The sequence below is a fragment of the Brachyhypopomus gauderio genome, chromosome 2 (genome assembly GCF_052324685.1).
Source record: "Brachyhypopomus gauderio isolate BG-103 chromosome 2, BGAUD_0.2, whole genome shotgun sequence".
Taxonomy (NCBI): domain Eukaryota; kingdom Metazoa; phylum Chordata; class Actinopteri; order Gymnotiformes; family Hypopomidae; genus Brachyhypopomus; species Brachyhypopomus gauderio.
Genome location: NC_135212.1, coordinates 3,360,198 through 3,424,651, shown reverse-complemented (window position 1 = coordinate 3,424,651; position 64,454 = coordinate 3,360,198). Strand labels below are relative to the sequence as shown.

The 64,454-nt window shown below is 43.2% G+C and overlaps 6 protein-coding genes and 1 long non-coding RNA gene across 12 annotated transcripts; 3 read left to right on the top strand and 4 right to left on the bottom strand.

Moving 5' to 3' along the window:
• Positions 1 to 7,306: 7,306 nt before the first annotated feature.
• timm29 (translocase of inner mitochondrial membrane 29) lies at positions 7,307 to 10,319 on the bottom strand. Its single transcript, XM_076982666.1, has 2 exons — positions 10,182 to 10,319; positions 7,307 to 9,715 (listed from the first exon to the last, which is right to left on the bottom strand). Exons 1-2 carry the CDS (start codon positions 10,276 to 10,278, stop codon positions 9,060 to 9,062), a joined length of 753 nt encoding a protein of 250 aa, XP_076838781.1. The 5' UTR covers positions 10,279 to 10,319; the 3' UTR covers positions 7,307 to 9,059.
• A 276-nt stretch (positions 10,320 to 10,595) lies between these two features.
• Positions 10,596 to 13,531, top strand: yipf2 (Yip1 domain family, member 2). 2 transcript variants are annotated; one of them, XM_076982642.1, is made up of 11 exons: positions 10,596 to 10,612; positions 10,770 to 10,880; positions 10,970 to 11,059; positions 11,261 to 11,313; positions 11,397 to 11,545; positions 11,639 to 11,719; positions 11,870 to 11,957; positions 12,053 to 12,169; positions 12,369 to 12,535; positions 12,620 to 12,802; positions 12,971 to 13,531. In XM_076982642.1, the coding sequence occupies exons 4-11, from the start codon at positions 11,283 to 11,285 to the stop codon at positions 13,067 to 13,069; spliced, it is 915 nt and encodes a 304-aa protein (XP_076838757.1). In that variant the 5' UTR covers positions 10,596 to 10,612; positions 10,770 to 10,880; positions 10,970 to 11,059; positions 11,261 to 11,282; the 3' UTR covers positions 13,070 to 13,531. The 2 variants fall into 2 exon arrangements, with proteins under 2 accessions (XP_076838757.1, XP_076838748.1); XM_076982633.1 differs by lacking the exon at positions 10,596 to 10,612 and having other exon boundaries at positions 10,804 to 11,059.
• Positions 13,532 to 16,437: 2,906 nt separating this feature from the next.
• carm1 (coactivator-associated arginine methyltransferase 1) lies at positions 16,438 to 26,436 on the bottom strand. Of its 2 annotated transcripts, none has more exons than XM_076982512.1 (16): positions 26,214 to 26,436; positions 23,143 to 23,268; positions 22,928 to 23,034; positions 22,568 to 22,672; positions 21,994 to 22,104; positions 21,652 to 21,829; positions 21,436 to 21,526; positions 21,196 to 21,277; positions 20,206 to 20,291; positions 19,957 to 20,046; positions 19,265 to 19,402; positions 19,063 to 19,152; positions 18,877 to 18,983; positions 18,389 to 18,469; positions 18,067 to 18,135; positions 16,438 to 16,735 (listed from the first exon to the last, which is right to left on the bottom strand). In XM_076982512.1, exons 1-16 carry the CDS (start codon positions 26,353 to 26,355, stop codon positions 16,599 to 16,601), a joined length of 1,740 nt encoding a protein of 579 aa, XP_076838627.1. In that variant the 5' UTR covers positions 26,356 to 26,436; the 3' UTR covers positions 16,438 to 16,598. The 2 variants fall into 2 exon arrangements, with proteins under 2 accessions (XP_076838627.1, XP_076838617.1); XM_076982502.1 differs by having other exon boundaries at positions 18,371 to 18,469; positions 26,214 to 26,435.
• Positions 26,437 to 26,610: 174 nt separating this feature from the next.
• Positions 26,611 to 29,264, bottom strand: LOC143484132 (guanine nucleotide-binding protein G(I)/G(S)/G(O) subunit gamma-5). Its single transcript, XM_076982677.1, has 3 exons — positions 29,106 to 29,264; positions 28,246 to 28,372; positions 26,611 to 28,149 (listed from the first exon to the last, which is right to left on the bottom strand). The coding sequence occupies exons 1-2, from the start codon at positions 29,190 to 29,192 to the stop codon at positions 28,247 to 28,249; spliced, it is 213 nt and encodes a 70-aa protein (XP_076838792.1). The 5' UTR covers positions 29,193 to 29,264; the 3' UTR covers positions 26,611 to 28,149; position 28,246.
• A 379-nt stretch (positions 29,265 to 29,643) lies between these two features.
• Positions 29,644 to 32,595, top strand: clpp (caseinolytic mitochondrial matrix peptidase proteolytic subunit). The gene is made up of 7 exons (XM_076982655.1): positions 29,644 to 29,775; positions 30,059 to 30,154; positions 31,054 to 31,125; positions 31,208 to 31,304; positions 31,548 to 31,735; positions 31,835 to 31,940; positions 32,118 to 32,595. The coding sequence occupies exons 1-7, from the start codon at positions 29,764 to 29,766 to the stop codon at positions 32,342 to 32,344; spliced, it is 798 nt and encodes a 265-aa protein (XP_076838770.1). The 5' UTR covers positions 29,644 to 29,763; the 3' UTR covers positions 32,345 to 32,595.
• A 77-nt stretch (positions 32,596 to 32,672) lies between these two features.
• aldh3b1 (aldehyde dehydrogenase 3 family, member B1) lies at positions 32,673 to 37,363 on the bottom strand. Of its 3 annotated transcripts, none has more exons than XM_076982612.1 (10): positions 37,002 to 37,363; positions 35,798 to 35,967; positions 35,569 to 35,679; positions 35,287 to 35,407; positions 35,059 to 35,144; positions 34,551 to 34,632; positions 34,063 to 34,455; positions 33,780 to 33,946; positions 33,580 to 33,679; positions 32,673 to 33,435 (listed from the first exon to the last, which is right to left on the bottom strand). In XM_076982612.1, the coding sequence occupies exons 2-10, from the start codon at positions 35,957 to 35,959 to the stop codon at positions 33,236 to 33,238; spliced, it is 1,422 nt and encodes a 473-aa protein (XP_076838727.1). In that variant the 5' UTR covers positions 35,960 to 35,967; positions 37,002 to 37,363; the 3' UTR covers positions 32,673 to 33,235. The 3 variants fall into 3 exon arrangements, with proteins under 3 accessions (XP_076838727.1, XP_076838719.1, XP_076838736.1); XM_076982604.1 differs by having other exon boundaries at positions 35,798 to 35,970; positions 37,002 to 37,362; XM_076982621.1 differs by lacking the exon at positions 37,002 to 37,363 and adding an exon at positions 36,631 to 36,739 and having other exon boundaries at positions 35,798 to 35,970.
• Positions 37,364 to 37,524: 161 nt separating this feature from the next.
• LOC143484139 (uncharacterized) lies at positions 37,525 to 43,716 on the top strand. 2 transcript variants are annotated; one of them, XR_013122555.1, is made up of 3 exons: positions 37,525 to 37,625; positions 43,376 to 43,494; positions 43,578 to 43,716. It is a non-coding gene; the product is annotated as an uncharacterized LOC143484139 (long non-coding RNA). The 2 variants fall into 2 exon arrangements; XR_013122556.1 differs by having other exon boundaries at positions 37,581 to 37,711.
• Positions 43,717 to 64,454: the final 20,738 nt, after the last annotated feature.

Below are 64,454 nucleotides of genomic sequence, written 5' to 3'. Positions count from 1 at the left end.
ATTGTGTCGAAGAACTTTCTGCTCTACCGCATATAAATATAGGTCTATAATATATATGCATGTACATAAAATAATGTATTGAAAATAAAGTATTTTAATGCAGTGCACACCAATAGCCTAGCCCACTTCACCTTTTCTTTGGCGTTGACCATCTTGTTTCCTCAGCTTAAACACACATCATAAAATACATTTTAATAAAAAAATATATATAAAATGACCACATAAATATAATCTTCAAGTGCTTTGCTTAAAATTAATTGTCTAAATCTGCAACTGTGCAACTTTGTGTTATTTTGGCCACAGTTTGCGTGCTCTCTCTGTGTCTCCTTAGGCATTTGGCTTTTCTCTGCTTGAACTGAAAGCAATCATTTATCAACATTCCTTGAGAAGATATCCTATCTGTCATCCAGGCTTCCCCCCCGTTCTTATTTCTAAAACTGACTTAATCACCTTTACCTACAGCTTATTCTAGCAGTTTCAGCCTAATTAAGATATGCATTTTTAAAATCCTAATATTTCTCTACTTTGTGAAAATCCCTTTGATAACCCACTTGAAACGGTTCTAAAATGTGTATATGGCTGTGTCTACAGAATAAATCAATGATTGAAACAATAGTCATTATGGACAAAATGGTATTTTTGTGAAAACACTTCTCCCGATGGCATACAAAATCCATTTCTGATATTTTCAATTGAAATGTATAAAATTAATATAAACAAAATTTATCATTTCCATTTTTTTACGTTTTGTAAATGTTAGTATAAATGGTACTATGTTACCATGGTTTCGCCACCAGTAGCCTAGCCGTGGTCTCTTATTTTCATGTTCAACTCAGAACAGATAGGATTTCTCCCCTTCTGATTATAGTGCACTAAAATTAGTCTGAAGTATCAGAATCAAATGGAGCTAGCTGTTGATATGTATTTTCCAGCTATGTGGTTTTTTAGTTTGTGTAGTGTCTGTCATCATGTTCAGATTCAGTTTCATGTTCAGATGATGTCTATAGTATGGCTGTGGGAGGAGTTATGACTGTGGGTGGAGTTATGACTGCATGCCTGCCATGCCAGAGGTCCTGCTTCCTGGTGTGCCTTCAAAGCCTCTCTCTTCTGTCTCATTGGTCAATAGAAATCGCCTATCATTTGCTGCATTTTAATGTACATGCTAATTAGTGGTTAGCATGTACACTGTGCTATATGTTTCGGATCTTGGTGTGTTATAAAACCATTGTGAAAAATGTAGTCCTAAACATTTCCTGTATCTCCATTTCGTTTTTAAGAACATCCTGCTACTTGGTCAGTAATGTCTGGAGAGTGACAAGCTAAGCTTTTATCTGCGGTCTCTCCTGGAGTCCCTAGGCTTGTGTGCTGCTCAGTGTAGCCATATCATCTTTGTTTATTGTTTTCGAGTTTTTCTGCTGCTGCTTGGAGTCGAAGAAACGGTTCTAATTTTAGGCGGTCACTGACATATGTGTCTATATGGGGTGGTAGGGAGGATTAGTGGTTAGAATTTGCGGGAGGCTCACATTCCGGGAGTGTGGTTTCCATGCTTCTCTGTTTGGTGGTTCGTTCAAACTGGCAAAGACACAACACGTCACTGGTTGACCGGAGGTAATGTGACTGCTTTGTGACGAAGCTTAAAAAAAATAGGTAACTATCAGTGTGTTTTGTGAAATGTCACAGATTATGGGGCTCTAATCTTTGTGCTAGGAACTTTGTTGGGCTTAAAGGTGAGAGGGTGAGTGGTTAGAGACCTTGGGATTGTTAGAGCTTTGAGGTGGGCTGTAAAAACTGTAAGAATCACAACATCATTAAACGGCTTCATACTTACAATCCTCAGTTGCTTATTGTGGAGACCCTACAAAATATCTGTAGGTGTCCGCCTGAGCCTCCACGAAAGAGAGAAAGAGCGGACGGAGTGGGGGAATGACAGATTTGGGCATGGAGGAAATGAATGGAGTGAGATGTCTAAATGTGAGAAAAGAGAAATGATAAAGAGATTGTCTTTGAGAGACAGACAAATAGAGAGAGAGAGAGAGAGAGAGAGAGAGAGAGAGAGAGAGAGAGAGAGAGAGAGAGAGAGAACCAATTGAAAAATCAGTGACATTATGATTAAGGAAATTAAGATAAGCCTGACAAATGAAAGCATATTGGAATATGGGGTAAACATCAATGCAATCTGTGTAGTTTAACCTCTATAAGAGCAAAGTCAGTATTTGTGAGTAGCATACACCTTCTTCTGGTCCAATGATGAACAGTGTTACTGTAAAAAGCACTGTCTCTCAGCACAAATCATGGTGCAAACCTCAATCACGGAACACATCCTCTTCTTATAAATCAGCCTCTTTCAGTACGTCTTGTCCCGCCCTAGCTCCAATCAGGTCAGTCCATTTGATGAAGCCTGCCTGTAATTGGCTGATGACCCCGATGGCTGCCATGGCTCACGGAAGATAATGAAGTGGGTCAAAGACTTTACCCTCTCTCAGGCAAGACAGACTCTAGGTCTGTTTTAGCTCAATTCATGCTCACTGCCAGCCAACTGTAGAAATAGTCGTACTACAATGAGCACTATGAATGTGGTTATTGTATTAATGCAGCCATTGTGCTGGTAATTAGCTGAGGGCTGTCATTTCTTCCTTTTGTTCTAGTCATTCGCTAGTGGCTTTCACCTACTCACCAGGTCGGAGACAACGTAAGCTGCTCATGTGCAGTGTGGGAACGGCCCTGACGCGGGGCCCCAAGACATGCATCTTCATTCATTAAACGTCCTCCATGTCTGCGGGTCTGCTTGGAGCTCATCCTCTCCACACCGAGGGGACCCTCAAGTGTTCCTCTAATTAGTTCCAGCATTCATGGCTCAATTGGGTGTTACTGAATGCGTCTTAAGGTCTTGTTCTTGTTACATGCAACACTTGCTGGATCTTGTTCAGCGGCTCTTTGCACCCCCCTCAACTCACAAACACGTACCGTTATGCGCACGCGCACACACACACACACACACACACACACACACACACACACACACACACACACACACACACACACACATTTAGCCTGAGGAAGGGACACATTCTTGTAACCAATGTTGACTCTCCTACTCTCTGTCTCTGAAGATCAGGTGGATCAGTATGACTGATCGATCGGTTTTGTCGGCTCCGGGTTCGGCTTGTGGAACTGTGGAATCTAGTGGAATATCTCTAACGATATCTCTATGCGAGGGGAGGGGGTGGGGGTGATTGAGGGGCACTACAACTATAGAGAATCCAGACTTGTTTGCAGAAACCACAACACACACCGTCAAAAAAAGGCAACGAAACGCATTCAAGGTTCTAATTTAGATTTCTCATTTATTGACCTACATTGACGCATATAGATTGAAACACATTTCAAATAATGAAAGAATACAGATGAATTGTAATTCCCAAGCACATGGGCCATTAGAGCGGGCGATGAGCCGTAACAGAAGACCACATTTCTCATTCATTGTTCGGCGAGTCAGCCTGATAAAACCCACCGACAGCAATGAATGTGAAACGGGACTCTGAGCTATGGGAATGGATGGAGTGTCTTTGGCATTGGCTAGTGGTGATGCCAGTGGAGGCAGCCCGGCAGCCATCTTGGCCAGCTCGGCGGCTAAGAGATATTGCACGTGTAATTGGTGCAGCGTATGAAGCTGTAGTGGTAGGTGTGAGCTCGAGAGGCAGGGTACACTCAACGCTCGATGGTTTCACTCACTTCAAAACTCACCGACAGCGTTGAATGTTCACCGTGACTCGCCTGTGGCCGAGTTTTTCTCTTTCTTTCTTTCTTTCTTCATAAAAATTCAAAGGAGCGTGTGTAACCCAACAAAATGCAGGTCTACATAGATTTACTCACTCAACCGCATCAAGATTTGCTACCTATATACATGTCCACATGGTCGCCTTGGCTAGGTGTAACCATGTCACAAAATTGACGGAGTGCAAAATTCAGATGGCGATGCTAAACTAAACACAGGATGCGTGACGCTTTTCTTTCAAAACATGCCAAGAATTTACTCACAGTTTCGTCCAGCGCTCTACACAGGACCCTGCCCTGAGGCTGGAAGCCATCGCTGCGTGGTCAGACGTAAAGGGGGCCAGTGCACCAGGGGCTGCACGAAATGTAGCATAAGCACTGTGGGGCCTATTATCTGATAGTGGGGGAGGGGAGCGGGGGGCCAGGGGTGAGCGTGAACGGGAAGGGGGCACGCTGCTCTCTGCGGAGAAAGAGAAAAATGGAAGGGGGTGGAGGGGAGGAGGGCAGGGGTGAGTGAGTCCACAGGAGTGGAGGTGGAGAGTGCGTGTCTGGGCGGGTGTGGGGGTGGGGGTGCAGGGTGGTGTTGATCGATTCCAGGCTCTGCATTTCCAGACAGACTGAATGGCAAAGGTCAAAGGGCCTCATTTCCTATGAAAGAGGGGCTGTCTGGTAGTGACGCTTGTCCGTTTGTCTGTCTGCAGGATCAAAACACACACACACACACACACACACACACGCGGACAAACATGTGGTAAAAAGAAACCTGTATCATTTAGCACACAGCCATGCCCCCAAAGCAAGAACAGGTATTGCGGATGAATGTAATGTAACACAACCATTTTGTGCTTCAGCATGAGATACAAGGATCATTAGTAGATCCTGAGACCTTTGCTTTAAATGCCAGTGTGAGTTGTGGGCTAAGGGAGAGAAGCAACGTGGGATTCCTGCTCTCGTCCTTTTGGCCTGGAGTGGACACGTCCGAGCTGCTTCATACGCATGTGTTTGTCCAGCCGTTGCGGTAGTGGCTGAGCCTGTGAGCGACAGAGAGACGGGGGAAGGTCTCTCAGGAAGAATAAGACTACCGAGACAGCCCACCCCCTCCACCTGGGACTTGAACTCATGACCCTTTGGTGAATAAGTTCAAGGGAGACACAGCCGTTTCAGAGGACTGGGGGCTTTAACGGTGTGGTTTTGTCTGTGCATGCATTTCTGCCCTAGAATGTGCATTTTTACTAATGTCTGTCATACATTCGCATATGTGCATCTTCACATGCTATTCTTCTCGAAAGGATAACCTGACAGTGTTTCCAGAGACGTACCCTACACCTTTATATATCAAAGCTATATAACATTAATTAACTAACAATTATTACCATAGCTATGAATATGTATAAATTCTACCAGTTGGTGTTTCTGCAAGAAAACCAATGGTCTATAAATATGGAGGACAAAACACGGTGTTGTGTGTGTTGTATTTGGTCATTTTAAGCAGGCTCTAATGAGTGCAGAGGCCCCCCAATTGCTGGTCCTTGCAGGTACTTTAGCTATGGGTGCGAGACAGTTATTGATGAAGATGTCTATGGTCATGTGAATGGTGATGTCCCTCCCACCGTCTGGGTCTGTGTCTACCTGCCCCAGACTGGATCAATACTTTAATCTAATTGCTATTCACTTTCATAGGGATTAATACTACCCGGTAGTCTTACACATATACACACAAAAAATGTGTGCCTAAGTAATATTGACAGAGCCTTTGTATTTGTAATTACAACTCGAAAATGTGAACTGAATGTTATAATTCGTAGGAACTACACAGAGTAAAGCGAAGTCCCATACACGTCCACGTTATGTATCATACGAGCACACGTAGACACACGGCTCACGCATGCCTTCATGAATAACATCACATTAGCTTCCTCCTGCACTCATGTCCAACCATATAAGCAATACTTGCCACAAATGTCACATCAAATTTGAATCACATTGTGAAAGCTGTCTCCTGGCATGTCAAAGCCTCCTAATGCAAAACCTCCCCCCCCCAAAAAAAAAGAATAAAAAAATTGCAACCCTTACTACAAGCATTATGTACTAAATTAACATTAGAACTGTGAATTTCAGGGAAGCAGTGAGAAAACTAGACATGAAGAAAACTAGCAGGTAGAAGGTACTTACCCAGCCCCTGGGGGAGAGCTCAGATGTATACACCCAGTCTGACTCCTGCCCCCTCTATATGTCGAGCTGTGCTGGTCCAACCCTGCATTCCTCCATCTCAGCATATTCCTGCAGTTCCCCTCTCCCCCACACCCTCTTTCGCCTATTTTCAAACTCTCCCCCCTTTTCTTCTGTCCTCACTTTTCAGCAGGTCGCCGCGGTTCCCCAGCCGTGCACCTATCACACTCGCTTCTCCTCGTTTTTTGACCTCTCCGTCCTCCCCCCTCCGTTTTTCCGAATCCGTCCTCCTGCCGTAAACTTAGCTGCAGACTGTCTGCTTGTTTCCGTGCGTGTGCGGAACGACTGTGTGTGTGGAACGACTGTGTGTGTAAAAGAGAGAGAGAGGGAAGTGCAAACCAGGACACGCAGGCTATGTCAGTTTGAATGAAAATTGTGAACGCTCCGTTTCTCCCTCCTCCCCCTCTCTTTGGTTTCTTCCCTCCCCCTTCCTCAACACCCTTATCCCCACCCTTCTCTCTCTCTCTCTCTCTCTCTCGCTCTCTCCATTTCTCTCTCTCTTCCATGTGTAAGCGCTGGCTTCTCTCCCATCGTCAAAAATGTTCACACACCAGACAGACATTTTTATTTATACCACCATTTCTTGCTAACTGTCCCTCCTGCTCTCTCTTACACACACACACACACACACACACACACGCTTTCCTCCCACGGCGTGCCAGACATTTAACCCTTTCATTTCTGGGAGCCACTACCCTAAATGTTGTTAAAGCTGCCTCGTGCGACGCCTCTTGTTAACAGTTTAACCATCAGGCTTGCTCATGATCAAACTAATTTCATCTGTCACTCGGGAACCGTGTTTCCTTTAAAGAGGACTTTCTTTAGTACAGAAGGTACACCGAATGGTTTAACACTTTGAATGGATGCAATGTTGGTTTGAAGATTTACTTTTCAAGAGAGCTGTAAAAAGAAAACACGTAAGATATATTCCTCCGCATTTAGTCTGTTCTCTACCCTTAACCCATACTGATGAGACATGCTATATATGGAGGTAGAGTTATGGTCACAGAGGTCAGACCCATGGCCAGAAACCCCCTAACTCCCTCCACTTTATACCCAATGACCCCTGGCTCCACCCCACCCCCACGTCCACCCCCACCCGCAGCGTCTGGGCTATGCTGACCAGTCCTTAGACCTCTGGTGCAGTCACCACATCCATCTGACACTGGCCACGGCGACATATTTGACAGGGTGGCGGTCAATAGTCAACAGGAGGAGAGTGTGGGGTGGGGGTATTGGAGTGGAGAAAGAAGGCAAAGTGTAAGAATGGTAAAACAAACAAACAAACAAACAAACAAACAGCAAATACAACCTTGGAGTAAACAAAAACATCTTTTAATGATTGACTGGAAAATGCACACATGAGAATGATACCCAGCAGAAAGCTTCTGCTTGGGTTTCTTTCCCATTGCTGTTGCTTATCTGACATCAGTCGTCATATAGGAAATTAAAGTAAGTCGGGGATAGCATTAAAACGCTCGGGCACTGGAGTGTGCTGTATAGGAAGGTGCAGACAGTGGGAACGGTTCTGTCCATTTCCGTGTCCCTGTGGACCATCTGATGGACGGGCCAAGTGCTCCAGTGCATTATGAGGACGGAGGGGCATCAGATACCACTGCTGGAGACTACTGACTTCCTGTGCCAAGCTAAAAAATCTTTAGCGATTGAATAATAGTGTGATAATAAAAAAAAAGGGATCAGACTCAATGACCATTCCAATGTACAGTATTGCAGAGTAATTTGGGAAGGATGTGATAATTTAATAATTCACATTCAACCTATTTTTTTTACTAAAGCAAGTTACAGGTCTCAACTGTTAATGTTCACTGGGTGACATATGATAGTTCAGAAAGACAGTTTGTAAATGTGCATCAATGACATCACTGGTTCACCTTTGACCCCATTACAGCGTGTTTCTTCCCAGTCCCAAGTGGGGTACAGTTACGTGCAGATAAGGAACGACCTTTAGGGTTTTGCAGCATGCAGAGAGGGAGTTCTCCAAAGAGAGGAAATCCCGGAGGCAGTAATCGAGGCCCCACAGCCCTTTAAAAACACCCTGGGTCACCCTTGTCTGGAGTCATTTGCTCCAAAGCAGCAAACAACAACGTAGGTGCCTTTAGTTTAGTGAACAGTTTTGTTAAGGTTATTTAACTATTCAAATGTCATGAGTCTTTCATTCTGCACGAACAACACCCCCACGCTCTAATACATAAGCTGCCTGCTCCCTTCCGTTGCGATTGGGAAGTATTAGTATTCACACACCGAGGAGGGTTTAAGAGGACACACTTCTCCCCCAACACCCCCATGCTTGCGTTCTTTACTGCAGGGTCAGGATGAACGACCCTCTCCGGGAGATCGGATACCGATCAGGAACGAAAGCCTGCGCAGCTCCGAGAGCCACACGATCAATACCAACCATCTCAGAGCAGGGTGCGCACACATGTGGGAGAGGGAAGATGGAAGAGAGAAGACTCGAGAGAGTTTAATTTGCAGCGCGAAGGTTTCTCCTGGAAATGAAACAGGAGGTCACTCAAATGGAATCTGATTCATGAGATAATTAACCCGTCCGTGTCTTTAGCGAAAGGAATAAAGTGGTGACCGTCGTTCTGAAGGAGCGGGAAAAAGAAAGAAAAAAAAACCCACCTTTCCCTATGAGGACAAGACCACACCCATGTCGGTCTCTGTGGTGGGACAACTATTTGTCTGTTAAGATCTAGTTACCTGTGTAACAGCGTAAAACAGCGTGTGTAATGCTGAAAAATCTCTCAGAGAAGGACTTTGTGTAGACCCGGCTATGATGTTATGATCAGCTTCATGCTCACGATTCAAACAAATGTAGTTTCTTCCATTTCATATTTCATTATAGGTCATAAAAAAAAGACAAATAGCTTTGTTTTGTTCCCATACCCTAATAACCATTAATGAATGAGTTATTGTGCAGAAACACACTCTACCTTTCACACTGAAACAAATTAATTTGATCATAAATGACAAAGTCGGCACTTTGCACGTCAGTGGCTGTGCAGTCCTTAATGACATCATAATGACGTCCCGTCTCATGCGCTGTTCTCCTTCCTTTCTCCTGTTACTGCTCCCTCTTTCACCACAATGTCTACGGCGTCCTTCATCTCCTCCCCCATCACCAGCGGCTTCCACGACTCTTCGTGCAGTCTTTCGTTTCTCTCCGTCTCCTGTGCAGAGGGGGGCGCTGTGGCGACCAAGGCAGGCGCGAGGTGTTTGAACTCCTCCTCGTTGATGTCGTAGTCCTTCATCTTCTCATCCAGGAGCCACCAGTGGCCGGCGAATCCCACGTCCAACAGGCGTCTGGGCAGCTCGGCCCAGGGCGTGGACAGGGCGCTGCAGCGAGCTTCGTACAGGTCGCAGGCGGGGTCGTGGTCCGCCACGTACGCCAGCGAGACGACGCCCAGACTCAGGTGGCGCAAGCGGCCCTCGGCGTGGAGCTTCACCAGGCTCTGGACGTGCTCGTCCGACGTGCCGCTGCGTGTCCACGGGGACAGCAGTGCTAGCTCGTTGGATTTCTCTAGTAGGTTAGCCTGGAAAGAAGCCCCGTCTGGATTGGTGCGGTAGCAGACATATGTCCCCCCCAGCAAGGCCACATAAACAGCGGCTTTGAGGGGGTGCTCCCGTGCCCCGACGACCACTTCACGACACGCCTCTTTGTAGTCGCCCAGAAGACTGCGACACCACGCACCTGCCAAAAGGTTCATCTCAATAGGTTTTAGAGTATCAAAGACAACCGTGAATTTCCCACTACCGGAAAACAAACTAAGGAGCAAGAACATTGGAGATGATCACGTGGTCTATATAACTGGTGCCGTTAATTAAAAAATACAAACGGTTAACGTTGTTAAACCAATAAAATTATGCACTAACGTTATCTACACTCACCAGTAAAAAATCTTGTATGCACTTTGTGTAGATTATAGGTATTTTATCTACACACATTTTGTTATTTATTCTCATGAACGATCTATTTCTGACCACAATGCTACTGCATATTTTTTGGGCATAAGCTAAATACCTAAGTATTTCTAATGAACTGGGTATGTAAGGGTATGGTGCACAGTAAATTGAGTAATGACCAGTTCTAGTGAGATTGGGAGTGCAAAATACGGAACACCAAGAGAAAAAATAAAAGCAAAGAAACCCCTACTCACTCGCTCGACTGTTCAACAGTCTTTGCCACCTGGTGCCCTTGTCAGACGCCGAGGCGGCGGTGGAGCAGACTCTCCGCAGCACCCACGAGGCAGCCATGTTAGGGGTGGAACCACGTGACAAACGCTTCACGGTTCATTGGTTAAAGTCACCCGGAAACACTACCAGCAGTACGGCGGGTTTCCAACAACCCCGCCCATAAAGCAGGACACAGCGGGTTACTGGAGAGCCGTAATGGCGAATGCCTCAGTACGTTCAGTGTTATTGTTCCGACACTGGAAAGGGGTTTATTTTTAGGTTCCCACATGAAATGTAGTTTTATTTTATATATCATTCAGTGTTTAATGTAGTTGTGACGAATAGATATATTCTCTGGAAAGGGGTTTATTTTTAGGTTCCCACATGAAATGTAATTTAAGGTCTCTCCGTTAAGGTGTGTATATCAATTTTGAATTAATTAGTAGAATACATTGAATTAATTAGTAGAAAACACTATCATTTTTAAATTTAATTTTATTCTAATTTAATGAGAGAGTTTCCGTAAAGTGCGATCAATTCTCAAACTAAAGCCCGTACTGTTTGTTTTTCAGGTTAATTGTCCTTCTGTTCCGGCTTCAGTTGGGTCACGTGACCTTGTATTGACAGACAGGAACTTCCTCGCGCGATCGGTGACGTGGAGCATGGGCAAAATCAGCTTAGAGGTGTGTGTGTAACTGCTTAGGTTTTTGTTGTATTCAGACACTAAAATCGGTTTGTACCATATAGATCTTTTATTTTTCATTATTCCCAGTTGTGAACGACAGTAATAGCAAATAGCTAGCTAACGAGCTGGCCGGCTAAGCCAGCTTCATGGAGTGATTACAAGAAGACTGTGTGTCAGGTTGGTTTGATTCTTTCACATTACCCATATTAACATATGAGATTATGATAAAGTTAACGTAGATTTATTTAATTCACCTTTAGAAACCAATAGTGAGTGGCAAACCCAGACAAGCTGGAATTTCACTTGGGTGGCATTAGTGTTAACACGTGTGTATTATTTTTGTTTACTGTATATTTGTCCATGTTTATTTCTCTCTAGTGTGTGGCCGTGATCTCACAGCATGGCGAGTCCAGATGATTTAACATTTCAAGGTGGGTTATGCGTTTATTGCAGGACACTGTCCGCATGTTCTCGCCCACCCACCTCTGGTTCACTGTTTTATATCCCCCTGCAGAGTTTGAGGAGGCTGCAGAGCTGCTGTCTGCTGACCCGGGTGCGTCCACGCTGAGCGCGTCCCGGCCTGGATCCGCTGCTTCTGCGTCCACGGGGGACGTCAAACTGGACCTGTCAGACGACGAGGACAGCCAGCAGGAGCGTTCAGAGGTGCTGAACACTTAAGAGATCCTGAAATGATCTGACCTCTGTTGTATCCACAACAATGTGTCTGAACACCACTGCATCATCCTTCAATTACAGTTGCTGGGAGGTGAAAAGCAAAGCAGTGGCTTTTGGACATTTGAATACTATCAGTCTTTTTTCAATGTGGACACAGTGCAGGTATGTCCAGTCCTGATGCAGTGACACTAGCCACAAACACCTGTTGATCAACAGCTACACTGTGGTTATTATGCTAGATACTTCACTTTGTTCTCTGGAACACTGATTTGTTTAGAGTTGAAGAATAAGAAAGAAATTTCTCATGTTTAGGTCTTGGATAGGATCAAAGGGTCAGTTATGCCTATACCAGGACATAACTTCATCAAACATCACATTCGAAATAACCCAGATTTATATGGTAAGGAATAAATTTCCTACACTGCTGCAGATTTGATGTATATAATATAATATATGTTTATTGCACATATGGCATAATGTTTCTATTGATTCTAGGGCCATTTTGGATATGTGTGACACTGGTATTTTCTGTGGCCATCAGTGGAAACCTTTCTACATTTCTCAGTCAGATGGGTGACCCTAAATACCAATACAGACCACAGTTCCACCGAGGTCAGAAAACTATCAAGATACAAAGAAAGAATAGAACTTAACTCCCCTCTCCCTCCCTTTATCTCACTCATGTATATTAGGCCAAGTGTATTTTTTTATTTCTTCATAATCAAGCTCTGAAAAAGAAATGCTAAACACACAGAACAGTTTGAGTCAAAGTGCAAATCATCCGGTTCTTGTCCTTGGTGTGTTCCGACAGTGACCATCGCGGCGCTTGCCGTGTTCCTCTACGCATGGCTGGTTCCACTGGGAGTGTGGGGCTTCATGACGTGGCGACGGGGTGGCGAGAGACACACGAGTTCCTACTCCTTTCTAGAGACGGTGTGCATCTACGGCTACTCTCTCTTCATTTATATTCCTACCTCGGTGAGTTTGCCAAGCCTGGTCATGAGAGTAACTCTGGATGCATTACTATGACCTCAACTCACACTTGTTTTTGTTTTTATAAAGATATTATGGATAATTCCCTTTGGATGGCTCCAGTGGCTTTTGATTCTGATCGCCATGGTGATCTCTGGCTCAGTGTTGGTCATCACTTTCTGGCCGGCTGTTCGTGACGACACCAAGACGGCTGCGTTGGTCAGCATGGTGGTTATAGTGCTGCTCCACGCCCTGCTGGCCATTGGTTGCAAGGTGACTCGCAGTACCAATAGCTTAACATGACACAAGCCAGTCAGAGGTGTATTCCGCACCAACTATCGGGTTTCAGCACATCAGATCTGGTTCGGCTGGTCATTAAAGTATAAATGCTTGTAGGTACCTGCCTTCGTTTTGTAACGGCTCTGTTCTCGTCTCTTTCAGCTCTACTTCTTCCAAACTGCAGTGCAAACGGTGTCACCAAGCCCTCCACAGACTACTGCGACCCTAAATCACACAGCGTTGACTAGCAAACCTCACTGACCAGCAGGAAAAGAAGGTTTGGGGTGGGATTAAGGGAAAAAAATGTAGATACATACAAATATGAAGACTGTCAATTCATCGGCTGTAGACTTGAGTTCCCAGTCTGGGCTGATGAAACTGCATGCTGCAGATTAAAGTATTGTATATCATAAAAATAAGATGGGGTGTCAATGCATTTAGTATCTCAGTTCTCAAGCCAATATGAAAATATATTTAAAAAACCCAACAAAAACACATTTTTGGTTTTGGTTTTCTCCTGGTTTAAGAGTGTGTGAAGTGCTATGATTTAAAACCTGCTTTGCAAATTCTCATCACTTCAAGCTGGTCCAGAAAAATGTCTTTGTTCATTTCTTTTCACTGCTTCTTTTCTTGAAACTAAGACGAAGGGATTGCCAGGGTTATTTATTTGCATTTTTCCTGGCCAGGTTTCTGCTTTGACTGCTATGTTAAGTCATTCCCATCAGATTGTGTACATGATTTGAAAATTTACTATAATAACCCCCCCCCCCCCCTCCCCCCCCCCCCTCACCAGACAGGAATGATCTGTCCAACTGTTCAATTTGGAATTGAATAAACTGAATCATGGACCAAGACTTTCACTGGACAAATGACCGTTAGTCAGGATGCACTACACGTTGTTAATATTAAGGCCCTTCCCGTATTGTAACTGCAGAATGCTGCTATATCAATGTTAGCATCTTGAACGATCTTCGCTGAATTCTCATCTAATGTTTCCAAACATGCTGGCATTGCAACGGTTAAACACATGAATAATTCTGATCAAAACAATGCATGCAAATCTAATCCCTCCAGCGCTAATCTGTGGTGGTCACACAATCCAAGATGTACTGCAATAGCGCAGTTCTTCCGACGGCCTATTTTCAGCCAAAGCTCAGATCTTAAAAGTTTTAATTACAACAAGTTTAAATTTTAAGTGTCTCTTAAAAAAAAAGGAAGCTCCAGACACTTAACGCAACCCCGAACCTAGACACATTCGCATGCATGCCATGTAAAAATGCAGGGCTAATTTATGACCTCTTGTGGTTGCCCACTGCCAGCTGCACACGTGCCCCCTGACGGGGCGGAGTTCGTCACGCAAACTGCTGCTCGTGGTGAATGTTGTGCCGGCCACGTCCGCCCAACAGACCCCAGGCTACTGTGCAACATGTTAGCCAACCCTCAAGAACAAAAAACGGGCTGAAGACTACAACATTTCCACCTGGGAGGGGGGAGGGGGCAATCACCTGAGATATCAGTTATGTTTCACTTCATAGATCCAATTTATAGCATATGGGAATTGAAGTCAAACTCTTTGCTGAACACAGATATAAAAAGAGTGTCTGCTTCCACTGAAGCTGCCTTTATGAGGATAGGTACCCAGTTTCTTAGTAAGCTTGAACAAAATGGCAATCGTGTACTGACCTCTGGCCGTTATTGTCATGGCCCGATTTAAACGATGTGATTAACTGAGCTGTCCACAGAGCCAGTCGGAACGGGCTGGTTTGACTTAAAGAATCAGCCCCCTGATGGCAGGAACATCACCAAGTCGTCTCCATGAGGGAAACAGACAAAACGTATAGCGGCCTTTTACAAGACGAGGTTCAACTGTGGACGTTGGTGCTACGAGTTATCTAGACTGCATCATGTCTTACGTTCAAAGTGTAGCAATCCACACAAGAGAATCCATAAACATTCCTGCTTTTCTGGGCATTATGTAAAATAAAAACAAAAAGAACAAAACCCCCCAGCCAAAGAAAAAATATATAAATCCCAAAAAAAAGTTGGGTGGGAAAAACAACTGAAACTGGAAGGTGCAGCTGCACTTTAATTTGCGTGTGAAACTGCACAGTGAATACACAAATTTAAAACATTCAACTTGTGGCTTCTGTTACATCAGCAGCTGAACCTCAGAAATGAGAGGTCAGACGGAAGTGTCAGAAGAAGCCAGACTTTATAGGGAGGTCTCCACCAACATTTAATTAGCACTTTTTTTTGTCTGATTTTTGTTTTTGGAAAGAAAAAAGGAAAAAAAAAAAGCAAAAAAGTTAATTCTATAAACTAGCAAGCGGTTTCTTCACTGAAAGTTTCTAAATCAAAATGAATGATGAACTGAAACAAAATTAAGTATGACTGGAAGCAATGCATACACTTTCAAAGTGTGTGTGTGTGGTCTGTGTGGCGCCCAGAGTGGGGAGACAGGAACAGAAGGGCCAGGGGATGCTCAGAGCAGGTTATGGGAGGGGGGCCTCCGTCCACCGGGCACCTAAACACACACACAGGTCAAAATGTCGGGTGTGGGGATGTAAACTAGGACGTAGCGGATTCAAAGTGTTGTCCTGCTGCAGCGGCCAGTGAATGTGTCCACAGTCCCCACAGCACAGTTCATCTGTCTGATTAAACGACTCCCTCAGTCCGGCACAGACTGCAGGGGGCCAGGTCAGCATGGCAGGATGTGGGGGGGGGGTTGGTTCGGAGTTTTATTTTAAGGGGGGGGGGGGGGGGTGCTCAGAATCTACACAGGTGATAAATAATAAATGGATTTTGAATAAAATCCAAAAAGAGGCTGGTTCTGTGTTACCAGTGGTGGTGGGCGGGGCTTGAGCGAGACGGTTTCGCTAATGCTGCTCGTGAATCTCCCGCGTGAAACATGGAGCCACACGCACATCTGGGACTGCACGACAATCAAAAGGGATGAGATGAGCACACGGATACGGGATGAACTACGAGGAGGAACCCATCTACACTGGGCTCTCTACAGGACGGGCCGGTGCGCTCACTGCCTTGATGGACTGGGTGCCTACAGCATAAATTGTACACGAGTTCATTATCCTAGGAGGAAAAGGGAAAACCCAGATGTGGTACAGATGTTTAGTCAGGTCAAGATGAAGACTTCATGCTGAGTTAATAACGGATAAGTTGGGGGGGGGGGGGGAGAGACAGACAGAGAGAGAGAGAGAGAGACCTAGAAACAGCCGGACAGTCCTGCTCCTAATCTCAGGTTTGCATCAAAGGTCCATCACTGATGGGCATGTCTATGTTCACGTGTGAATGCCTGTCTGATTATTTTATATATATATATTTTTAACTGTCCTGCAGTCAGCATCCTGTGCTGTTGAGTCCTTGTCCGCTGGATCTCAACGCTCAAGTCATTTTGTGCTCTTCAGTCGATCGACAGCCGAGTGCTGCCACCCTGTGGCTCGTCCTGGAACTGTTCGACAGCAGCACCCGCACTGCTGTGGAGGACAGAGCGGCACACCTCGCACCGGCTGGCTGAGAGAGTGAACGCTGGCATTGCAGGTTGTGAGGGACGGATATGTAAGAAACACCACACAGAGGGGGAGAGAGCGAGAGAGAGAGAGAGGGGGGGGGGGAGACAGACAGAGTGAGAGAGAAAATATATATACGACTATATAACACATCGAGATAGAAGAGGTGATGGCCAGACACTGCAGCACTGCATTTGGTATTCTGGTTTTGGCTGTGGTCAGTTTGGGAGGTTGGACATGCAGGGGGGGACCCACGAGGGGCCTTAGCTCCCATAATGCATGGTGTTGCTGGGGATGGCCATGGGGGAGGCCATGGAGATGGCGGGGCCGCCCATGGTGAACTGGTTGGTGACAGGGTAGTGTGTGCTGCTGTTCGGACCCTGCTGACCCGTCGTGGCTCCTGGCGAGAGAGAGAGAGAGAGAGAAACACCTAAATCATTCATGTAATTCCAGTTTGGCAGGAGAGAGCAGCATGCTGCACTTTGAGGCTGAGCTGTACTTCCTCATGAACGGGAGAGCCAATATTTGAGCCGTGTCTCCAGACACCGCCCTCTCAACATGGCTGCAGGTGATGGTGTGAGGACCAACAACGTTCCTCTCCAAGCAGGAACTCTTGGAGTGTAATGCAGTAGAGTACACTTATACTTCATCCCACATTACACTCCTCCTCAACGCTACATCCTCATCTTCATCCCACATTACACTCCTCCTCAACGCTTCATCCTCATCTTCATCCCACATCACACTCTTCCTCAACGCTACATCCTCATCTTCATCCCACATTACACTCCTCCTCAACGCTTCATCCTCATCTTCATCCCACATTACACTCTTCCTCAACGCTTCATCCTCATCTTCATCCCACATTACACTCCTCCTCAACGCTACATCCTCATCTTCATCCCACATCACACTCCTCCTCAACGCTACATCCTCATCCCACATTACACTCCTCCTCAACGCTTCATCCTCATCTTCATCCCACATTACACTCCTCCTCAACGCTTCATCCTCATCTTCATCCCACATTACACTCCTCCTCAACGCTACATCCTCGTCTTCATCCCACATTACACTCCTCCTCAACGCTACATCCTCATCTTCATCCCACATTACACTCCTCCTCAACGCTACATCCTCGTCTTCATCCCACATTACACTCCTCCTCAACGCTACATCCTCATCTTCATCCCACATTACACTCCTCCTCAACGCTTCATCCTCATCTTCATCCCACATCACACTCTTCCTCAACGCTACATCCTCATCTTCATCCCACATTACACTCCTCCTCAACGCTTCATCCTCATCTTCATCCCACATTACACTCCTCCTCAACGCTTCATCCTCGTCTTCATCCCACATTACACTCCTCCTCAACGCTACATCCTCCCACCGGCTCATGATGGAGCAAAAAGTATAAATTTGTTCGAAACAAACAAACAAACAAAAACTATCATTAAAGCAGGAGTTGGACTAAGGGCCTTCCCATCGGACTCTGTTCACACAGCACCCATTATATCAGCAAACAGATACAGGAAGAAAAAACACCGTCATTATCCGAGCTTCACACACCATGACCTACCCACAGCGATTTGCATACATGTGACCAATGAACAGACAACCTTGTAACCACAAGCATTTGCATAGATATACATGGATCTGGGCAAACTACAAAGTCCCTGTGTCAGATCTGACCCAGGGAGACATGGGTGTGTGTGGGTCACATACCCTGGACGATTCCTGTGCTCATGATGGAGCCCATTCTGGAGTGAGTATGATTGACAATCCCCGTGTTGACTGGGAAAAGACACAGGTAAAGGTCTCCATTTCAGTACCCTTACACAAAGGTTATGAGAGGGAGAGAGAGAGAGAGGAGAGACCAAGCACCTCTGCCTAAGACCTTACTATAACTACATTTACACTAATAAATAGTTAATATTAAAATGAAATATATATTTAATGTATTAAATAATGACTAATTTTCTTCTAAACTACAGTGTAGGCGCGTGTGTGTGTGCATCCGTAAGCGTACGTGCATGCGTGTCTGTACCAAGGGGAATGAGGTTGTTGTGGGACACTGTTGAGCCACCGCCCCCAATGACAGTGCTCAGGTCATAAGCTGCTGGCATCCCTGAGAGAGACAGACAGGAATGAGTTCAGATGAAGGACCAGCACACTGGTCCTCCTGGTCCTCCTGAAAGACCCGGTGGGTGGAGGACACCTACTGCCTGTAGCAGCTGGCACCATCGTGATATGGATGCCAACCACACAAGGACCTTAACTCCAGTAAATGTACCTTACGTTCCAGTTCTTTGAGCTCCAAGAGATATAGATGTAGAATATTTCAGTATTCACTGGTAAAGAAGTGTGTGTGTGTGTGTGTGTGTACCTGCCATGCCTTGGCTCATACTATAGGTGTGTGTGTGTGTGTGTGTGTGTGTGTGTGTGTGGTAGGTGTGTGTGTGGTAGGTGTGTGTGTGGTAGGTGTGTGTGTGTGGTGTGTGCGTGGTGTGTGCGTGTGTGTGTGTGTGTGTGTACCTGCCATGCCTTGGCTCATACTATAGGCTCCCCCAGAGTTCCACATGTTCTCAGAAGGGGAGGTGTAGTGTGAACCGGGAGGAGGGTTTGGGGTGCTGCCCGTATACCTGTAGAAACACACAAAAGATGAGAGGCCCTCCCATAAATCAAATTCCCATTACACCCGACAGAAGAGCTCAAACTAACCTGAAAAACGGATTCTTCAGATCCAGGAGGTTGCTGGACTTGGAGCCCGTCTGATCCACTTGAGCAACAATACTGATGTCATAGCTTTGCCTGAAAAGACATCGCAAGACCGAGCGGTTAATAAAACACTGAAGCGGCCTGGGCTGGCGGGCGGGAGAGGAGTTGGGCGGAGCTGCAGGAGCCGGGGGTGGGCGGAGCTGACCTCTTGTTGGCGATGAGCAGGGCGGTGCCGGACATGGTGTCTCCCGCCTTGGCGAAGAGAGGGGACTGGAGCAGACAGCGCACCTGGTACCAGTGAGTCAGGGGTTCTGTAGGGGCTGTGGAGAGCCACACCGTCATCCTTCAGGGACGCGTGGGTGCAAGGAGACAGAGAAGAGCTCCTTCAGAATTCAGTTCCTTCAGATTCACCGTGTCAATCACACGGTGCACGGGCCACTCCCGTTAAGACACTTGTGATTTCTGAAGAGCCTCAGAAACAGCTGTAGGGTTCAAGTGGCCCAAATATACACAAAAAATAAAGTCGTAAAAAGGCCACTGATGTGTCAGAAGGCCGACACATGCTGAGAGGTGGAGGAGCGAAAGCTCTTCACAGGCTGCAGATCCCTCGAGAACCTCCAGTCTCGCAGGTTCCTGTGGCTTTTCTGCACCCCGACGTCAGCCGAGCTAAATCACAGCCGACAGCGTACGAAACGCACAGGGATTTGTCGGAAGTTGGGAGAGCATTTCGCTCGAGTTCTGTGTGCTGAACTGCGAGATCAAATAACCCTCCGATGACTCACAGAAGAATTCTTAAAATTGGATCACAGAGCATTTAGACGGAGCATCACGCGCTAACCCGACGCACTTACACGGAGCATTACGACGGAGTATTGGGCGCTAACCCGCTAAACTTACACAGATCCCATGAACGCCACGTCGAACCAGAAGGCCAGGCCGTGGACCAGGCCGGAGTGCATCATGTGGAACTTGAAGGGAATCTCTATCCTGAAAGAAGAAGAAAAAAATAGTGGGACCTCGAGGTCGTCCAAAAGGTCGAGGAGTCTGCTCCATGTGAGCTAATAAATTCACCATGTAGTATAGACACCGAATTTACAACACGGATAAAAATTCCGAAAAAGGTCAATGACATAAAAACCGGCCTACTTATAAAGGTCTTCCTCTTTTGCTTCTAAAAAGTTGACAGTGTATTTTACGGATTTAGCCATCAGGATTCGGATATCAAACGTGTCCTGAAAGAAAGAAAGGAAGATTTAAAAAAAGGATTAAGAGACCATGAGAATTTAAACGGTAAATAAACACGTCTTCACTGCAATAACGCGAGGGAGTAGGAGACAGTGAAGCAGGAGTGTGAACACAGGGTGAAGTAGCTGGGATATCGTGTAAGGTCTCCTGTCGTGTGTTAGTGTTGGGCCACAGGGAGGGGGGACCCAGCTCTCGCTCCGAGGGACTCTGCACCAGCACTGAGCAGTGGCGAGGCACCACAGCAGCGCCCCCTAAAGCCAGGCAAGTGCATCTGCATCACTATCTCGGCACAGCAACACTGCCTCAGGCATGACGCAGGCCTGCACAGCTGACTGGTGCTGGATACACACACACACACACACACACACTCTAGCTCACTTACACGCATGCAGACACGGACACACACATTTCAGCCGAGGTAAAAACCATGGCGCTTCAATTCTAAGTAAAAAAGAGCTGTAAAGCTTAGAGTATCATCTTGCTATCTTTAGGTGCTTTTGTTGTTATTTCGTTTAGCTTAATTTCTAGAGCCCCAAACCCACACGCTACCATTGGCGGTCATCGGCCGCAGCATAATACATGGAAACCAAAATAATTTCAGCTCCTCTCTGTACCACCACCCAGACGCTAAATAAATGGATGATCTGAAGGCCAAGCTCCTCTCTCAGTTCTCGCCTGGCTTTATGTAGAGTGCCAACCCGTTATGAACCAGTGTAACTCAATCCTGCTTAAAGCACCGCTCTGAACACCTCAGACTCACCTCCCATACATGATGGGCAGCGACAGGACCTGGGCTCAGCGCTCACACACACACACTCGCTCACATGTATACAAAGGCATGCATGCACCTACACACACACACACCTACACACACACACACCGTTTCCTTACCACGATAGGCTGTCTGAAGTACTCGTCCACGGCTGCTCCCCGCAGCGCAGACAGATCCACCCCGTGGAAAGACGGCTGGTACCTGAAGTGTGTGTCAGGGAAACAGGCGTGGAGGTGATAGAATGGACAAACTTCTCACACACACCCAGCCACACACACACACACACACACACACACACACACACACACACACACACACACACACACACACACACACAGCCCCGTGCTGAGGACACTCACCAGAAGTTGGCCTTTGTGAACTGCTCCATGTACAGCTGCTCGTCTGTGAAGGGAGCGAGATGGACATCGCCGATGGTGGGGAACATTTTACCTGCAGACACAAACCGGGAAAACCCCACAGGTTATAGTAAATGGTACGATACACTGTGTGTGTGTGTGCCTGTGCGTGTGTGAGAGTGTGTGTGTGCGTGTGTGAGTGTGTAAGTGTGTGCTCACCATTAGGTTTGAGGAACTTCTTAGCGTGCAGGTAACTCTCCAGCATTCTTTCATTAAACAGCATGTAGCCCATGGGCTCTGAGATGATGATGTCCACCTGCTCAGGAAGGGATATCTCCTCCACCTTCCCTGGGATCACCACCACCCGCTCCGTCAGCCTGTTACTGTTCACCAGCACCTACACACACACACACACACACACACACACAACCACACACACAACCACACACACAACCACACACACAACCACACACACAACCACACACGTTCGCTCCGTAACGACCCCCTTGTACTAAAAAAGCCTAACTCTGGACACAGCTCTGAAGGTGTGGAGAAGCTGACCTCTGCATGCTGAGCCATGGTGCTGGCTTCCACAGCGTAGACCTTCCGTGCGCCCGCCTGAGCCGCGAAGAAGGAGAGGATGCCGGAGCCACAGCCCACGTCCAGCACCACCTGTGGGGGGGCACAGAGGGTGAGGAGGTGCTACACTCACTCATCCGCCGGGGACCTGCTCACACTCCACCACCCTCGGAGACAAAACACACACGGCCGTCCTGCTGGACACTTCTGGGATGAACTGAACGTGGTAATCATTGTTGCTTTGTTTTGTTTTTTTTTTTGTTTGTTTGTTTTTATGCCGGCTTATTAAGGCCAGCACATCTAAACCACAACCACTACACAGAAAGCTCATCATCCAGCATGCAACATTCACAGTATCAGCATCCGAGCACAAAAACACCACCACAGCCATAAAAGAGAAACCCCACAGCACCTCACCAACAAACCCAAGAGTCTTCTGCAGAAACATGGCTGCGACCATACCAAGGGGCGGGGCCTATGCCAAGGGGCGGGGAGAGGTAATTTCAAGCAAATAACTGTGTAGCCCACTGAGAGAGGAATGAAGACGGGTCACTACCTTGTCTTTGAAGTCAGTGTGGTTCTGGAGAATTGCACGTTGATAAGTTCCAGTTCGAACGTAATCCTGCATCATGTTTTGTTGCTGAGAGAGGTAGCCGTAAAACTGAGGTTCACGTGAGGAGCAGAAGAAGAGAAGAGAGCAACGAATGAGCCTTTCGTTCATTCAACTTTTAAAACAAAAATCACACTCGCGCACGGACAAAGGACCACGTACAAAAGAAAACATTCCTTCTAGCGGAGCGGTGCATATCTTTACTAGTCAAACTTGAACAGCGTGAGACGGTAACAGAAAAGTGGCACGGCCGGTGCCACGCCCTGCAGGCAGGGCGGCGGCCGCGGAGCCCCAAACCACACCCACCTGAAAGTACTGCACGGCCGACGACTCCTCCGTCCGCTCGCTGAACACGGAGTGCTCGTTCAGGTGGCCGCGGCAGTTCTTCAGGAGGTTGTAGAAGGAGGAGAAGTCTGCACAAGGGGGCAAAGCGGCACGCGGAAGCGCGTTAGCACATCGCGCACGCGCAGCGGTCGACCGCACACCGAAGCGGACGTCCGGCGGCCGTGCGTGAGGGTTACCTGTGGGGGAGGCGAACTGGAGAAGCACGCTGTTGCAGCCCAGCGTGATGATGAAGGACTGTTTCCCCACGCGACTGCACTCCGTCTCCCGCGACACCGAACACTTAAACACACACGAATCCTCATCTGTAGGAGAAACACACGTTTAGCTCATGGATCCTGCCAGACCAGACCAGCAAAATACAGACAAATAAGGCTGCAGCCAGAAATGTTTTACACTTATTCATGAATGCCACGATTCACCAAAGCACCTAAAAAAACATTTAATGAAAACACCTGAGGTCAGCCCACAGGATATGACAAACACTCCCCTCAAAATAGTGCTCCTTTCGCAAATAGTGTTTTAGAAGCAATTTAACTAAAGAGACCAATACTGCAATAACACATGACAAATGACCCATTGCATAGCCATAGTTCAGACCACTGCTGCTAACTGTGAAAGGTACCCTTGATGAACACAGCTATCTGGGCCCCTGCACACTTCCAGATTCACTCGGTTCCACTGGATTCCTCAGTAAGCCTGAAAGCCTTTAGTTTAGTGGTTCATGATATGTTCATGTTTAAGAACTGTGAAAATGTAGCTGATTAATTCATTCAATTATCTGTTGCAGGTATGCAAAAGCCAATAATGAGAGGCTGCATGAAAATGGTCTTGCTCCCAACTCAAAGCCCTCCACGTGTCTACCTGCTTCCATCTTCAATCGTCACTGACAATTCAAGTGAGTTGTGGAGAGGTTGGAAAGATGCACGTCAATACTGCAGTTATTAGCAGTACAAAACAAGCAAGCACAGAGAGAGAGAGAGAGAGAGAGAGAGAGAGAGAGAGAGAGAGAGAGAGAGAGAGAGAGAGAGAGAGAGAGAGAGAGAGAGAGTGTGCACGCAACACCTTTTTCTGCCACTTCTGCATTGGCAGAGCTTGTAAGTGATAGAATGAAGAAATGATGTACATTATGTATGCACACTACCATTAGAAGGCAGGTTGTGCATGGCAAAACTACCACATTTAAGTATGCATTTGTCTGCAAAACACCTTGAGAGAAAGACCACTCTGCAGTGAAACAAAGGCATCTGTCCAATTGACTCCAATAAGTGATTTATGCAATTTATGAAAAGTTGCTTATATAAGCAATCATCAGCACATAACTCATAACATGTATTAAAAAGCAACCTGGGGTCTAGCTATACATGTAGATGTCATCAACAACAATGAAGACATACAGATATGGCTACCCACACCTTATAATTTCCCAAAATAATAAGCATTATGAACAGGTTCTATATCTCTCTTTTTGATTAAATTTGATTATATGCCTGCCTTTTTTTTCCTTTAGCAGTCTAAAAGACAAAAATAAAAAACCCTCCAGGAGCACTAACGCTTTGTTTATTTGATGTCAGCTGATTTAAAAGATATGAGAATATCTTTACTATTGTCAAATATTAGAGAAATTAAGTAATTGTCTTGAGATATGAAATGGGTACTGGCCAAATTGGTCAAATATATCCAATGGTATAAAGGTGGTTTCATGGTATAAACGGTATCCAAGATTCTCAGAATTAGGCTTCTGTTCTTTTACATATTAATAGGCCCAACTATAACTAACAGCAGTTCAACTTCAAGCTTTCTTAATTACAAACAGTACCCTGCAAATCAGCAACAAAATATCTTTTTGACCACATGCAAATCTGTTGCCAGAAAGTAAGTAAGGTAGCCACAGCCAGTAACTAGATACATATTTGACAATATATTCACCAGAATCAAGACCTAGTGCCCAACGGTGTACTGGCGTTATAAAGACTCAAACACCAAAGGGGAATTAATACAATTCTCATAGAAAACCAGCAAAAGTTCCTTATTACACAGGCAGGTTGGGGTAATAAGAACACAAACAGTCTCTTCACACTAGGAGACCCTAACCTGTCTGGGCTCCCCAACACTTCACTAAAAGAAGTACTAAACAAACACTCAACCCTAATGCTTCAATACTTCAGTAGTTTAACTACTATAGGAGGAAAAAAGTCCCCCAGATGATGATTCACAGAAGTTTATGTGCACATATATGTGTGTATAAGTGTTTCATGGTGGGTTTTTCTAGAGGGGGGGTCCCTGCTGTAACAAAAGCGGTGACCACTGAACGAACAGGCGGGCGATGAAGGAGCTTTCTCTTTGTTTCATGCCGAACAAAGATGAGTGCCTACAGGCGCTGCTGGTGAGGAAGAAATAGAAATAAAAGCATGACTGGGTGTTCTGGCCATAACGCGTTTAAAGTCGTATGACTGACCAGATAAATGTTTGACAAAATAAACACATTAAGGAGAATGAGACGAGCCGTGGTGGGCAGTGTTGGGACGCGGGACAGCGCGCAATCCTGTCAGCTCACAAACCGGGCTTAGAAACACAACCACGGGCTCCCACACCCGCCGGCACCCGTGTGGGCTCTTCTCCGGGGAGAAACGTACCGGCTAGGGTTGATATTTCAGGACGGGGGGCAGTCGGGCTATCTGGGTGACCGAGGGGGAGAGCGCACAGCCCCCGCCAGCTCCGGCAACTTTCCGCCTCGGCGCGAAGCACCGCCACAAAGCCGCAGCCGCTTGAGCCCCAGACCCGCGACCGCAGCCGGGCGACGTGAGCGACGGTACCCAGAACGTAGTACCACGAACTCAGCCCGGACCCAAACGGAACCACCGGGACCACGAAACGTACCGTTAACCGAGGGGTACCGGGCCGGCGGGCCGCCTGTGCACGCAGGAGCGCGGAGGGAGCTAACATGCTAACGGAGCGGGCGCGGGCTAACACAGCACGCCCGTCTCGGCGACACTAACGCGTGGAGAGATGAGGCGCCGGCGCGTATAAAACACACGGACGGTGCGGCTCAAATACCCATCACACACACTCTTAAACGGCCGAATATGGGTTTAAAAGACCCGAGGTCTCGGTTCGGCGGGGTTTAATCGGCACCTGGTCCGGTAGCGCGGCGGCACACATGTAAAGCTAGCCGCGCTGTAGGTCCGGGCTCGGCGCAGGCCGGCTGGAGGAATAAAGGAGAAAAGACGGGAACGCGGGCCGCACTCACGGTTGGACAGACTGAGCAGGGCCGCGTCCTGCGTGCTCTTCACCTCCAGGCGCAGAGGCTGCTGCTCGGAATGCCGCTGTATGTCTCCGTTGGCGTCCCCGATGGAGAGGAGCCGCACGCCGGGGAACACGGACACCGCCATCTTCGATCTCGGGGAGGGACGGCGCGCCGCGACCTAACGTGGAGCCGGGGGGGAACGACACAGGCCCCGGCTTATTACTGCCCCCACGTGTGGGGTGTGAGGGCGGCTCACGTCCAGGGGCTCCATCGCCCCCCCTCTTTGTTCTGATAAAGATGATTAATACTCGAAGATCAAGTTATGAAATCACTTTATTTGCCATGTGCGTCCGCAATACATACACTAATGGGGAAAATATATATTTTTAAAGTACCAAAATGCTGGAAAGGGGTGACTTTATTAAAAAAAAGAACTGTTCACAAGAAAAGCAGAAAAAAAATCTGTTCAGTAATCAAATAAAACAACAGGACCAATAATGTGATCATACTTCATATAAATCATATGTGAATTTAGGAAGGACACGAGCACCAACTTCCTGAAAGCATGCACAGTGTATAAGAACTAGACCATGTTCATTTGTCTTCAGAAACATTTGTGATGTTAGTATGGTTTTTTTTTTTGCAGATCAGTAGGGCTCTTTCAGCTAGAAATGCTTGACTTTGACGCAACAGGCATTCTGGCATGATTCCAGGTGTAAGGTGTAGTTCTGCTGTTAGTGCTGGGGCCACGTTGCCACATTGTTATTTAGTGCAGACTGAATTTTCAGTAAATGTTTATACACCAGGTGAAGGCTTTAGTGTACAGTATGAGTGTATGATGTGGCTAACATTTCAAGTAGGTGTGCTGCTTTCACAGAGTGACACAAATAAACCTTTAGATAGGTATTGTTTTTTTCTTTTTTTAGAAAATACATAAATGATGTAATTAGGTAAGTGCAATGCTTCCGTGGTGTAATTATACTTTTTTAGCACAGCCACATACACTTGAACTGTTATCTGAGTATTTTTCCTTCCATTCTTGGCACTATGTAGCAAACACCAAAAAACAACGTTAATACAAACCAACAACTTTGCAAATGTAAAAATGACACAAAACAGTACCTCATTCAGTATTCAGAGTAAATACAATAAAAAGGTTGCAAACGAGATCTGAAAGAATCGTGATATTAAACACCTCCTGTTACATCGCAATGGAATCATTCACTGTTTTATCAATAAACAGAAGTCTAATAAATGCTGTATTCTTGATTGTATAATTTAAAATATTGACTCTTCCAGTGTGGTCTGTATGCTATCCACAGTTGTCATAAAATCTAAATGGTTTGTTGTTTGCACCTTGATGATTATGCCATAAAACTGGCTTTCATGCAAATCTGTTTTCAGCCAACTGGATGAGCTATGGTGAACTATGCCAGTTAATGACACAAATGTAATCCACTGATATCCATTTACCCATCAGACATCAATTAAAAATGACTAGGAAAACTCTTTAAAAATTACAGTGTAATAGTGTTCACCAATCGGCTGCCATCTATCCAATTATTTGGAATGTTGCAAAGTAAATATAAAACCAGAGAGTAAGAAAATGTAAGAAAGAAATAAGGCAAGAAAGTAAGGCATTTTCACCGGGAATTCTGAGATGGAATATAATCACCGTCTTTCCTCTTGGCACTAATGAGACAGAGGACATGGACCCACATTTCTTCAGTAAATTACAGAATACAAAGCCGTAGCTCTTTTAGAATTAATGGAAACAATAAGAACAACAAGAATTTAAACCCAGACCTGCCGTACGTTCTTAAACAATATGTCATTGTAAATCTAAGAGTAGTGTTCATCACGCTGAGAGGTTCACCATGAGCAGGAAGAGCAAAGGGATATGCGTTTTCAAGACCTTCATTTCTTATTCCTTAGTCCTCTGAGGAGAGACAAACGAGAGTGATTAGAGAAATACCCATGTATAATCAAAAGAGGGTAATTTTCAAATGCATTTAGCAAACATGTTCATATATACCTCAAAAGAGTGCGCAGGATTTGGGGGGGCGGAACGGGTTGTCACTGGATGGGACGCCCATAAGCAGTGGGTCCTTGGAGGCATTTTGCAAACAAAAGGTCTTCAGATCAGCAGCAGCTTGAGAAACCTATTAATTAAGATGGCAAAAGACACATGTTTAGATTATTTTATACATGTGTACACATTTAGCTCAGTTAGGAAAACCACGAGTGTTGTCCACGGTCTGCAAATACGCTTTGGTGTGTAGCAGCCCACAATTGTCCTACTGTGACAAGGTTACAATCAACAAAGAGGCGCTGTGTAAAAAGACCCCAGATATTCCTCTTTCACCCATCAGTACCATTTACATGTCACCATGCGTGTGTGTGAGGTAACAGCACCTAAATTAGACTTGACTGAATATAAATCACTCCAACATCATCAGGGAAACATATACGGCCTCTTATTAATGCACATTCACCAGCTTAAAAGGTTCATTTGTTCGTGGATACTAATGCTGTACATGTCTGGTTAAACTAATAGTGGATGGGATTTAACAGGTGTAGTGAAAGTTATGCAACGTTAGAAGACACAAGGATATATACGTCTCTATTGCAGTCTCGACCATCAGCAACACGAATATAAACCTAACAGACGTTCATTTAAGTGTGATTTGAGTTGGTTATATATATGAATATAGTAGAAAATAAGTAGTTATAGGCGCCAGAACGACACGAAGGCATCTTAAACATCTACGTGTCTGATAATGTTCAACTAGCTGCGCTAGCTACCTGTGAAACAAGTTTGTCAAGTTACACCCGTGGCCCATTCCCGATTATTTCGGCATTTATCTAGCGAGAAGACGCGCTTTTTGCGCCTACCTTAATCCGGCGGATGCTCGCCTCAAGCCGCAGCTGTTTCACGGCTTTTTGGGCGATAACCAAGTTGCTGGCGCTGTTGTTTGACATGTCATCCGACAGCGAAGGCGCTCCGAGTTCAACAGCGAAGCTGAAAGAAACGCACTTAACGGGACGCAGCGGCGCCCCCTCGCGGCAGGAGCGAGTCACTACAGCCCCCATCCTATGTGAGTGTACAAAATAAGATCTTAAATTATATGCTAATAAAATATACATGGTCTGCACTTCTTACTGAGTTTTTACATTAATCATGCTGTTTGCATTTATAGTCTTATGACTCAACATAAATTACAGTATGTGCAACAATGATTGACGTGGTTGACAAAACAATCAATAATTACAAAATGGTTGAAACTCCAGTGACACTTTATCACTATAAGTGAAATAATCCATACCCGAGATTATACTGTTTCGTAACGTGTCTTCTGACAATAATTTGATTTAAATTCTCTTGCATGTCGTAGTTTCAGAATAATTATTCCACCACCAACATTTATTGCACCACGACGCCATCTAGCGGCCACAATATGATAGAACACCGATCAGAGGTCAAGGGGAAACTACATCCGGGGCAGTTAAGTAGTCAGGTCAGCGTGGATTGTCTATAACCAAGATAAGTAACATGTTAGTACGAGTAAGTAAAGTGCTTTTCTTGTTACATTTGACGCTTGGATTTGTAATGCGTTCAAATACACAGTACACTTGGATTAATCAGTTAGCCAACCTAGCTATGTTTTCATAGTTGTGTAACGTGCTGTGTAGATAGCGGGTGTCTTGACCAGCTAGCTATGGCGAAAACTGCGTACAAACGCGGGGAATTCGTTAAATTGACAATTTGCGTAGCAATACGAAGTAGTGGCACGAAAACACGATTTAAATCTCAAATATCAATCCGTAATTGCTGTCTTTTATTCCAGAGAGTGTTACAGTGTGCGTCTGCACTGAAGGGCAGACACATTCACCATAGTGCGCCATGGAGATATCCTCTCATCCCCATCGTAGTGGAACAAACGGTAAGACTGAAGCTCAGATGAAGCCCTAACTCGTACCTGATGAAGCACTACCTCGTACCTGATGAAGCACTACCTCGTACCTGATGAAGCACTACCTCGTACCTGATGAAGCCCTACCTCGTACCTGATCCTTACCTCGTACCCGATCCTTACCTCGTACCCGATCCTTACCTCGTACCTGATGAAGCCTTACCTCGTACCTGATGAAGCCCTACCTCGTACCTGATGAAGCCCTACCTCGTACCTGATGAAGCCCTACCTCGTACCTGATGAAGCCCTACCTCGTACCTGATGAAGCCCTACCTCGTACCTGATGAAGCCCTACCTCGTACCTGATGAAGCCCTACCTCGTACCCGATCCTTACCTCGTACCCGATCCTTACCTCGTACCTGTTGAAGCCCTACCTCGTACCTGATGAAGCCTTACCTCGTACCTGATGAAGCCTTACCTCGTACCTGATGAAGCCTTACCTCGTACCCGATCCTTACCTCGTACCCGATCCTTACCTCGTACCCAATGAAGCCCTACCTCGTACCCGATGAAGCCCTACCTCGTACCCGATGAAGCCCTACCTCGTACCCGATCCTTACCTCGTACCTGATGAAGCCCTACCTCGTACCTGATCCCTACCTCGTACCTGATGAAGCCCTACCTCGTACCTGATGAAGCCCTACCTCGTACCTGATGAAGCCTTACCTCGTATCTGATGAAGCTGTCGCTAGTAATGCAGTGTAGTGATATCGCTTCAGTTAGTACAGACGGGTTCGGGGTGCATATCACGGGCATGCTGTAGAGGGATAGAGAGTGCCTGTTGCAGCCCTCTTGTTGTGTGGTGTTGTTTTGCAAATGCTTTCTCTTCGAAAATGATGCAAGATTAATCTTTTCGTTCTCTTCTCAGGGTCGTGGGGAGCGTGCTTATGACATTTACTCCAGGCTACTGAGGGAGAGAATTATATGTCTTATGGGTCCTGTAAGTATGTCAAAAGTAGGCCGAGTGTGTCGTAGTGAATCTGATCAAATCTGACTGCACCCCTGGTCCGTTCTGTCTTTAGGTTGACGACTCTGTGGCAAGTCTGGTGATTGCCCAACTACTGTTCCTTCAGTCAGAGAGCAACAACAAACCCATTCACATGTACATCAACAGTCCTGGTGAGAAAGCCCCAAAAATAGGGGGTGGAGAGTACACCACCTTTCCTTCGCTGTTGTGCAGGTGTGCATAGAACAAATCACATCGTTAGTGAAAGAGAAAGTAGTGTACATGGTGAACTGAGTATGTGGCTTTAATCAAAAGTCTAGTTAGGTTTTAGTGCCACATCATTAATTCCTTTCTGCATCTGTATGACGTAATTCTCAAGAAATCACGCTCATCTCACTTCTGTTGCTTTCCTACAGGTGGCGTGATTACTGCCGGGCTGGCCATCTATGACACCATGCAGTATATCCTCAACCCCATCTCCACGTGGTGTGTGGGCCAGGCAGCCAGCATGGGCAGCCTCCTGCTGGCTGCTGGAACTGCTGGAATGAGGCACTCCCTGCCCAACGCACGCATCATGGTGCACCAGCCCTCGGGTGGGGCCAGGGTGAGAGAGGATTCGAGACATCGGAGAGGCACCATGTCGGTGTCAGTGTCGCAACTCCATAGGACGAGTTAACGCACTCTACGACATCTGTCTTTGTAGGGCCAGGCGACGGACATCGCCATCCAGGCCGAGGAGATTCTCAAGCTGAAGAGACAGATTAACAACATCTACAGTAAACATACAGGCCAGCCTCTGGAAACCATAGGTAGTGCTTTTGTGGTGCTTCACATAAATCTCATCAATGTTCTTACTACTTTTGTCACTGGCACTATTGTATATTGAAGATCTTTAGTATTACTAATTAATCTCAGCAAGGTTTAATTTAGGGTGTAGGGAATCAACATGTTGGATTTATAGTGTCTGGTATTTGTTCCTCCCCCAGAGAGTGTAATGGAGCGGGACAGATACATGAGCCCCATGGAGGCTCAAGACTTTGGGATTATAGACAAGGTGCTGGTCCACCCTCCCCAGGCTGGCCAGGATGAACCAGAGCTGGTCCAGAAGGAGCCTGCTGCGTCTACCAGCTCATCAACTACCTCTGTACCTGCAGTATCTGAGTTAGCGCAGACAGGGGCCAGCCCCCCCTCCTCTTATAAACCAGAACCCTGAGCTGGACCCGTAGGAGGAGGGTCAGTAACAACCATAGTACTCATTTCCTTTTCTACTCTAATCTGGGCTTTCGTCACTGGTCTTTCACATATGACCTCAAAGTTCATGCAGAGTAAATCTGGTCATGGGACAGCGAAGACTGACAATGTTACAAAATCAATACATCATGGACAACCAAAAGAGATTATATCTAACCCTTATTTGTGTTCTACAACCTAAGTTCATAATCTGAAATAAAATACATTTGTGTATCTACAGTATTTATGTCTTACCGGCCGAAAAATGAATTGCATTTATGTCTATTATGGTGGATTCGGTCATTTGAAAATTGTGATTTGCCTCTCAGTTTAATTTTATCCACAGAAAGACTGTAAACAAGGGAAATGTTTTGAGGTTAATGAACATAAAAGTACACAATCAATACCAATATCCTCAACACAAAATATAAAGTACACAATATTTCTGTCTACATTTTCTAGGGACTATTACCAAAAAATTAAACACAATGATTTAATAGATAGAAAAAATGGTTTATGATTCATAACCATACAAAAACACTTGTTAGGACATTTGTGTGTATAAATATACGCAAATTCGATGCATGGCTATAATAACCAAAGTGATGTAATTACATGAACAGAAGTCACTTTTAAACTGCAACGTGCTTTCACAGCAGTGAAGACTGCCCTGAAGTTGAGTAGTGTCTGGGGTTAAAGCAAAAGGCATTCCACGTTACGTGAAGATTATGAAGATGTCCCCTTTTACAATGCAATTCAAAAACAATGTAATCACGAGTGGCTTGATTCTTGCTTTTTTTGGCATGATTATTTTCCTTCTCTTGACCAATGGAGGAAGCGATCCCTTGTGATCACTTCCTATATAAGCCAGTGCTTACATCACACTGCACCATCCCCAGCTCTTCTTTTTGGTTGTGGTGGCCCACCGTAGCCAGCCCAGGTTGCTCTCCGTGTACGGCGGGTAACGCAACATGCCGATTCGCTCCAGCCCCCAGCTCCGCAGCATACAGGCACGCCTATGGCTGAACGTCTCGTAGGTCCAGCGGCCGTGGTAACTGCCCATTCCGCTGGCCCCTGGCCGAACACACGGACATCAAAACGTGTCACACGCCTTCCCACAGATCTATTCAGTGTGAGATTGTTATGGCAAGCTCAACTTTGTTTAAACACCTCTAAAGGCATATGGGGGCTGCCCATGTCACTTGATGATACACTCACCCACTCCTCCAAAAGGCAAGGTGGGTATCGTCATGTGAACGATCCCATCGTTGGAGCAGAACCCTCCGCTGCTGGTTCTTTCCAGTACCGTAGTCACAATCTGAAGAAGAAACGTTCATTTTGTCACCTCGTGTTTCCTGAAAGCTCTGGTGAAAATGGGCAGCAGCTTTGTCCTCTCCCGGCGTGGTGTGGCCTCCTACCTTAGAGTCGTCAGAAAAGGCGTAAAGAGCCAAGGGTTTCTCCATCCGATTGATAATGGAAATTCCCTGGTCCAGGGACTCTATAGTAATAATAGGCATAATGGGACCAAAAATCTCCTCCTGCATCAGGGCGTCCGACGTATCCAAGTCCACGATCACAGTAGGAGCTGGACCCATTGGAAAGAACAGCAGACAATTAGCACAGGAAGATGCAGAATTTAGCCTTTGCTGGCAATTTCATGGGACTAAAAACTAGAGTAAATTAAATGCCTCCCACGCTCACCAAAGTACTTGTCCTCTTTCGAAGAATCTCCTCCTATGACCACCCTCCCCTGTGACTTGGCCAGGAGGGCTGTGAGCCTGTCCCAGTGCCTGTCCGTCACAATGCGTCCGAAATCCACACTCTGCCGCGGCTCAGAGCCATAGAAGGTGGCCAGGGCCTTGACAATCGCGGGCAGGAGCTCTTCCCGCATTTCCAGCGTGCACAGAACGTAGTCTGGTGCCACGCAGCTCTGTCCCGCATTGAAGAACTTGGACCACACCAGCCTCTTGGCTGCAGCCAACACGTTCACGTTGCCGTAGATGAGGCAGGGACACTTGCCGCCCAGCTCCAGGGTGACGGGGGTGAGGTGCGCCGCAGCCGCCCGGAGGATGTTGCGAGCTACTGCTTGGGAGCCTGAGAGCAGATCACACAACGAGGCTCGAAGGCGTTCTGTAGTGGCCTGAACTCCCATCTGTTGTGTCATGGCTGACACACTGGGGGACACCTACCTGTGTAGAAGATGTGATCAAATCTGTTCTCCAATAATGACGTGGTTTCTTCTGCTCCTCCACAAATAACAGCAAAGCACTCCTGAAATTGCAATTATAGTGCATGACCAAGATGTAAGATGTATCCAAAACAAGCATTAATATACAGTTAAGGCGTTAACTGAATTACAATTACACGCTTACACTTTGCCACATACGCATAAAGCATTTTGAGTTGCATGTATGTATGAAAGGTGCTATACAAATGAAGACCTACAGCTTCATTAATCCATACGCTTTAGTAGCTGCTGGATACTGAACTTGGAAAGGCTTTGGGAAAGCTAAAGAACACCAAGGCCACTGTAGTCACTGTAGCCCGCACCATGAGCCTTAAAATAACACAAGACCCTCCCCTGTTAGACAGTGCTAAGGACAGCTTCAGCCGTCCCTCCCTGGTAGTTTAAAATAAGCAAGCATAAAAAGGCATGTGTTCATAAGACATCGTCGAGACGTTTTATCCACACATTACCTGAGACAGGTACTTGGGTATGAGCTCCGCGAGAAGTCTCTCAGTCGCTCGGCTTATCTCCGATGGCTTCAGAATGGCACAGTTGCCTGTGCAGTGATACAGGAATCAGATCCATGTACAGTGCCTTACAAAAGCATTCGACACAGACGGAAGACTTGTACTTGAATGCTGTACATAAACGCATGCTCTGGTTGGACCGAGAGGCATTGTGAAGGCAGTCAAATCTACCTGCAGCAATAGCGCCAATTAGCGGCCCCACAATGAGCTGCAGCGGGTAGTTCCACGCGCTGATGATCAAAACGACCCCTAGCGGCTCTTTGCGGATGAAGCACTCGTCCAGCTTTGTGGCCTAAGTGCAGTGCACAAAAACGAGAGAAAGAAACACAAAGGGGTTTTCTGAAAAGCTGTCGGTGCTTCTCCACAGTACTGCCTTTCTCAATTTGCTCAGTGGTTTTACTCATTGTCAAATCAGATCTGATGCATACAAATGACATTCTGTGTGAATCTTACCAGGTTTTTGCTCACATAACTGGGCTGTATCCAGGTGGCCAAGTTACTGATGGTATAGCAAAGATCATTGACCACAATGTCAATTTCTGACAGCACTGCTTCAAATTTGGGCTACAAGAAAGAAAGGAAGAAGAAAGGAAGAAGAAAGGAAGAAGAAAGGAAGAAGAAAGGGTTACTGGGGGGACAGAACAATGTTTGACACCTTCGTGTGTGTTTGTGTACATTTTACCTTTGCGAGGTCTTTATGCAGTGCCTCCAAGATCTGCGTCTCATTGTCTTCGAGTAGAGAGAGAAGAGACTGCAGCTGGGTAAGACGGAACTGTAGTGGCACCGTCACACCTGACTGGAACGCAGCACGAAGTCTCTCCAACACTTGCTTCTGGCTTTCCATTTCACACTCTTCTGAGAGAGATGCAGAGAAGAGAGAGAGATTTTTGTAATGTTGGTGCAATTTTGGAAACACAACATCGAAACCATACCTCACCTCATGTATCGGACATGATCCAACATACATGTTCAGTTTGATCTAGATATAACTAGCAAATTTATATTTTAGTTACCATACCTGGCACCTACATGCGGTATTTAAGTCTTGAATAGTGTACAGATGGCATTAAAATAATATTTGCTCCTTTTGTAAACAAAATGATATGCTGACCACTGTGAACTTGTTTTATTATTCTTCTGGCATTTTCACAATGTTGCAAACTTCCTAACCCACACAGAGAGCATTTAGGACTTTCCAGTAAGCTGATAGGTCAGGCACGAGGCAATCTGTTAAACTACTGAAATACGGTATTTGCTTTGGCAAACATATGATACATTGACATGCCAAAATTATACTGATAACTGGAAATGAACTCTCAGTACAGAATGCTGACTAGCAAGTGTCCAACCACGCGTTCTGCTGGAGGGGGAACAGGAACCAGGGGGAACCAGGGGGAACCAGGGGGGACGAGAGTCTGGCACAACAATCAGAAGTTCACTTCATGTGACTATGGGAGCAGTGGCTTTTACATAAAGGTGGAGTGTGTCTGTGTATCTTGGATCGTTAGTACTAACCTCAAATTTGAATGATGGGTGCACTGTGGTCATAATATCCAAATGAAGTGTGTCTGCAATGTCTACATCTTGCAAGACAACACCCAGATTTATAAGGGCTATAAGTCACACCCACATTATTTTGTCAGCTCTATCTTCAGCTTTTTAAAGACCTTGAAGCGTAAAGACCACGCTGGAGTGAGCAATGCAACCAAAAATAAATATGACTTCAAATTAAACAAGCGATGTTGGATTGGAACTCTGGATTAAATAGTCGTTAATTATATAAATCTATAACTAGGTTACTAACCGACTTCAGATAATGCCCGCTAACAAAATCACGTCAGTAAGTAAAAACATTCATGATGCGAGACAAAAACGTTATATTTTACCTTTTAGTGAAGATTTCGCGAAATCTGTTTCTCCTCTCACCGACTTCTCTCCAAATCCAAAGATTAGAGGCAGTTCCGGGTGTTAGTTCGCCAGTAAGCAAAAAATCAAGTTTGTCGAGTTTGATAAGGCACCGCAAACAACAAAGGTTTTCGTGTCTTTTCTAAAATAAAGAAGTAAAATAAATAAATAAACAATAAAATCCAGGGAATTAACAACGTGTTTGCTATTAGGACTAAAGGAACGGGAACTAAATTGGTAAAAAACAAGATAATCGCGGAGAATCCGACCGCATGGTTCGGATTTAATTGTGTAAACGGCCGAGGTGATGTCTACCAGAAAGTGTTACACAACACACACCACAATCAACATCAACCATTGTTCCCCCCAGTTAAAAACTTCACTTTGATCATGTCAGTGTTGGTTTAATATGCTTGCTAGATGCACTTTTCATTACTGAAGAAACTGCTAAACTTGTTTAATGATGAATCGCATGTTTTTCTTAGAGGACAGCAGGTACCAGGCCCATTGGGCCCATACAGCTCTGACTGGTGCCACGCGTGTTTGTGAACACCATGTTCACACCAAATGTTTAGACTGCTCGGTCATTTTAAGGAAAGTTTTATGTAAGTGATATCCTTTTTTACTTCAGAAATGTATCCAGAAGTCTTACATTGATCACTACGTATTCAGCTGTGTTATATTCATGCAGGTGAGCAGATGCATATCGCATTTGCAATTACAATAATAAAGCGTTCTACCACATTTACCATATACCACAAGTCTCTACTCTAATAATATAAAAAAGTTAAAGCACTACAACTGAGGTAATTTTTTTGTCACAGTAATCATATTAAAATTCATCAATTTGCATGGGCTTATAGTGGCCAGCTGTAACATTTGGTTAACAAAACTAAAACGTTAATTGCTTGAGAGACTCACATCTTCAACTGGGCATTTCCGACATGCTACTTTATGCTCTGATGATTTCTGCTTGTGTAAGAATAGACCAGAAAGTATGAATAATGAATTTACCCAGGAGGATTTGCATGTTGGCTGTAATGTTTCAGGCAGTATGAAACTCATTTGCACAGGCCACCTGGTTTGCTGTCCTATTACCACAATAGACACATGATCAAATATATATGTTTATAGACAGGCAAGCATTTTAGCTGCTACTGTTTCACTACTGAGTATTACTGTGACATATATACACGGCTCTTTACTTCATGAAGCTGCATAAAGGGCTATTAAATGTGCTCTGAAGTGTGAGTTGTGCTACTTGTTGTGAGTTTTTTTAATTTATCTGCAAATTCAAATGAACACGATCAATTTAACAGTAGTAGCCTACTCAGACATTAAAAAGATGGATTTGCAAAGTTTTTTGCACGGAGATACGGTATACATAATAAATAAACAAACACACGACAAAATAAAATCTCTCAGTTTAGACATTTGAATAGGCCTATATCTATTCTGAATCATTATACACAACTATAAATAAAGAAATTAAGTAAATAAGAAGTTTCCCATTAAGTTTTAGGTTTAGTAGGCTAGCACATCATATTAGTTATAAAAAATAAACAAAAGTAAGCAAATTATATATATACCTTCATTACTGAAACATTGGTCATGGTAACGGTTAATAGCTCAGACAGAAACAGGATGCATCTGTTCTAGACGTACTGCTCACTGCCCCTGTTGCTTTGTGGTCTCACATTGAAACTAGTATAACATTATACACACACACACACACACACACACACACACACACACACACACACACACAGGTGTTTGTTGTACAGGTGACATCTTATTACAGTTCTATGCTGGAATTCACTCGTAAGCAACCCATTCTTTCACAGATGTTTGTAAAAACATAGCCATTGTAGCGTTTGTAAAAGCCTAGGTGTTTAATTTTATACACCTACAGTGGTGTGAAAAAGTGTTTGCCACACTTAAATGTTTCGGAACATGAAACCAATTTAAATATTAGTCAAAGACAACACAGGTAAACACAAAATGCTATTTTTAAATGAAGGTGCTTATTTATAAGGGAGAAAAAAAATCCAAACCTACATGGCCCTGTGTGAAAAAGTGATTGCCCCCTAAACCTAACAGCTGGTCGGGTCACCCTTAGCAGCAACAACTGCAGCCAAGCGTTTGTGATAACTAGCAGTGAGTCTTTTACTGCACTGTGGAGGAATTGTGGCCGACTCATCTTTACAGAATTGTTATTCAACCACATTGGAGGGTTTGAGCATGAACGCCTTTTTAAGATGATGTCACAGCATCACAATCAGATTGAGGTCAGGACTTTGACTAGGCCACTCCAAAGTCTTCATTTTGTTTTTCTTCAGCCATTCAGAGGTGGACTTGCTGGTGTGTTTTGGATCATTGTCTTGTTGTAGAACCCAAGTTCTTTTCAGCTTGAGGTCACAAACAGATGATCGGACATTCTCCTTCAAGATCTTTTGGTAGACAGCATAATTCATAGTTCCATTTATCACAGCAAGTCTTCCAGGTCCTGACGCAGCAAAACAGCCCCAGACCGTCACACTACCACCACCATATTTTACTGTTGGTATAATGTTCTTCTTCTGGAATGCAGTGTTTCTTTTACACCAGATGTACTGGGACACACACCTTCCAAAGAGTTCAGCTTTTGTCTCATCAGTCCACAGAATGTTTTCCCAAAAGTCTTGGGGATCATAAAGATGGAAAATGTGTTCTGGAAACATTGAGACGAGCTTTAATGTTCTTTTTGCTCAGCAGTGGTTTTCTTCTAGGAACTCTGCCATGTAGGCCATTTTTTGTCCAGTCTCTTTCTGATGGTGGAGGCATGAAAACTGACCTTAACTAAGGCAAGTGAGGCCTGCAGGTCTTTGGATGTTGTTGTGGGGTCTTTTGTGACCTCGTGGCTGAGTTGTCACTGTGCTCTTGTTTTAACACGAGGGCAGTCACTTTCACACAGGGACATGTACAGTCATGGCCAAAAGTTTTGAGAATGACACAAATATTATGTTTTCATATGATCTGCTGCCCTCTGGCTTTTATGTGCGTTTGTCAGATGTAATCACATACAGAAATATAACTGCAATCATGAGTAACAAAAGCTTTTATTGACAGTTAGAATGAGTTAATGCAGCAAGTCAATATTTGCAGTGTTGACCCTTCTTCAGGACCTCTGCAATTCTCCGTGTCATGCTCTCAATCAACTTCTGGACCAAATCTTGACTGATAGCAGTCCATTCTCACACAGTCAATGCTTGCAGAATGTGTAGGTTTTTGTTTGCCCACCCGTCTCTTCATGATTGACCACAAGTTCTCAATGGGATTAAGATCTGGGGAGTTTCCAGGCCACGGACCCAAAATCTCTGTTTTGTTCCCTGAGCCATTTAGTTATCACCTTTGCTTTATGGCAAGGTGCTCCATCATGCTGGAAAGGGCATTGTTGATCACCAAACTGCTCTTGGATGGTTGGGAGAAGTTGCTCTTGGAGGACATTCTGGTACCATTCTTTATTCATGGCTGTGTTTTTAGGCAAGACTGTGAGAGAGCCGATTCCCTTGGCTGAGAAGCAACTCCACACATGAATGGTTTCAGGATGCTTTACAGTTGGCATGAGACAAGACTGGTGGTAGCGCTCACCTCGTCTTCTCAGAACAAGCTGTTTTCCAGATGTCCCAAACAATCGGAAAGGGGATTCATCAGAGAAAATGACTTTACCCCAGTCCTCAGCAGTCCACTCCCTGTACCTTTTGCAGAATATCAGTCTGTCCCTGATGTTTTTTCTGGAGAGAAGTGGTTTCTTTGCTGCCCTCCTTGAGACCAGGCCTTGCTCCAAGAGTCTCCGCCTCACAGTGCGTGCAGATGCACTCACACCTGCCTGCTGCCATTCCTGAGCAAGCTCTGCATTGCTGGTAGGGTACGATCCCGCAGCTGAAACACTTTTAAGAGATGGTCCTGACGCTTGCTGGTCTTTCTTGGGCGCCCTGGAGCTTTTTTGGCAACAATGGAACCTCTCTCCTTGAAGTTCTTGACGATGCGATAGATTGTTGACTGAGGTACAATCTTTCTTTTTGTGCAGTGCAATGATGACTGCACGTGTTTCTTTAGAGATAACCATGGTTAACAGAAGAGAAACAATGATGTCAAGCACCAGCCTCCTTTTGAAGTGTCCAGTGGTGTCATTCTTACTTAATGATGACAGATTGATCTCCAGCCCTGTCCTCATCCACACCCACACCTGTGTTAATGGAGCAATCACTGAAACGATGTTAGCTGGTCCTTTTAAGGCCGGGCTGCAATGAAGTTGAAATGTGTTTTGGGGGATAATCATTTTCTAGGCAAATATTGACTTTGCAATTCATTGCTGTTAAGCTGATCACTCTTTATAACATTCTGGAGTATATGCAAATTGCCATTATAAAAACTGAAGCAGTAGACTTTGTAAAAATTAATATTTGTATCATTCTCAAAACTTTTGGCCATGACTGTAGGTTTGAATTTTTTTCTCCCTTAATAATAAACATCTTCATTTAAAAATAGCATTTTGTGTTTACCTGTGTTGTCTTTGACTAATATTTAAATTGGTTTGATGGTCCGAAACAAACATGGAAAAAAATCAGGAAATCAGGAAGGGGGCAAACACTTTTTCACACCACTGTATGGCCATGGAAGTGATTGAAACACCTGATTCTGATCATTTGGATGGGTGAGCTAATACTTTTGGCAAAAGAGTGTGTATATATAGCAAATAAACCACCAGTTAAAATCGTTCACAGATATTAAAATACCACCACAAACACAAACAGCATTACAGTTTGCTAATGATGATTTTGTGCTATGATAATTTGGCAAACATCAGTAATAAGCAAACAGACTGTAAACAGGAGTCGTTTGGACATTCCATTTTCTCTATGTCCGCCTCATCTTTATGAGCAGGGGAAGCTGTGAAGTGTTCTGCATTGATGCTGTAGGTTGAAAGAATTTAGCTATAATATATTAGGTTTAATGAGCCAGAAACATCATGGCGCACAGTACCTGACACAGCCTAATCTCACCAAATATGCTGTACTGTGACTGATGACAACCACGAGGGTTGTGTGTTCGTTCAGTATCTATGTACTGCTGCTGTGTGGAGTCAACACAACATGGTGTATCTGAGAATGACAGCACAGGATTCGTTGCACATGACTGTGCATGACTAGTACAGGGACAAATATACAAACATACACAACACAAAAAACATGGAGTTATTTTTAAATGGAAATATTTGTAAGGATATAATTTAGTTTCAGAAAGTGTCAAATGACAATAATACATGTAATCATGAAAGAACAACCACAACACTACGCAGACACAGACAACTTTGTTCACTTGTAACTTAAGTTTGAGATAGTAACTCATGATGTAGTAGCTGTCAGATACGTCACTGCAGCAAGAGAATAATAAAAGTCACCAAAGTCTCTCCTAATTCTTCTCAGAGTTGAACAGTGAGGCTCCTGGTCTATCGGTGGCGATATCTGAAGTTCCAAATATCTTATTTTATGTTTAGCTGAGCAAACTCAGAACCTGCTGTGTTTTCCATCTATGTATGTCAGGTCAGGTGTATGCCTGAGAGATTTTAAGAGCCATGAATAACATACCACCTGTAGGGGGCAGAAGCGAGCTACATAATAATGGAGCAACAATGAACAAACTGTGTTCTCTGGAGATTCAGTGCTGTCAGAAAAACATGTTTATTTAGTGCTCGTCAGAGTGATATTTTCAAGACAGACTAACTTTAGAAAATGTTCTTTTTGCTTCATTAAAATTGCAAGAAAATGTAATGATATGAAAAAAATGCTAATATTATTATTTATAAATTATCATTATTAAAAACAAAAACAAACAAACAAAAAAATTCAAACTAAAAGCTGGAAGGAATTATCACTCCTATAGATGAACACTACTGTGAGGTAGTGAATGGGACTGGTATGATTTGTAGACAGTGATATAATTCTGCATTTTAGAAATAGTACTGCTCAGGACTGTCACAAAAACATCATCTTTATATTTAATGGTCCTCACATTTACTATAATAATTTGATCTTTTTACTTCATTAAAATTGCCAAGATGTGCATTCTGAAATTAAACATTCCAAAAGGGTATAATAATTTAAATATATAATGAAAAATATAATTAAAAAACAATGCTATTATGAATAATATGTTGATTCTCCTTTACTAATCAATAACAGTGAACTGCACTGATATCAGTTGTAGCTTGCATTGGAATTCAGTAGTTTTGTGTGTTTGTGTTTTTTAATTCTCTACTGACCTTCTCTCCAACACAATGACCTTACACCTCGACATCACCATGCAAATCCAGAGGGCTGTGTGTTCATGCAGTATTTATGTGCTGCTGGGTTGAGCGCAGCAGGGGCGTCTCATCAACACTCACCATGAATATCACTCTCTCCCTATTACTGCTGCTGGTCCACACCATCAGTGAGTTCTCCAACTCCTTCATTTAGAAATGATGATCTCACACTGTGTATATGATGACAATGACATTTGTTGTTTTGTGGCAGGTATTATATGTCAAAGTCTCGAGTCTATTCCCACTGATCCAGTGTTGAAAGAAACAGGAGAAACTCTGGGTCTGTCCTGTAAAGGATCTGGATTTGACTTTGGGAGCTATGGCATGCACTGGATCAGACAACGACCTGGAAGAGGACTGGAGTGGATGGGGGCTATCTGGTATGATGCCAGCAAAACTATATATGACAAACTTGTTGACGGACGTATAAAAATTACGAGAGACAACTCCAACAACATGGTGGAGCTGTTGCTACATGATTTGAGAGAGCACGACACAGCTGTGTATTACTGTGCCAGACACCACAGTGGGAGAAACATGTGAGTGAGCTGTGCAAAAACGTCTCATGGACAATTGTTTTCCCAAGGTCAGCAGATGGTGCCATAGTACACTAAATAAAATGTAACACTTCTCAATGTGTCTCAAACATTTCTTGAAGCCCCCAATTGTCTTCCAGAACTGAATTTTACACACACACAGATTCTGGAGATTCAGTGCTGATATGAAATTGTTCTGGTTTCCTGAGAAATCTGAAACCAAAATGGAACCAGGATTGGAAATCTAAAAAATAAAGAAAATTATCTGACAATTAACCTAATTGTGTCAAAGCCATAATTACTATACTATATAATATTTCCAGTACTACATAGAACAGATGGAAGATCTTTTTGTCAATGCAGCAAAGACTGTTCTGTCAAAGCAGCCTTGAAATAATATAATTATTATGGTGACTTCATGATTATGACTTCATGATTATCTTAATAATGGAAAAAAAGTTGTCAGAATCTTAATATGTAATAAAAGTGAACCCCACATTTTGGTTAGAAATGAGGAAAAATCTCAGATCTACTGTTGCATAAAGACAGCAGTCTAAAGTTGTTTCTCGCTATGTGTGTTGATAAAGGCCAAAGAATGACCTTCCACACTGTCCACCTCATCTCCATTTCATCTGACTACAAGTACAAATCCATCACAGACATGAGTAGAACTCATAATCATAATAATCAGTAGTATTTTAATCACTCCTAATAGTCCCCATTGGACATGTTTCCACTAAACCCTCTGATTGTGTCAATATGCAAATCAGCCTCCCCATCTATAAGCCACCTGTGTGTCAGTGAGACTATAGAGGAGATCCATTCTGTTCAGCTACAGTCTGCACCATGTATCTCTCACCTCTCCTACTGCTGATGCTGGCACGTCTACCACGTAAGTGTCAGGATGGAAATGAGTTCATTATGTAGAAGGAAAAAGTCAAGAAAGAGTTTAACTCATAACTCTGATTATTCTGTTTCACAGGTTCTCTATGTCAGAGTCTGACTCAGTCTGAAGCTGTGGTAAAAAGACCTGGAGACTCTCATAAACTGACCTGTAAAGGCTCTGGATTCACATTCAGTAGCTATCGTATGAACTGGGTCAGACAGGCACCTGGGAAAGGACTAGAGTGGATTGCATTCATCCACACAGATAGTACTTCCATCTATTATTCCCAATCAGTCCAAGGAAGATTCACAATCTCCAGAGACGACTCCAGCAGTCAGCTGTTCTTACAGATGAACAATCTGAAGAGTGAAGACACTGCTGTGTATTACTGTGCTAGACACCCACAGTGAAAGAAGGCAGTGGTAAAGTCATACACAAACACTTCCTCATAATGAAAATATTTGGTTCCATATCAAACTTACAGTTTTTGATGACTGCTAACATGCGTTTCCCAATACTTGTGATACATTGTCAAAACTCTAAACACAGCAACACATTGACCTCACACAAATAGCCAAATAGTTAATATCGTTTTCAAAAGCGCATTTTCTTAACTAAATAACAACTCTGCATTTCACAACGCAAACAAAGTTTTCTCTTTATACACCAACTTTGTTAAAACACAGCAAACCTGGTTCAGTATCCAATTATTCTTAACACTAGCACACATTCTCTATTCGAGATGAACATAGTCAATCACTGCACAACCACTGTAAAAAAATTTGATGGCAGTACAGAAACAGTACTACATGTAATATTTTACCCTCTCCCAGCAAACAACAGACATTTTACAGTAATATCTGTTGTTTTCTTAGTCAGTTCATTTTTACTGTAATCCGCTTCATTTGTACTTTTTTTTTTCAAATGTGTGCATTTTGGGCAACATACTGTCTACACAATGAGTGATATTTACTGTTAGGTACTATATGGAATGTAGATTAGACAAAAAAGGAGTCAGTAAGTTTTGCAGTAAAGGATATATTTTACTGTATTAGGGACATTACTGTAAATTGTGGCCTAACCCAAAAAAAAAATTACCGTAATTGTAAACATAATTAGCCATAGTCCCATATGTGTAAAAATACACACATACAAAAAAAGCCACACAAGGGGGAAAAAACAGAATACAAAACTGAACAGTCTTGTTATGTGTAATGTAAGTGGTCTTCAGCAGTTGGCCACATGTTTTCATCCACATCACATCTGATGTTAGTCCTTGCCATGCACCTGGGAAAGAAAAGCTTTTTCACCCCTGGCAGTCTTCAGCTGAAATGTCTCTGCAGCCGGGATCCATTGCATGCAGCAGGGACATTTAGTCATGGGGCCGATGATCATACACCTTCCACCTCCAGACTGAAAAAAGTTCCTTAGTGGGGTTGAGGAAAGGTGAGATGGGCGGGAGGAAAAGGGACATCACTCTTGGATGGTCTATAAACCAGTTTGTGATGACATGAGAATGACAGAATGCTACATCGTCCCATCACAAATGTCCTCGTGTTTCCTCCCACCTGTTCCCTTTCTGCTTCTGGAACCAGTTGTTGGTAGAATTCATTCAAAAACGAAAGAAGGAGGTCTCTGTTATAGGGACCAATCTGGCATTTGTGAAGGACCAAACCAGCACTTGAGATTGCAGGACAAATTGTTATATTTGCTCCTGTCTGACCCGGTACATTACTGTACTTCATTTTATTTCATTGATCTATATGTGCAAAAAATATGTATTAGAGTAATAGCTTTTCAGCTGTCTTTGTTTTTGCAGAACTTTGCATTTTATAAAGTATTTAAGGTTTTGAACCTTAGGTTTTCATTTTTGACATGCTGTGTGCGAGCAATTGTAAATAAGGCAAAAATGATCCAGAATTTTGTTATTGGATAACCTTGTGTATATAAGTAGGGTGACCATATTTTTGTTTGGGAAAACCAGGACGGGGGGGGGGGGGGCGAACGTAAGTTGTAAGTTGTCGAGCGGGGGGGGGGGGGGGGGGGGGGGGGGGGGGGGTTTGGGGGGGGGAACGTAGGTTGTCGAGCGGGGGGGGGGGGGGGGGGGGGGGGTGTCGAACGTAAGTTGTTGGTTCTCCACCAGTTGAGTATGATGAGGCTCAACTGATGAGGCTCAGGGATTCCGTGTCATACAGCGCCGTGCTCAGGGTCCTAGTGCCTGTAGAATTAATGGCCCGATTAACGTAATTTAAAAACCAGGACATTTCCACAGTTTTAAAAATTATCCCGGGACGCCCGGGACAGGACGTGAAATACGTACATGTCCCGGGAAATACGGACGTTTGGTCACCCTAGTATATAGAAATTTTAAGCATTATAAAAACATGTAAAATGACAGTGCCATAACAACAAGAATTGAACTAATAGTATATCCACTGAAAACTGATGTTGTGTTCACTGTGTTTAGTTTTGAAAATGCGACTATAGATTGGACAAACGCACGTTAGCAGTCGTCAAAAACTGTAAATAAAACTTCGGATCATGAACCACAGAAAACAGATTTATTAGCTCGTGAAGTCCCCAACTTGTGTCCCCTCCCAAGAAAAGGAGAAACAAAAAGGATTAAATGACTAAAATATCATCTACATTACATTTTTTCAACATTATAACTGAAAAACTTTAGAGTTGGCAGTTACAGTGCCTTATGTGATCTCCTAATCCTGTAGGGTCAGTGAGAGATATTGAATATTTAGAGAATCTTTATTCTCCATACTGAGATTTAAGCTTCATAAGAAAATGAGCAGTTGAAGCAGCAGCAGTCAGTCAGTGCTCTGGTCATCAGATATCACCACAGCAGCCTGGGGTAGACGTGTGTGTGTGTGTGTGTGTGTGTGTGTGTGTGTGTGTGTGTGTGTGTGTGTGTGTGTGTGTGTGTGTGTGTGTGTGTGTGTGTCTCATGCTGTGGGACTGTCGCACCGTTTCCATGTCTGCTGCAGAAGCTTGACTAAGTACCCAGATCCAATTCATCTGCAACGTTTTGGAAAACATTCCCCCACTAGTAGAATTACACAATTATATATCATTTTTATATAATTTAATCCAAATATAAAATTGCATATTGCTAATATGTGGCATTCAACAGTAATAAACAGTAGTTTCAACAGTACAGTTTCAACATAAACATAATAAACAGTAGTAGATGAGAAGTAGATTAAAATAGCTGACATGTAAAACATCAAGTTGATCTTATCAGAGGCTCTATGCAAATGCACCTCCCTCTCCTATTTACTGAAGTCCTGAAGACCAACAGCTTCACCATATCAATCTCAACACACACCATGCTTACTACATTCCTACCGCTGTTGCTAGTGGCAGCAATTACCCGTGAGTGTTTGTAGATGAGACTGTAAATACTGCTGTGTAGTTATATTCTTACTTTTTATTTTATAACACTTTTGAACAATTTCCAACAGGTGTTCACTGTGTTGAACTCATTCAAGCTGGATTCATGGTTGCCAGTCCTGGACAATCAATGACACTCACCTGTAAAGTGTCTGGGTATTCAGTCACTGATACCAGCTACTGCACACACTGGATCCGGCAGCCTGCAGGAAAAGCTCTGGAGTGGGTTGGAGAGATATGTGGTGATGGTAACACCTACTATAGTGATAAACTGAAAAGCAGGTTTCAAGTTTCCAGAGATTCTTCCAGCAGCACCATAAACTTACAAGGGCAGAATCTGCAGACTGAAGACACAGCTGTGTATTACTGTGCGTGTGAACCACAGTGAAACAAACAAACTACAAGCCTTCACAAAAACTCTCCCTGTAAAATATCTCCTGACACAGTAACGTGTGCCATGCCTTACACATTCATTATTAAAGAGACAACACTAATCTCCTTAGTTTTAATGTTCTTGTACTCATGTTTTCCCTACACTCCTTAACAGTTTTTATTTATTCCTTCATTAGTACCTCCTTCCATCCTAAAGCAGAATCCAACCTCACCTGCAAGGCCCAAATGTGTTTTCTGCTATTTAAACGCAAGAAATTTATACTGTATGGAAGGATGAACTGATGAGGAAGCATAGATGGAGGACAAGGTCATCACTGACATTCTGGAGATTCAGTACAGATATGAAATTGTTCTGGTTTCCTGAGAAATCTGAAACCAAAATGGAACCAGGATTGAAAATCTAAAAAATAAAGAAAATTATCTGACAATTAACCTAATTGTATCAAAGCCATAATCACTATACTATATAATATTTCCAGTACTACATAGAACAGATGGAAGGTCTTTTTGTCAATGCAGCAAAGACTGTTCTGTCAAAGCAGCCTTGAAATAATATAATTATTATGGTGACTTCATGATCATGACTTCATGATTATCTTAATGGAAAAAATTGTCAGAATCTTAATATGTAACAAAAGTGAACCCCACATTTTGGTTAGAAATGAGGAAAAATCTCAGATCTACTGTTGCATAAAGACAGCAGTCTAAAGTTGTTTCTTGCTATGTGTGTTGATAAAGGCCAAAGAATTACCTTCCACACTGTCCACCTCATCTCCATTTCATCTGACTACAAGTACAAATCCATCACAGACATGAGTAGAACTCATAATCATAATAATCAGTAGTATTTTAATCACTCCTAATAGTCCCCATTGGACATGTTTCCACTAAACCCTCTGATTGTGTCAATATGCAAATCAGCCTCCCCATCTATAACCCACCTGTGTGTCAGTGAGACTATAGAGGAGGTCCATTCTGTTCAGCTACAGTCTGCACCATGTATCTCTCACCTCTCCTACTGCTGATGCTGGCATGTCTACCACGTAAGTGTCAGGATGGAAATGAGTTCATTATGTAGATGGAAAAAGTCAAGAAAGAGTTTAACTCATAACTCTGATTATTCTGTTTCACAGGTTCTCTATGTCAGAGTCTGACTCAGTCTGAAGCTGTGGTAAAAAGACCCGGAGACTCTCATAAACTGACCTGTAAAGGCTCTGGATTCACATTCAGTAGCTATCGTATGAGCTGGGTCAGACAGGCACCTGGGAAAGGACTAGAGTGGATTGCATACATCAGCACATCTAGTAGTCCCATCTATTATTCCCAATCAGTCCAAGGAAGATTCACAATCTCCAGAGACGACTCCAGCAGTCAGCTGTACTTACAGATGAACAATCTGAAGAGTGAAGACACTGCTGTGTATTACTGTGCTAGACGCCCACAGTGAAAGAAGGCAGTGGTAAAGTCATACACAAACACTTCCTCATACGATCAGCTGGTGAAAATATTTGGTTCCATATCAAGCTTCAAGTCTTTGGATATTTCAAAACAAACTGCAAAATAAAACCTCTGACAATGAGCCGCAGAACACAAATTTATTAGCCCGTCAAATCCCCAACTTGTGTCCCCTCCCAAGAAAAGGAGAAACAAACAGGACTAAAGGACTAAAATATAATATACATTAAATTGTTTCAGCATTATAACTGAAAAACTTTAGAGTTGGCAGTTAGAGTGCCTTATGTGATCTCCTAATTCTGTAGGGTCAGTGAGAGATATTGAATATTTAGAGAATCTTTATTCTCCATACTGAGATTCAAGCTTCATAAGAAAATGAGCAGTTGAAGCAACAGCAGTCAGTCAGTGCTCTGGTCATCAGATATCATCACAGCAGCCTAGACGTGTGTGTGTGTGTGTGTGTGTGTGTGTGTGTGTGTGTGTGTGTGTGTGTGTGTGTGTGTGCATGTGAGTGTGTGTGCGTGTGTGTGTGTGTGTGTGTGTGAGTGTGTGTGAGTGAGTGTGTGTGTGACTGAGTGTGTGTGAGTGAGTGTGTGTGTGTCTCTCATGCTGTGGGACTGTCTCGTTGTGACATTAATAATGATTTCCTAACACATTCCATGTCTACTGCAGAAGCTTGACTATGTACTCAGATCCAATTCATCTGCAACGTTTTGAAAAATATTCCCCCACTAGTAGAATTACACAATTATATATCATTTAAATATAATTTTGTATAATTTAATCCAAATATAAAATTGCATATTGCTAATATGTGGCATTCAACAATAATAAACAGTAGTTTCAACAGTACTGTTTCAACATAAACATAATAAACAGTAGTAGATGAGAAGTAGATTAAAATAGCTGACATGTAAAACATCAAGTTGATCTTATCAGAGGCTCTATGCAAATGCACCTCCCTCTCCTATTTACTGAAGTCCTGAAGACCAACAGCTTCACCATATCAATCTCAACATACACCATGCTTACTACATTCCTACCGCTGTTGCTAGTGGCAGCAATTACCCGTGAGTGTTTGTAGATGAGACTGTAAATACTGCTGTGTAGTTATATTCTTATTTTTTATTTTATAACACTTTTGAACAATTTCCAACAGGTGTTCACTGTGTTGAACTCATTCAAGCTGGATCCATGGTTGTCAGTCCTGGACAATCAATGACACTCACCTGTAAAGTGTCTGGGTATTCAGTCACTGATAGCAGCTACTGTACACACTGGATCCGGCAGCCTGCAGGAAAAGCTCTGGAGAGGGTTGGACGGATATGTGGTAGCGGTAGCACCCACTATAGTGATAAACTGAAAAGCAGGTTTCAAGTTTCAAGAGACTCTTCCAGCAGCACCATTAACTTACAAGGGCAGAATCTGCAGACTGAAGACACAGCTGTGTATTACTGTGCGCGTGAACCACAATGAAACAAACAAACTACAAGCCTTCACAAAAACTCTCCCTGTTAAATATCTTCTGACACAGTAACGTGTGCCATGCCTTACACATTCATTATTAAAGAGACAACACTAATCTCCTTAGTTTTAATGTTCTTGTACTCATGTTTTCCCTACACTCCTTAACAGTTTTTATTTATTCCTTCATTAGTACCTCCTTCCATCCTAAAGCAGAATCCAACCTCACCTGCAAGGCCCAAATGTGTTTTCTGCTATTTAAAAGCAAGAAATTTATACTGTATGGAAGGATGAACTGAGGAGAAAGTATAGATGGAGGACAAGGTCATCACTGAAGCAGATGAGGTTCAAATGGCAGGACATTAGACACTCAGTGGCAGGACATTAGACAAACAATGACTAGAAAAGGCAGACCTGAAGGACAAAGTAAAGTTTAATTGCTAGGTCCACGGAAGCAGGGGTGTATCAGACCAGACATGATCCAGGATGCAGCCCATGTAAAGAAGCATCTGAGATAATCCAGTATGTAAAAGCGTGGATGCATGAAATGGGCAGGGTAGGCGTGTTCTGAGTAACACAACCAAGTTGCAGGCGTCAGACGACAGGAACGATAAGGCACATGATCTGAACACCCACCCTGATGGAAACATCAGTGAGTTTATCAAACACAAAGTGTGACTGATCCACAGCAAATAAAATATACAGTGTAAGCCAACATGTGATTAGTTAGCAGCTGTGTGTGTGTGTACCTGGACCCAGGACTACAACGTTAATATACAACAAGGCAGCAGGGGGCAGTATTCACTCACAAACGTGATCAGCAAGAAGACACAATGATGTTACCAGTACATTCTCCCCAACAGCTGCATCCTGTCAGGCAGTTTAGGAGATTTTTTTAAATTTAACCAAAAACCAAACAAAAATAATTGTTCTGACTCAGACTTAATTCATGATTGTCAATCCTGGGCCGTCAGTGAGACTGAGAAACACAGTGTTTTTCATTCACTCAGTAATAGCAGTAACTACACATGCTCTGTAGGGCAGTAGAGTGAGTGGAATAGAGTAGTGAGAACACCATGGTGATAGTACCACTAGTGATTAACCGTAAAATAAAGTAGTGAGAACACCATGGTGATAGTACCACTAGTGATTAATCGTAAAACAGAGTAGTGAGAACACCATGGTGATAGTACCACTAGTTATTAACCGTAAAATAGAGTAGTGAAAACACCATGGTGATAGTACCACTAGTGATTAACCGTAAAATAGAGTAGTGAGAACACCATGGTGATAGTACCACTAGTGATTAACTCTAAAATAGAGTAGTAAGAACACCATGGTGATAGTACCACTAGTGATTAACCGTAAAATAGAGTAGTGAGAACACCATGGTGATAGTACCACTAGTGATTAACCGTAAAATAGAGTAGTGAGAACACCATGGTGATAGTACCACTAGTGATTAACCGTAAAACACAGTTTAAGTTTCAAGAAAAAAGAAAAAAAGGTAAATTAGCACAACAGCTTCAAAAATCAAATTCTATTAGACGACAATTCTATTATATGAGTTTTTTCCCCACAATATAGAAACATATACTTTATATCTATAATCACCATGCTAATAAAAGGAAAACCAGTCAGAATCTAGCAGCTCTTACATGTTGATATGTAACAAAAATGAATCCTACATTTTGGTTAGGAACCAGGAAAAAAATCCCAATATATTGTTGTATAAAGACAGATTTTTCTCGATATGTGAGTTGATAAAGGTCAAAGAATGACCTTCCACACTATCCAGTTGGTCTCCATTCATCTGAATTAATGTACAAATCCATCCCAGGCACGAGTAAATACATGACTGTATTCATGGCACAGGTGAATATTTTAATACTTTTATCCTTTCCTTAATTTTCCCTAATTTTCCTCAATTTTCCGAGGAACCATTACAGATGCTAATGTGTTTAACTTGACATTGAAATAAAGAACAAAATATGCAAATCTAACTATATTAATATCTGCCAAGAAAATTTTGAAACCTCCAGCAACACATTGTCTTTACTGGGCAGAAACTTTCAGACTCAGGACACAGCTGTGTATTACTGTGCTCAGGACACAGCTGTGTATTACTGTGCTCAGGACACATCTGTGTATTACTGTGCTCAGGACACATCTGTGTATTACTGTGCTCAGGACACGGCTGTGTATTACTGTGCTCAGGACACAGCTGTGTATTACTGTGCTCAGGAAGCACAGTATCACAAACTGCCAAAATGTCAGAGCACAAACAGATACAGATATACACGCATTATATTACTAGCACTACTGGTAATACTACTAAAAATCACCACATTGCATTTAAACTGAAGAGCTGCTTTCTTAGGTTCTGAGATAGTTTTATATGAGTACAGTTACATAATGTAGGCTTGAAAATATGAATCAATGAAAATTTGGAGGATGACTAATGCAAATTAGCCAGATGGACCAACCTTAGACCTACAAGCTGATAAAGTAAATAAATATTAAATAAATAAATAGTTCCAATAAAACTGCTGCATAATATTTTACTACCCTTATGTATAAAACCTTTTTCAAAAATAAAATGCAGTTATGCTGTTCTATTTATAATATGTGGAATACTTCTGGAATTGCAATAGTGAAGCTCAATTTATTAAAACGCAAACTGTCATAAAGCAAAACACCAGAGACTCCAACTCCCAGAATCCCCAGCACTGGCTGACCAGATCATCCTCCCCTAATTATTAATCACACCTGGTCATCATTCCCACACCTCCTTATGGACCTGGACTTCACTTCATTACAAAGTATAGTCAAATCTAGCAGGAAGCATATGGAGTGTCTGTATTGTGATTTATTCTCTCTGTGGATCAACCAGGTTTGTTTCTCGTCTCTTTTGGATTTGCAGATTCTGGACTGATCTGATGTGGCCAATAATCTGGATTTGACCTTTGGACTGTCTGACTACTACTGTGAATAAACCCTTCTTATACAGTATAATGTCTGCATAGTGCTATGCACCCACTGTTACACAAACACTATTACAATGGTAATGACGATAATATGAAATCTTAAAATCTATTTTTAATATAGAACCATCTGTACTCCTCCACTCCCTTCCTTGTGTTTCTGTGCAGCACACAGAAACACAAATCTATCATATCTGCTCTCTTAACACACTGAAACACCACAGTCACTGATAACGATATTAATCAGAATTGCTGATGCACGACTTTTGGGAAACACCTGTGTTCAGCGAACCAAAATACTGATGCAAATATACAGATTTGCATATGCTCTGTTAAACCATCAGCCTTAACCATTAAGGTCAAATACACACTTATAATTAAATGCTCCCTTAATTATTTGGTTTATTTGATCAAGTTTAATAAAATAACTTGCAATTCAACTCTAGCTAACAATTAAAACCATTTATGAGATGACTTCAAAAGTATGACACTTTAAATATCTACCTTATATCAGAAAATAAAACATTGATTTGCACTGATTATTGGTTTAATGTTACATTGATGAGCCATCATTGCCAAACATGGTCCAAATAGACCAATTAGATCTCATAAAAAAGAAGAATTGTAATAAGAAAAAGACAAACAAATCATTATTTTTAAGTTGGAGGTAAAGCATGACTTCCTGGTAATCATTCTTCCAGGAAACAGTATTTTAGTTTTTATTAATGTAGTTGCTGGGTTGGAACCTTGTTCTTCAGGAACAGGAGACTGCAATCTGATGGACCTGATCACCTACTGCTAAACATCCTGATCTTCAAATGTCTCCATTCAGTCTAGCAGTATACCCTCAGAATAACTCTGATTACTTCTGACATCTAGGGCCTGATTTTATGCAAATACAAATACTACCACAGTGACACTATGGACATCCTTTTATTTTCAGTATGACTAAGTGCAAGTCAGTGAGTAACTCACTCACTCACGGCTGGCAGGTTTGGAGGGTGGGTGAGGTTTCTGAACAGATGCAGCTGAACGCCTCAGTGGATGTTCAAACATCACGTTGATGCTCTCTGAGGGCTACTTTAGGGGACGAAGAACAACAATAATAAAAAATGGCCTCTTATTAATATCAGAAAGAGTTCATTGGTCCAGTGGTTGGCTGGGTTTATCTTTTCATGGACAGACGAGATGGCACAATCACCAAAGAGAGGAAAGACTTGGGAGGACAAGGCTTTGAATTACTGGGTACAGGAGTCATAGAATTTGGTGGAGCATCTGTACAAACACTAGGGCTCCATTTCCCAGTGAACCTTCCTTGAGTTATTTAGTTACTTAAGGAAGCAGACATACCCAGTACATCTTCATTCTGTAGGTTAAGGCCATGAATCATCATCATCATCATAAGGCTTCATAGATTGATGTGTAGAGCGAGGTTTATTATCCAAAATAGTTTTCCGGCCACAACGGGAGACTTGACAGGTATGGCAGTTACTCCAACTGCAATTCACAAATTGACCTGTGACTGCAGTGGGTTCAGTGTGGACACACTAACATGCACTGGATGTATCAGACTCTGGTGGAATAGGTCAATTATCACTTTACAGACATAAATTATCCCAGCAGAATAACGATTCCTTGCAGGTTTCTGAGTTGATAATATTCAGGATATCTCCAGCAGTAAAACTAAACATTCTAAATGTGATCTTTACTCATGCTGCACTCATATACCACCACTAGGGTGCGCCCCTCACTGAAATATACCCAACATCCCTGCTGTGATGGGTCATGTCAATGACTTGTTATGCAAATTTCTCATTGAACCTCTTTTCTATATTTAGAGGAACAGGTAGAAAGTTTGAAGAGGATCTCCAGGTAGTTTTCCATTCAAACATCCAACTCTAAACCAACCATGTTTGTCACATCTACAGTGCTGCTGGTGCTGGCTGTTACATGTGAGTGTTTCGTCTGTTTCAGTAATAAACAGCATCTAAAGATACAATTGATTATGAATTCTATCTGTCTGTTTAGGTGTTCACTCTCAGGTCATCCTCACACAGTCTGAGACGTCAGTAATAGTCACTCCAGGTGGATCCCACAAACTGACCTGTGCCTGCAGTGGATTCATTGTGGGGGGTACTGACATGCACTGGATCCGTCAGGGTCCTGGAAAAGGACTTGAATGGATAATTTACTATCACTCTGATTCTTACAAGAGCACAGCCCAGACAGTACAGGGCAGGTTCACAGCATCTAAGGACAGCTCAAATTTCTACCTGCATATGAGTCAAGTGAAGTCAGAAGACTCTGCTGTGTATTACTGTGCTAGAGACTCACTGTGAGAGAGAGCAGAGGGAAAACTGTACAAAAACTCTTCATCCATTTACAGTGTAGATGAAAGTTTAGTAATCTCAGACAGAAAAATATGGCTCTCTTTTCCATGTTACGTTGCACAAAATTCTAGTGACTTGAAATGTTCTGAAATTTGACATATTAATCTCACTTTGTCAAGATTTAACTAGAAACAAGAAACATTAATTTTCAATTATGAAGTAAAGAATGAACTCACACCTTACACTTGAATTCATTATATTGTTCTTTTGTTCTCTTTTTGTAATAAAAATAACAGTTCTGATTTCCACAGTTGTAGCACTGCAGTTTAGTCAGGATGGGGGGACTGTGTAGTTTCATGAAAATCCAAAACATACCATAACTGATAGGAGATCAGTTCTCCTAATAAAGATCAGAATATACTAATCAATCAAACTCACAAAATGGAAATAATCTTCAGCAACCCATTAAAGATCCCAAGGTACAAGTAAGCATTTACTAAAATAGCTAATATAGCTAATATACAGTTGTGATCAAATTTATTCAACCCCCACTGAAATAAAGTGTTTTGGCCAGTTTGACATTGATTTTGATCATTTCAGTCATCTTATTTACAATTATATCAAAGAGGCACTTATAAATTAGACAAACATAATATAATATTTATGATGGAATAACCACAAATGTCTTTACTGTGCTCACATCATTATCAGTTTTATTCAACCCCCTAGTGACATTATTTTTTAGTACTTAGTACAACATCCTTTTCCAGTTATGACAGCTTTCAAGCGTGAAGCATAGCTTGACACAAGTGTCTTGCAGCGACCTATGGGTATCTTAGCCCATTCTTCATGGGCAAAAGCCTCCAGTTCAGTCACATTCTTAGGCTTGCGCACTGCAACTGCCTTCTTTAGGTCCCACCAGAGGTTCTCAATTGGATTTAAGTCTGGTGATTGCGATGGCCACTCTAGAATGTTCCAGCCTTTCATGTTCAACCATGCTCTAGTGGACTTGGATGTGTGCTTCGGATCATTGTCCTGTTGGAAGGTCCAACGTCTCCCAAGCCGCAGGTTTGTGACTGACTCCATCACATTTTCCTCCAAGATCTCCTGGTACTGAAGGGAATTCATGGTACCCTGCACACGTTGAAGCTTTCCTGTACCATTAGAAGCAAAACAGCCCCAAAGCATAATTGACCCCCCGCCATGCTTCACAGTAGGCAAGGTGTTCTTTTGTTCATAAGCCTGGTTCTTCCTTCTCCAAACATAGCGCTGGTCCATTGTCCCAAACAGTTCTAATTTAGTTTCCAAAACCTGTTCCAAAACCTTTGTGGCTTGTCCACATGACTTTTGGCATACTGCAGTCGACTTTTCTTGTTCTTTGGAGTCAGCAAGGGGGTGCGTCTGGGCGTTCTGGCATGGAGGTCTTCGTTATGCAGTGCGCGCCTTATTGTCTGAGCTGAAACTTCAGTGCCCACATCTGACAGGTCTTTTTTCAGTTCCTTAGCAGTCACGCGGGGATTTTTCTCCACATTACGCTTCAGGTAGCGCACAGCAGTCGCGGTCAGGATCTTCTTTCTGCCACGACCAGGTAACGTTTCCACTGTGCCCTTTAACTTGAACTTGCGAATGATACTTCCGATAGTGTCTCTTGGAATATTTAACAACTTCGCAATCTTTTTATATCCATTGCCATTCTTGTGAAGAGCAATAACCTCTTCTCTTGTCTTCTGGGACCATTCTCTTGCCTTCACCATGCTTGGAAACACACCAGTAGATGTCTAGAAGGAGCTGAGTATCACAGTCCTTTTAAATCTGCCTAATTGGTGCTTATCATGCTTGATTGCTGCTCGTTGACATCCACAGATGTTTTCAATACCTGATGGAAAACACTGGAATGAACCTCTGTTCTTAGGAGTGGTAGTCGTAAAGGGGTTGAATAATTGTGTCAATGAAGAAATCACAAAAAGGCCATTTAATACTTTATGACAAAAAAAATTGATGCTATCTTAGTTGCATTTAGTTCTTTAACAAGTCCTTGTAAGATTTCATTATGAACACAATTACAAATGTGCACTGAATTCCATAAAACCCTTCGCAGCATTGGGGGTTGAATAAATTTGATCACAACTGTACATCTAATATATTTTGTAAAAGTTGAGCCAGTCTGCTGTGTATTATAGCATCTGTTTAATTGTAGCACAGAACGACTATCCTACAATGCAAATATATGCAAATCCCCATCTAGTCATAATAGTAGTAGGATCACAATGTTCTGACCATCTCTGATGTGCCTGTAGAGGAGAACAACTCCCTTCAGTCCTGCTTCAACTGAAAACATGTTTGTTTCAGCTCCACTGCTGCTGTTGGCTGCTGTCTCCTGTGAGTGTTTGAACTGAAGGGTTCGTAGTTCATCTGAACCCCCAGATTAACCATATGAACCTTGTCTTCTGTCTTTCTACAGATGTGTTCTGTGCTACTGAACTCATTCAGTCAGACTCAGTAGCTGTAAAACCAGGAGATCCTTTAACCATCACCTGTAGAGTGACTGGAGCTTCCATCACTGTTAGCAGCAGTCACCGTGGAACAGGCTGGATTCGACAACCTGCAGGAAAAGCTTTGGAGTGGATAAACAACATTTATTATGATGGGAGCATAAATGAGAAAGATTCAATGTCCAAACATCATTATGTGATCAGAAATGCAAAATAAAATGCCCAGTAGCAATCTTGCTGTGACGGGCAGGGAGTGCAAAATAAAATGGAAGCGATCACGCAAAGTCTCAGGGGAAAAGGAGGTTTAAATGAATAAAGTGCACAAACCAAAGACCCATGACGCGATACAAATTAAGGATATAATGACCAGCGGTCAACTGGTACAAAGACAAGACATATATAGACAAACAAACGACCCTCAGGTGAGACGGATCACGGGCTCCGCCCACCTGAGGGACGAACACAACACAACAACAAGACAACTGCCGCTGTAGACAGAGGCGACCAGTAGGGGGCCCGCAGTACCGTCACACTTGCCAAGTTTGGCATGTTCATCTGTAGTAGGGAGGTTCACAGAATCAATGTGTACTACATATAGTTAAAAAAAATGTGACTAAATTATTATTACATTACAAATATTTTGTAAAATTTACAAAAATGTTTATGGAAAACTGTTTTCAGCTTCATGCTACAGTGAAAAACTGAAAATTCTAAACTTTCAGTATAAACAGTAAACAATTTAACAAACTATTGTAAGTTTTATTTATTATTATATATACATTATATTTTTCAATTTTATTTCTATTCTATTAAAATAGAAAATACAAATTGTGCATTTAGAAGAACACAGAACACAGCAGTACATGTCGTAAAAATGTCTGCTCAGGTTTTATGTTCTAAAAATATTTGCAAGGTAAAAACTTACATGACTAAGTACATCCTGAAGACCTCCAGAGAGCAGCAGATTTGTATCAGGTGATTCTCAATGCAAATGACCTGCTGTTCCCCCTTAATGAAGCAGTTGGAGGTGAAGACAGCGTCTACTTGTTCAGCGTCCACACACATCATGCTCCACACACTCCTGCTGTTGCTGATGGCCACTGTAAGCTGTGAGTCTCTATCAGTCTTTACATGAATAGATTATCTGTTATTAGATTACTACATGTAATGAGTCTTTATTACATGTTCACTTTAAATAGACATTTGCCTTGAAAATATTAAAATAATCTACATTTTTAACAGGTATTAACAGCATCGAGTTAACACAGCCTGGTTCCATTGTTGTCAGTCCTGGACAATCAATGACACTCACCTGTAAAGTGTCTGGGTATTCAGTCACTGATACCAGCTACTGTACACACTGGATCCGGCAGCCTGCAGGAAAAGCTCTAGAGTGGGTTGGACGGATATGTGGTAGTGGTAACATCTACTATAGTGATAAACTGAAAAGCAGGTTTCAAGTTTCCAGAGACTCTTCCAGCAGCACCATTAACTTACAAGGGCAGAATCTGCAGACTGAAAACAAAGCTGTGTATTGCTGTGCTCGTGAACCACAGTGAGATAATTCAGTTACATCCCTGTTCAAAAACAACTCCTGAAGAAAACACTGTTGCAGTTAAAGTCTGTTAAAATAAAAAGGCAAACAGTAAATTACCATTAACTACATACCCATTTGTTTCTTAGCTCTTAATTAAGATCTTAATGAAGCAAAATGGGCTGTATAAAATAGTTACTTCATCTGAAGTAGATCAAATTACTCATGTGTTATGGTGTGTATAAACCACAGGGTGACCGCTTCCTTTATAATCCATGCTATAGTAATCTTGTAATCACTGAGCTCTGTCCTCTGTAAGTTCAGCTTGAAAATTAAAGTGAATATTTTTAACCCAAATCAAATGTTCAATGAAACCTGAATCAATGCACAGATGAACAGTTGCGCATACAATAATGTTTTTCTTAGGAGTAGATATAAAAAAAAAATCAGTGCCTTATTAAAAATCAGAAGAAATCAGTCCTCACTGTTAAATCAAGTTCAGTTTGACTAGGGTTTCATATCTAGCCAGGGGTTTTATATTCCTGTCACGTTTCTCACGTTGTGAAGTGAGAGAAAGGAAGCAAGGTGCCGAGTTGAGGAGGCTATAGCCGTCTTTAATGCTATGATACTGTGAACACCTGCAGTTCCCCTTCCCACCTCCAGAGGTCCTAGGGTGGCTATGGTTTCTCCACAGCTCTTCCTATTTTACTAATTATCCTGCCAGTATATACTCTTCCTGGATCATCCTCACTTTGCAAAGTATTCCCATTCCTTAGTGTTCGCATACCAGGCGTTATTCTCTAGCCTGCTGTCCTGTGTATAAATTTCTGGCTGTGAACCTCTGACCTTGTTTTTTACCTTGTGCTGTTTGTACCTTTGCTGTTTTTTGGATCTCTGCAGGGTTGCCAACTTCTCAAGATCACTTGGAGTGAGATTTGAACCTGGAGGGGGTGGCGAATGTAAATTGTTGACGGGGTGGGGGGGGGGGGGGGGAAGTGTGGTGAACGTAAGTTGTTGACGGGAGGGGGGGGGTAAGTAGTTACAGGGGCGGTGTAAAATGGACACAAATTAAGTATTGTATCGCGATTGATCGATCGCCAGTGGTTGACGCCAGAGCGAACTAGTAACTCATTGAATCATAGATGTGGATCAGAGGTAAATAAACTAGATTTTTTTTTCAGCGTGAGATATCGGAAGTGTGGCGTGAGAACGTGTGAAGATGGTCAAATGCGTGTGTCTCACGCTCAATGCGTGAGAGTTGGCAACCCTGTCTCTGGATTTTTGGCCTTTTTTGCGCTTTCGTCTTATCTTTGCTCCGGCCCTGTATAATAAACCTGCGCATGGATCCCATCTCATGTCTCATGATTCTGACTTGTTACACGTACATTAAACATAAAATTACATAGCAGGACTCTCAGTCAAACAACTGACAACAACGTAGACAAACACACACACATAAGGGTCAGTCATGGTCCTGTGGTAGGGAACTGGTCTTGTGACCGGAGGGTTGTGGGTTTGATTCCCAGGCCTGAGGCCTGAGGTGCCCTTGAGCTAGGCACCTAACCCCAACTGGGTGCTGGGTTATAATTATAGAATTTGAATTTCTAAAATCTTAATATAATAATATAATAATATAATATAATAATTAATATAATAATTTTATGGCCAACATAAACTTAGGCATACAAACACATTGAGTGCTGGTGAGACTGTGGAAATATTAATTCATGTTGCCCTTACAGTACAGTAGGGTGCAGCCCTGTCCCAGAACACAAACATGTCTAATGTACCCTCATTAGCCACACAGCATCTCTCATGTGATTGGCTTGTTATGCAAAGTTCTCATTGAAGCCCTTCTCTATATTTAGAGGAACATGATGAAAGGCTGTAGATGACCTCCAGGTGTCTAACAACTCTAATGAGCTCCAGTTCTAACCAAGCCATGTTCCTCACATCTACACTGGTGCTGCTACTGCTAATTCCAACATGTGAGTCTTGTGTCTCTTTCTGTGATGAACCACTTCAAATCATAACAATAATTTTAAAACATTGAAAGAATATTTCCTTTGTGTCTCTGTTCAGGTGTTCAGTCCCAGGTCGTCCTCACCCAGTCTAAGCAGTCAGTAGCAGCGGCTCCAGGTGGATCCCACAAACTGACCTGCACCTGCAGTGGATTCAACCTGGGCAGCTATAGGATGCACTGGATCCGTCAGGCTCCTGGGAAAGGACTGGAATGGATCGTGTACTACTACACTGACTCTGATAAAGGCACAGCCCAGACTGTACAGGGCAGGTTCAGCGCATCCAAAGACAGCTCAAATTTCTACCTTCATATGAGTCAACTGAAGCCAGAAGACACAGCTGTGTATTACTGTGCTAGACAGCCACTGTGAGAGGACTCATACAGACATCTGTACAATAACTCTGGAATAAAAAAATAGTGAAAATGAGAAGTAGGAAAACAGTTTATCAAGCCTGTGATCCTCACAGTAATTCTGTAGCATGCCACTGTATTCTGAAATATCTATATTTTATTCAGTTCGCATAAGACATAAAATCCATTTAAACATAATAAGAATCTAAAACCTTTAGAACAATGTGTGGCTGTGAATTTAATTGTGACGTTCGGGCGCAGCCAAGGACAAGACACAGAATCCTCGGGTTGCGGAGCAAACGTAACCTTTAATTGACAAGTATTGCGCAATAGCGCACGAGTAACACGGAGCAAGCACACACACAACGTGTAGACTTAGACAACGACGAGCACAGGACACTGCGCGAGCGCACATTAAATAGACAAACCACATTAGCCCCATGTGATTACGAGACGATTCACAGGAGAGACACACCACAGAGTTCCGCTGACGCAGACAAAGCACGTGGACTACGTATACACACGCCCAAAAGGGAGGGGCCGGGGTCCTCAACGTGACATTAATATTACTTCAACACACATTAAATCACACTGTAATCAAATACAACAACACATTCTTCATATTTATGCTGCTTGTATTTTTTAAATGGTATAAAAAATATATTAATTTATATGAAATGGAATTTAGTTTATTATTATGTTCAACCTCAGTGTAAATGTCAGCATTTGGAATCTTCTAGTGACTCAAGAAAAAAATATTATTTGTTTGTATTTGTTAAGCAATGAAATTGACGTGAAGGCCAGTAGACTCATTCTCATGTTTCTGGACCCAATCAGTTACTATTAGATCCTTGTGGTATGCTGCATCGTCCTCTTGTGATTTGGTTTACAGCTGCGTAGAAAGGATGGACTTGGTTGTCCACAATGCTTAGGTAAGACCTACTGTCCATCCACAGGTAGCAGATGATCCAGCCAAAGAAAACATTCCCATCACCAATACTCCACATTCAGCAGCCTGAACTGCTGACACCCGACAGGAAGAGCTCATCAATTTGTTATTTTGCATCAATTTATACCCCTCCTATCAGCATGGTGCAACTGAAATCTGTAATAATTTGACAAGACTATCTTTGCCCACTGGAGTCATACCTGTTTGTTTATTTTAGACAGTGATGGCACATAAACTGTTGGTCTGCATGACGAATTGTGCATTCTCTCTCTCACACACACACACACAC

Coding starts and splice junctions, on each gene's coding strand:
- clpp (XM_076982655.1), top strand. Junction 31,126..31,207: donor TTATATGTCTTATGGGTCCT/GTAAGTATGTCA, acceptor TTCTGTCTTTAG/GTTGACGACTCTGTGGCAAG. Junction 31,736..31,834: donor AGCCCTCGGGTGGGGCCAGG/GTGAGAGAGGAT, acceptor CTGTCTTTGTAG/GGCCAGGCGACGGACATCGC.
- timm29 (XM_076982666.1), bottom strand. CDS start 10,278: ATGGCTGCCTCGTGGGTGCTGCGGAGAGTCTGCTCCACCGCCGCCTCG. Junction 9,716..10,181: donor ACTGTTGAACAGTCGAGCGA/GTGAGTAGGGGT, acceptor ACCTTTTGGCAG/GTGCGTGGTGTCGCAGTCTT.
- carm1 (XM_076982502.1), bottom strand. CDS start 26,355: ATGGCGGTGTCCGTGTTCCCCGGCGTGCGGCTCCTCTCCATCGGGGAC. Junction 19,153..19,264: donor CTGCTCATCGCCAACAAGAG/GTCAGCTCCGCC, acceptor ATGTCTTTTCAG/GCAAAGCTATGACATCAGTA. Junction 18,136..18,370: donor TGGTACAGACACGCATGCAC/GTACGCTTACGG, acceptor GTCTTTTCCCAG/TCAACACGGGGATTGTCAAT.
- LOC143484132 (XM_076982677.1), bottom strand. CDS start 29,192: ATGTCAAACAACAGCGCCAGCAACTTGGTTATCGCCCAAAAAGCCGTG. Junction 28,373..29,105: donor CGAGCATCCGCCGGATTAAG/GTAGGCGCAAAA, acceptor CTTAATTAATAG/GTTTCTCAAGCTGCTGCTGA.
- aldh3b1 (XM_076982612.1), bottom strand. CDS start 35,959: ATGGAAAGCCAGAAGCAAGTGTTGGAGAGACTTCGTGCTGCGTTCCAG. Junction 34,633..35,058: donor TACCCAAGTACCTGTCTCAG/GTAATGTGTGGA, acceptor TTGCAATTTCAG/GAGTGCTTTGCTGTTATTTG. Junction 34,456..34,550: donor TGATCACATCTTCTACACAG/GTAGGTGTCCCC, acceptor ATCTGCTCTCAG/GCTCCCAAGCAGTAGCTCGC.
- yipf2 (XM_076982642.1), top strand. CDS start 11,283: ATGGCGAGTCCAGATGATTTAACATTTCAAG. Junction 11,720..11,869: donor TCAATGTGGACACAGTGCAG/GTATGTCCAGTC, acceptor TCTCATGTTTAG/GTCTTGGATAGGATCAAAGG. Junction 11,958..12,052: donor AAATAACCCAGATTTATATG/GTAAGGAATAAA, acceptor TATTGATTCTAG/GGCCATTTTGGATATGTGTG.